The following is a 72,089-nucleotide window of genomic DNA, read 5'->3' as shown; positions in this document are numbered from 1 at the left end:
CCCAAGATTTTAGAGCGTTCGTAGCCATGACCTGCCCCCCTGAGGAGGTTGTGCTCGACTTATCAAGAACTGGATCCCACACTGCATTGAAGTCTGCACCTACAATGAAGGAATAGTCTGTTAATTCTAACATTTTTGTTGTAATTAAATTGTAGAAATTGCTGTCGAAATCATTAGGAGCATATGCTGATATAAGGGCTATTTTTCTTGAGTTAAATTCTATTCTAGCAAACACAATTCTACCCATGTCATCTGCCCAGGATGTTATAATTCTCATTGGAAGACTGCGTCTAGCAACAATGGCCACACCTTTAGTTTTTGTGTCAGCAGAGGAGAATGCAACAGTATGAAAGAATCTATTAGCAAGACGACCAGCGTCAGCTTTCAGCAAATGTGTCTCCTGCAACAATGCTATGTCAATATTTTTTCTCTTCAACAAACCAAGAGTGCTAGCGCGTTTGTGAGGAGCATTCAATCCACCGCAGTTCCACACTAAAATGTTAAGTTTACCCATGATCTAAAGGAAATGTTCTGAATGTGGTCAAAGAGAAAATGTTACCATAGCCCTCTTTCTGGAATAACTCTGGCACAAGTGCACCCAAAGTAAAGTCCCTCATTACACAACATAAACGAGACGTGGACACAACATACAGAACATGTAAAAAAGGAGAAACAGAAAAAAAGAACACAAACGTATAAACAGGTTGTAAACTGTAAAGTAGGTCTGTAATCATATTGGACATGAGGCAGCCAGGGGGAAAAGGCCAGCCCAGCACTATAACAATAACATTGACATTGATTGTAGCTTGGGTAAAATAACTTGGTGAAGCTGAGGTATCATACATAACATACTGTATTAAAGTATTAAAGTCTTGTATTTTAACTTTTCAACCTTCCATATAGCCTACAGAATAACATTAGCTACCAACGTGCCCACAAAATACAAGTTTGACTGAACATAGTGTAAAAAGTGGGTTATTTATGAACTCAGATAGGCCTACTGCCATATTAAAACAAAATAGTAACCCATATTAAACATCGTCATATCAGGCTCATTGGCAGCTTACCAACTGAAGAGCATCAAGTGGTTAGTAAACCGGTGACTCAATGTCAGTCCTCAGTGACCAATGACAACAGGATAAACATCTGTCCTGTGAAGAAGCAGTGTGAGAATAACAAGCAAACAGCCCACACGTACAAAGTCTTCAGTTCGACAGGGAGTCGGTCCGCTAGGCGTAGGCCTGTCACGATAACAAATTTTGCTGGACGATAAATTGTCCTAGAAATTATTGCAATAAACGATAATATTGTCGCTTTGAGACAATTTTTCAACTAATATAATGATAATGGCATAATAATGCAAGTACACCCTTTCAAAGATCAATAAACCTTTATTTCTAAAGAATATTTAACATTGGAATGTGAAAAAGACATTTTAAATATCCAAAATAAATAAAGATGGAGGCTGTGGCCAAAGCAATTGAGCCATGGCCAGCCACGGTTCCTTATCGCAGCAACAATGTTAGCACCATTGTCTGTAGTGATGCGGAGGCGTGACGGTACACGTGATGATGATGACGTATGTGGTTTTTTTTTTGGTGTTCCCCCGGTGTCCTCCTGTTAATCTAAACATGTACCAGCTGTCTGTTTATAATCATATGGATGCTGTTATAATGTGTTGTAATTGAGATCCTGACACACCAAGCATCCTGGAAAGTGACAAAGTTACGTTTTTCTATAATTTACATAATTACATAATCGCCATCAGTAAACTGGACGCTGTCTGACTATTTCACTCTCGGGGTTCACTAAGTTCACTGAGTCTTGTCGGGAGGGCTGACTGTCACCATGACAACAGTAACTGACCGTCACGCGACAAACACTTGGTGAGTTAAAGTTTTTTGCCGGGGACAGATGCTGTTTTTCGGGCAGAAATGTGACGAAGAGTCGGTCAGACCGACAGGCTGACAGACACTTGGTGAGTTAAAGTTTTTTGCCGGGGACAGACGCTGTTTTTCGGGCAGAAATGTGACGAAGAGTCGGTCAGACCAACAGGCTGACAGACACTTCTTCACGAATAACTGCGGTATTTTTTTCCTCACATAAGTTGCCAAAGACACGACCAGTTACTACGTTCCTGTTGTTTGGTCCTGTAACGTTGCTTTGTGGGACATTTATTTTTATTTTGTTGAGTGAAGGATCTGTAGAGTTATCAGACACCAACACCATCAGATCAACACGCCCTCGCTCCGCGCCGCCGGCTCGGTTCGCCTCTGATACTACCTCCGGAGGCGCAGCGAAATTTCACCCCTCACCGCATCTGAAACGTTCACACAAAGGCGGATGCGGAGAATTGGCACAGTATCCCCGCATGCAAACGGCTGCGTGAATGGGGCTAGTGACTGACAAGAGGGTTCTAGTGAGAGACACGAGGAAAACAAACAAGCATGCAAATGGAAATTATCGAGGCCGGCAAAATTATCGAGCTCATTTTAATTTATCGTATGATTAATTGAATTATTGATTATCGTGACAGGCCTAGCTAGGCGTCAAACTAGGACTGAGTTCTGCAGCAGTAATGGCCAAGGTGAAACTGCGGTCAAGGCGAGGAAGCATCTTCATCCCGCGCTGAAGTCTCCGGGCATGGAGCCGGGACTGACGCCAGAAAATCCTCCGCTTCTTTGGGTGAGGTGTAGGCCTTGTATTGAGCACCGTCTTTAATTTTCAACGTGGCCGGATAAAGTAGAAAAAAGTCCAGACCTTTAGCTCGAGCTGTATCCATAGCCTGGTGAAAACCTTGGCGACGTTTGACGGTGAAGTTGCTGTAATCTGGGGAAAAGCGAATCCTCCGACCATTGATGGAGAGAGGGTCTTTCCTGGCAGCACGAAGAATGGCCTGGCGGGTCGAGTAGCGAAACACGTTGAAAATCAGGGTGCGGCTAGCTCCTCGGTTACGGGCGTTGTCGTTGTAGATTCGATGCGCTCTCATAATCTCAATCTGGATGTCACCGAGAATGGGGAACCATTTGGGTAGAGAGTGTGAAAGAAACTGAGTAGCCTTGGAGCCTTCGAGCCCCTCCTCAAGGCCAGTGACGCGGATATTGCACCTTCTGTTCCTGTCCTCCATGTCAGCTAGCTTCAGCTCCATAGCCTGAAGAGCCTGGCCGTGCCTATTCAATGTACCGGAGTTACTTCCGACAGTGGTTTTCAGTGCATCTACGTCGGATCTAATGATGCCGAGGCCAGCCGTCAGCGTGGCTAGCTCAGCCTGGATAGCACTTAGCCTTTCGTCGGTGTCTTTCCCCACCTGTTGAATCTGGGAGAGGTGCGGTTCAAAATAGTCACGCTGCTTCTGCAATATGGACTCGGCAATGGCGTCAATATCTTGACGGTTGCTTTGGGCTCTTGTAGCCATCGTTGTTATCTATCTTTAAACAACACAAAAGGCCAATGTGGAAACCTGTAGCTATGAAAAAATCAACAATTTAGCGACGCTGGGCCGGGAGCTGAGAGCCTAGGCTGCCATCTTGTCCAGCTGATCACGTGACTCTGTCGCAGCAGCAGATACTTCTGTATCTGTTGTCAGATGGCAGCAGGGTGAACAGACTGTGGCTGGATGGGTGTTGTCTTTTAGTATCGTTGGGCTCTGTGCAGACATCTCACTTCACTGATGTCACTAATGCTCTGTAGATGGTACCAGTGATGTTCTGGTGGTTTTAATCACTCGCTGTAGAGCCTTCCTGTCCTGGGCTGTGATGAACCATGCCAGTTTGTAATGTTTCCAGTCAGGATGCTTTCTATTGCTCCTCTGTAAATGCGGAGTTGTGTCTGGTACAGATGAGCTGACATCAATAAATATGCTGAGGAACTCTGTGAAATTAAAATTAATGTAGGTACAAGGGATGCTTTTAATGCCAAGAGCCTATAGGTTTAACACTGTTAGACCACCATGTTTATAATCATTGTAAAGACATTTACATTTACATTTAGGGCATTTAGCAGACGCTTTTGTCCAAAGCGACTTACAATAAGTACATTTGTCACAAGAAAGAAACCACGATATATCACTGTCGATAACGTAGAAAAGAAAAGAGAGACAATTTTCAAGCCCTCATCTGAGCAAAGTAGCTGCTATTTATCAAGGATAACACAAGTACAAAAGTGCTATGATGAAAGTGCTAAGGGTAAAAAACTACAAGCGCATATAAATGCAAGACAAGCTCTTGTCAGGCTCACCATTCCAAAAAAGTATTTTTTATTTATTTTTTTAACTGCTATTTTTGTTCATAAAGGTTAAAAGAGTCATTCTCCAAACTATTAATTTCCTATTAAGTTTGTAGCTTTCTATCAAAGTTTTCCCTTATATTGTGCTCCATGTTTCTGGGGATTTATATACCTAACACATCTATTGGGCCATGGGTTGTTCATGAATCTATTTGTAGGAGGTGGTGCAACAACATCATTTCTATCAGAGTACACATTCACACAAGCTTTTCTATATTTGTAACCTTGTCATCCTTCTTAACTGCAATACAAGCAAAAATATCTATTTACCACCAACTTTCTGCTGAACAGAGTATCAATGACAAAATGAAAGCAATTATATTGTTTGACAGAATGACTGAACTAATGAATGAATTGCTCAGTTAAGGTTATACAAATTGATTAATTACATTTTAAATTGATACAAAATTTATAAAATTAACTCCAAGTAAAAAATATATACAGTCTTCCTCAAAATTATTCATACCCTTGCTAATTTTTGTGATTTTCTATTTTTGTGATGAAATGACTGCATTTTTTCAAGTTTGTTTATGAGGTATACGTGACCAACAAGTGAAAGAATGACAACAATACACAATTCAAGAAATTCTTCATTTCAGGGGTATTTTATTCAAGGTTTCCCAAAAAATGCCATGTTCAAAATTATTCATACCCCTGACAATATCTCAACAAAAATCTTTGTCCTGTGGTCATTTCAAAATGTTACAATGGAATAAATACCATTAACATTGTTGAACAAATGTTAAACACTGATTTAAAAAAATAGCATCTTTCCAGAAGAGTATAAATAGAGGAAAAGTGTTCTGGTCATTCTCAATTTCTGGTCATCATGGTCAAGAAGAAGGAGCTCAGTGAAGACCTACGTCGACGTCTTGTGCGTGCCCACAGTGAAGGAAAGGGTTACAAGGCCATTTCAAAGCAGTATGATGTCCCTGTGGCAACCGTCCAGAGCATAATTAACAAGTACAAGAAATTCAATACTGTTAAAAACCTCAGCGGGCGTGGCAGGAAGCGTAAGGTGTCCCCCAAACTTGCCAGGAAAATATGCCGAGAGGTCAACAACAACCCCCAGACCACAACCAAGGCCCTAATTGAAACGCTTGACCAAGCAGGGACAAAGGTCTCACGGTCCACCATTGAGCGAGTCTTGCACAGAGGAGGTCTCCATGGACATAGGCCTCGGAAGACGCCGCTGCTCAGGAGGAAACATGTGCAGGCTCGCCTGGCCTTTGCTAGAGGTCATTTGAAGCAAGATCCCAGCTTTTGGTCAACCATCCTGTGGTCTGATGAGACCAAGTTGGAGTTATTTGGCCATATGGATTCTCAATATGTCTGGAGGAAGAAAGGCGAAGCATATAAACCAAAGAACACTGTGCCCACAGTCAAGTACGGTGGTGGAAGCATAATGCTATGGGGATGCTTCTCTTCCAGTGGCACAGGGAACCTAGTCAAGGTCCAAGGAATAATGAAAAAGGAAGATTACATCAGGATCCTTGATGAAAACGTGAAGGAATCTGCTGAGAAACTACAGCTTGGCCACAACTGGACGTACCAGCAAGACAATGATCCCAAACACACTGCCAAGGTAGTGAAGAAATGGTTCAAGGACAATGATGTCAACATCCTAGAATGGCCAAGTCAGAGTCCTGACCTGAATCCCATCGAGAACTTGTGGCATCACTTGAAGACCAGAGTGATGGCTAGGAAACCGACCAACCTGACCCAGCTTGAGGCTTTCGCAAAAGAGGAATGGGCAAACATCCCACAGGAGACATGCAGGAAGCTTGTGGACACATACAAGAATCGTCTCAAAGCAGTCATAAAAAACAAAGGCTATGCTTTTGACTATTAAAGAAAGACATTGGACTAGGGTATGAATAATTTTGAACATGGCATTTTTTGGGAATCCTTGAATAAAATACCCCTGAAATGAAGAATTTCTTGTATTGTGTATTGTTGTCATTCTTTCACTTGTTGGTCACGTATAACTCATAAACAAACTTGGAAAAAATGCAGTCATTTCATCACAAAAATAGAAAATCACAAAAATTAGCAAGGGTATGAATAATTTTGAGGACGACTGTATATACAAATAATAAAACAAGCCATGTAAATTGGTCATTATAAAATTGCAATTATGAAATAAATAATAATAATACACATAAAATCGCTAAGGAAATGTTTTACAAATTAAATTTTCTCAAAATATGTTTTAAAAGTTCATTGATTTTCCGAGTGAAATCTGTTTATATAACTTCAAAATATTAATAATTTAATTTTAATTGACCTTTTCAAAGACATACAGGTTTAGGGGCCATTTTCTCAGATTTTGACTGACTACAATATACACACATACATATATATATATATATCTATATATATATAGATATATATACGTAAAGAAGGAAACACACCGGTATGTATTATATTATTCGCCATTAGAATAACAAGGCACTGATTTGGCCACTTCTCACACCAGGGCTCACACCTGATCTGTGGCTACCCAGGATGGGAACTGGCGGGGCGTCTATACTGGAAATATTAAGGTTTGCATAACAGGACTTCAACACTCAAGGTGATTTTTTGATCATTACACAACACAGGATTTTGCTTAATAACATGAAAGTCTGTAAACTACGTTAATTATTAATCAGAGTTCCAAATTGACAATTTAGTATTTGTAATGAGACTGGATCATTGAATCAGCTATCTTTTCTTTTCTTCATGGGTGATGTTTCAGAGGCGATCTTATTTAAATTAGATCCTGTTATCTTACATAATGAATAACTATCTCGGATCATTATTAATTTTTGATAGCCAAATTAAATGTAAAGTTGCATAATGTCCCAACACTGTCATAGGTAATACTTGTTTCAACAATAAAGCAGAAAAAAAATTACAGACACACACACCCAACATACATTTGTGTCCATATTTGTCCTACTGAAAAGAATACAACAAAGTGTGAAGTTCTAATATCCAACGCATTCATTTAACTTCTGTTTTATTTTTTGTTTTTCTGTTTCCCTCAAGCTGTGTGGGATTCCCCCTCCTCTTCTGTCTCCCTTTAGCTTTCACCCCCTTCTCCTCTCTTTTCACTCAGGCTTGTCTCTATTGGGCCATCGGCCACCCGGGAACCTCTCTCTCTCCTGGCCATCAGTGTCTCATGCAGACGGTGGGGCGCTGTTAAGGATCATTGCTGATTTAAGTATTACAATCTACATATGTGTATTTTTATTATCAACATTATTCTGACCAGGGGTGATTCTAGGATCAGACTTTAACGGGTGCTCAGCTCCCACAAATTGAAAATTATATTAAAGAAATGTTTTTTCACAGTTTCTGTTTTTGCCACCATAACAATCTTCACCATCTGTCCACTTTCTCATCTGGTTCTTCCTAACACAAACATACTGCATGCAGCTAAAAGATGACATATAACCTGATGATAAATAAGCCAACAGAGTATTTAAGACATGTAAGGGTAGGTTCCACCTTTGATAACTCCTGGGCAACGTAGTCAGGTAACATCAAAACCACACTCTCACCTGGACCTGGCTGTTTTGCAGGGACAAAATGTGTGACTTATATCCATCTATGGAAAAACAGACATTTCTTTGAAGCCATACATGAAGTTGAAATTGTGCTCAGGCATAGCCAACGTCTTTGCTGCCTCCAAATTCATGTTGCATCTTAAACAGAACAAAACAGAAACAGACATAATGAGACGTTAAGTAGTAAACTGTTATCGATTCTCATTATCTTCACTCTTTACTCAGTCCAGTCTGCTCTGCTCCATGTGAGTGTGTGAGGTGTGTGAGGATCTCCACAGCATGTCAGCTGTACGCATGCAGTAAACAGACAGAGGAGCAAAGAAACCAGCGCAACAGTAAATTACAGCAAAACTCAGTAAAGACTCACACTGAGCTGAAATGACTGCACATTAATGAGGTAGTTTAACATTAATGACATTTTTTCTCTTTTAGGGAAGTGGGAAATGTAATAAAGAAAATTGACAATAATAATTATTGTGTTTTAGGGGTGCTGAGACAAATATATGCGTTTTTGAGCGGCCCTAAAATAAGCCTAAGATTGACTATGATTCTGATTATTTGTGTGACCCTCTTCTTCCACGGCGCCATGCTGGAGACAAGGTTCCATGTTACAGGTGCCACTTTGTGAAACCTCAAGCTCATCAGTCGTCCTCCTGGATCCACAAACTCAAAATCCACACAAATTTGGAAAGTCTAGAGGAACAACGAGATAAAATTATTTTATCCCCATTCAAATTAGCCGGGAGCTAAAGCGGAAGTTAGTAACAACGATTGTAAAAATTGTTATTGTAACAATTGTTGTAATGGTAATACCATTTTTTTCTGAAATTAAGGTGTGCCTAGGAAAACATAAGCATGAACAAATCATGCATCTAATAATACCCTTACTAATATCCAAATGTGAATTCTTTGCAATAAACTCCTGAATTGAATTTTGCATTTCATTAGAACAAGAAATAATGTTGGCTGTGAAGCTTGCACTGAGGAGATGTACACTCTGTGTTATGTTCGTTAAAAATATATTCTCTATTCAAGTTTCCAGCATACAACAGTAATTTATGGGAGTAAGTGTTGGTTTCATGATGTGTTTGCATGATTGCCACTTGCTGGTTTCATCAGCTTTGACCAAATTTTATGGTTGCAGTAATTGGCCTGAACGGGAATTTTAACAGTCTGGTCCTAGATGATGAGCTCAAAACAGCATCACCAGTCATGAGTCTCTGTTGAACATTTTCTATCCCCATGCTCATTTCAATATAGATGCATGTGATCCACACTAATCACTTTCCCATCATACTGCCTGCTACACTACATGTAGGTACCAATACAATAATATCCCCATTTGGTGTTCATCCACAGAATGCATGTTCATTCAAACCACTGCAATATTAACAAACTTCTCTGAGATCCTTCACACACACACACACACACGCATGCACGCACGCACGCACGCACGCACACACACACACACACACACACACATACACAAACAGTGTTATTCCTTGTGTTCACTCTTATGCAACCCCCACTCCCCACCTTATCTCCCCAACACAGATAGCTGTTATCGGTGGTGCAGGTATAACAAAGACAAGGTTTTTAATTAAGAAAAGGCGTTCTGCTAACATCACCACAGCGCCTCACTGTTTGTTCCCAGCACTTATTTGTCAGGAACAATAAAGATTAACCTGCAATGTCAGTCATGAGCTGTTTTGTGTGTGTGTGTGTGTGTGTGTGTGTGTGTGTGTGTGTGTGTGTGTGTGTGTGTTTGTGTTTGTCAATGTGTGGCATGTTTGTCTATATGCTTACTTATGGTAAATTTGAGAACAAAGACTAAACTAAAGCTCTAATTTTAAAGAGGCCATTGAGATGGGTAGGAAGTAAACTCAGTAACAGTAGCATTAGCCTGACTCTGGTTGTTAATAATTTGCAGTGTGGAATCAAACACAGACACAGACTTTGGAGTAAGATTGCAGGTGGAATAAGCAGGGAAGGCTGAGGCACAGGGTGGTGAGGAATGGCAGGACTGGCTGGGCAGGGTGGATGACAGAGGGAGAACGGTGTGGCTGGCTGGAGGTAACAGCTGGTTTAGTGGGTTAAAAAGCAGGCAGTAGGCACACAGGTGAGTACAGCCTTGGACACACTGCCTGCGTGAGCAGTGTGTTGCAGCTGTGTAGCTGAACTGCTGAGGCTCGCACATGTGTGTGCGTGTATGTGTCCACACAGACTGTGTTGCTGCTCCAGCGCTTTTCCTCCCAGACCTATATTTTAATATGAAGTATGCCTTTGATAATGATTCAGGTTAGGCGTGCATCCTAAGTTACCATGACATTGTTCCCCACTAAATATGAGCCACTTTCATAACCCAGGTTTAAACCTGAAGTTACCTTACTAGCACCAAATCCCGTTCCCAACACCCTTCATTCCTCATAGTTCAGATTGCTCTAACATCACACAACCACCATGAATAAATAGCGGACATCACATCACATAATCACCACCAGTAAACAATGGTAGCTGCTGGGGACAAACGTTGTTTTTCCATGTGAGAGTGTGACGAAGAATCAGTAGGACAGACAGGATGACTCCCACTTACCACATTACTGTTGTTTGGTCTTGTAACGTGTGGGACATTTCGCTTTTATTCTGAGTGATATCCAGTGAATGATCTGTTTAGTTGTCAGACTGTGAATGCCATCAGAACGTCATACCCCTGTCACACGCTGCCAACTTACCCTCACACACAGAAGTCGATTCACCTCTGTGTTATGGTTTCATGCAACATTAATAGGGAATTTGGGTTAATTTGACAATCAATAATAATTAATGATTATCAGGGATAATTATTAAGTATGATAACATTTACATTTAGGGCATTTCGCAGACGCTTTTGTCCAAAGGGACTTACAGTAATTCATACATACATTCATACACTGATGACGGTGGCTGCCATGCAAGGTGCCGACCAACACATCAGGAGCAGTTTTGGGGTTCAGTATCTTGCCCAAGGATCCTTCGACATGCAAACCAGGAGAATCGAACCAGCGACCTTCTGCTCTACTCCTGAGCCACAGCCCTGATAAATAATAAGAATCCAATTTATATTAGATCGCCTCGGGAGTACCACCCTTGAAGAAGGGAAAAATAGATAATTTTCAATTATTCAGTCTCATAAAAGGTACTAAACTGTCAATTTGTAACTGATTAATAATTAACTTAATAACTGCAACCAGAATTACCATAACAGCTGTAATGGTCGAAGAATTTCTGAGATTGGCAACATTCAAATACAGTGGCCTTTAACTGTACTATACAAAGTTAAATAAGTAAGATTTAGGGTAAAGGATAAATGAATGTTTCATAAAAACTAAAACTATTGGAAAAATAAATTATTTATAACAATCCATTGTGATTTTGTTGTAAAATCCTGAAACTAGGGCTGTCAGATTTTACTGAATGATTATTTTGGCAAAAACAATTCACAATAATCATATTATTGCAATATCTACAGAAATAGTAATAATAATTATTGTAGTGGGAAAATACTGCATGTGTGATGTTCTTTAAGTGACTTTCTTTACATCACCTGTCAGGCCTTGAATGCTATTGAGGACACATAACCATGGTTCCAATGTGGACATGGGTAAGGAGTTACTTCTGAATGAGTGGGTTGAGGTTGTTTTCGTGTTTCTTATGTTACCAACCGCCTTGTCTTATTCTTGGCTTGAAGCCACAGAAGGTAATTACAGGCGTGTGTAAGTTTAGGTTGTGTGCATGTATAAAAGAAAACCACAAGAAGCATTTTACCCCTTCAGCCAGAGTTGATGGTTGAAGCGTTCACTAGGAAGTGTTTGAATAAAGAAAGACTACTCCCTCTTGTGTTAAGTCCTCTGCTTCTCAGAAATGACCACGACAATTTGGTGTCAGAAGTGGGTTTCCCTAGACATGAGACAAGGACTCAGCACTGAAGCGAAGAGTGCACACTCTTGGTACCTCCCTAGAAACATGGGTTGAGAAGTGGGAAGCTTTAGACATGGTCTGAGCATTATAACTGAATAGGTTGTTATTGGTTAATTCTGGGGAAAGACAGGGTTTGGAATATAAAAAGATTATGTATAACAGACGTGTTACTAGGGCAGGTCTGGGATTGCTAGAGAATCGCTTAGTATGGGTACCGCACATAGTAAAACAAGGAAAAGCGCTTACAGCTGATGCGGTGCCAGGGCCTGACTTTAAGGTGGATAAAGGAGCTCCAAATGTGCAAACGTCCAAATGTGCAGTACATGATAAAAAACTATGGGACATGGAGTTCTGAACAAATGGATGTCTGGGTAGAATGTGGGTTACCCATAGGGGGTAGTTTCAGTATAAGACAATTAAATGAGCTAAAAAAAAAAATTAGAAGGAAAAGAAATGGTAGATCAAGCTAAATATATGGTATGGGTATGGAGGAATTCAGGATGTGTATAGACCATGGACAGTGTCAGACATGAAGGAGGTGGCACAAAGTCTTCCACAAGTTACTGAGGTGGGGGGAGAAGAATATGGAACTCGACTCCAAGTATTAATTGGATAATTCAAGCCAACAACAAACGCAGTCAAACATTTGCTGGGGCTCCAAATGGGCTTGAAATGGAGTCTTGTTGAAGCAGGATGTGTCTACTGGTGACTATAATTATAACTGAGGTCAAGGCAGTCACTACAGAGCTGTGATTGAGGCTCTGTTGGCCAGGATGAAGGCCAAATTTAAGCACAGAATGGATTTGGGGAAGAACACTGCTTGCAAACAATTGTGTGATGAGTCAGTAGTTGATTATCTGACTCAGCTGACTAAAATCCATGAAGATAATAGCAGGATACCACGCCCACAGCCTGATGATAATGGGGACAAGCTGTGATCCATTCGACTCATCAATACGTGAGAACACCAGTACACAAATTCATACACAAACATTTAACATACAACAACAAAAGCAGCTGCTAAATGAGACTGTCACATATATAGAGCAGAAATGTGAGAATAAATCTCAGAGTCTTTATGGACCAGTAGTCCAGAGAACACCAGTAGCAGCAGTCTAAGATGGCCGACTCACCTGGAGAGATGGAACAAATGCTAAATTAGGCATTCAAAAAGATCGCTGACCTTCTCGAGGACATTGAACGGATGTCGAACGAGCTGCAGAGGAAAGATTCCCTGCTGATCACCCTCAGGTCCCGTTTCCCGGCGTTGACCAGCTGGCTGGAGACCTCACGGGCCGGTAAGCCAGAACACCACCTCTGCACTCGGGCACACAGTTCTCTGGGAGCCGTCCTCCTCTGGTCGGCGGCCCGCCTGCTCCACTCCAAATAGGGGGACCCCCTGGATCGAAGTGGTCGTCCACGGGTGGAAGAGGGCTCCGAGCGGGATTCATGGCGGGGCTCCTTCTCCCCCGAGCCTACAGCTCTCCAACAAGTACGCGGCTCTGTCTGTGAGCGAGAAGCCGGCGGCCCGGGACCCGCACCAGGAGACACCACCTGTTCCTGCGGCCACAGACACCATGCCCCCGTTGAAGGACACCACAGCCTTCCTTCCACTCACGGCTAGCTGCCCTCCAGCAGGTGGGTGTCCAACACGGGGCCGTCCGCCTCCGCCATCCTGCTCCTCATCCCAGTGCAAGCGGCTCGTCAGGTGGCTGTTTTTATCTCCGGCCCCACCCCCACCTGCGGCAGAGGGATAGGCAGCTTCAGCAGGCTGCTCAGCCTCAACACCTGGCTCTCCTCTGCCTGCAACTCACACCATATCGGCTTCGTCAATAACTTTGACTTGTTCTGGGAGAGGCGACATCTCTTTGGGCCAGACGGGCTTCACCTGAACAGAGCAGGTGCCCGCATGCTGTCAGCCAACCTGGCACACAGCGTACAACATGCCAATCTCCCCAAACCCGCACCAGCTGCTCTGTCCGCCACCAATTGATGTCCCCCAGGTCCTTGCTCCTATCCATTCAGTTCCACCTCTAACCATCATACACACAACACCGGACTTGGACCTCATATTCACATCAACACTTCACCCATTCCCGTAATCATTACACTCTATCAGCACATCAGACACTGCCATACCCACTCTGTGAACTTTCATAACCTTAGACCGCTCACAGAACAATCCACCTCTCCAGTCAACAAGCCACTTGTCACCATCAACATGGCACTTTTTAATGTTCGCTCTCTTTTAAATAAAACTTTTTTAATGAATGATGTGATTTTAGATAATAAGTTGGACTGTCTTCTTTTAACTGAGACATGGCTTGGCATGACGCACCTGGTGTTCTCACCGAGGCTTCCCCACCAAATTTTAATTTTTTATTTTCTACTAGAGAGGGTAGAAGAGGAGGGGGGACGGCATCCATCATAAATAACTCACTGACCTCAAATGGAGTGTCTTTTAACAGTTACATGTCATTTGAGCACCATGCCTTTACTTTTAGCAGCCCTCCAATTCTCTGCATTACTGTATATAGACCACCCCATCACTCTAGTTCTTTTATCAGGGAATTTTCTGAACTTTTATCAATTATTCACACCTCTTATAGCAGGATTTTTTAACTGGTGATTTTAATCTACATGTTGATGTTACCTCGGATCCGATATCCAGAGAGTTTTTAAATCTTTTAAATTGTCTTGATTTTAAGCAGCACGTCACGCAGCCAACTCACAACAGAGGACACACCCTGGACCTGGTCATAACCCATGGCCTGTCCATCGGTGTGTCCTCTGTTGTCGACCTGGCTGTGTCTGACCACGACTGTGTATTTTTTAACATCACCAGTTTTAACCAAGAGGAGGCCCCGGTGAGAACAGTGAGGAGGCGCTATCTAACTTCTGAAGTGGCTGAAAATTTTATGGAGATTTTAGGGAGCACTCCTGCTGAAATTTTACCTGCACCTTGTGATTTTATCGTTGATCATTTTAACAGTAGACTGAAGTCAACTCTGGACTCAATAAAACAAACAATAAAAACAATAAAAAGAAAACCTACACCCCCGTGGAGAAAAAAACGATGAAATCAATGAACTGAAAAGAAAATGCAGGAGTGCTGAGAGAAGATGGAGAAAAAGTAAATTGACAGTTCATTACGAGATTTTCCGTCAACAACTCAAACATCAGTCTGGTTTTAGGAGAAACCACAGTACCGAGACAGCACTTTTAAAGATTTTAAACGACATCAGGTGGAATTTAGATAACAAAAAGCTCACAGTGTTGGTTCTACTGGATCTAAGCGCCGCTTTTGATACAGTAGACCATCTCATTTTATTAAATAGACTCAGACATCTGGTCGGCCTCTCTGGTACTGTCCTTAACTGGTTTTGTTCTTATATCACAGACCGATGCTTTTATGCAAGTATGGATACATGTTCCTCAGGAACCCATGAAAGTGGATGTGGGGTTCCCCAAGGGTCAATTTTAGGTCCACTTCTTTTTAATCTTTACATGCTTCCTCTTGGGGACATCATCAGGAGACACGGCATCAGCTTCCATAGCTACGCTGAATGATACGCAACTGTACATTGCCGTGTCTCCTGATGACACAGTGCAAATTGATGCCCTTTTTAACTGCATTGTAGACATCAAGTCATGGATGGCAATGAATTTCCTACAGCTCAACCAGGACAAAACTGAGGTTTTAGTTATAGGTCCTGAAGGCCAGAGAGAGAAACTTTTACCAAAACTACAAGATCTTAAACCAACACAATCAGTAAAAAATCTGGGCGTGATTTTTGATTCTGAGCTGAATTTTATTCCACATATCAAAAATATGATGAAAATAGGTTTTTATCATCTTAAGAACATAGCCAGAGTCCACCTGTTTCTCTCCCAGGCCAGTACGGAGGTGCTAATGCATGCTTTTATTTCCTGTCGCTTAGATTACTGTAATGCCCTGCTCTCTGGTCTTCCCAAAAAGAGTACTTTAAATCTCCAATTATTACAAAACTCAGCCGCACGCGTGTTGACGGTTTTAGAGTCGCTGCTTTGGCTCCCCGTCTGCTTCAGGATCGATTTTAAGGTTCTTTTACTGGTCTTAAAATGTCTTAACAGCCTTGCACCCTCCTACTTATCTGACCTGCTTTTACCATATCAACCCTCGCGGACCCTGAGGTCCTCTGGCACCGGCCTTTTATCCATACCAAAACCCAGAACTAAAACCCACGGTGCGGCGGCATTTAGCCACTATGGCCCCCACCTGTGGAACAGCCTCAGGACTGCAGAGACTGTTGATATTTTTAAGGGAAGGTTAAAGACACACCTCTTCAATCAGGCTTTTAACTAATATTTTAAATTCTTCTTACGTTCTTATGTGATTCTACCTTATTTTATGTTGTTGCTTCTATCTTGTTTTTTAAGACGATATTAATCTTAAATAATTTTATTTGTTTTATTTATCATTGGTACTATTTTATTTATTATCTTACGTATTTTTATCCTTTTAACTGTTCACTCTATTTACTTATCTTTTGTCAGGGTTTTTATCCTATCTTATGTTTTTAGTTTTTAGGTTTAACTCCAGTGTTTCCTCAGGGGGGGTCCTCCACACTGGGAGCTGTGTCTGGGCTGCTGCTGGGGTTGCTGTCCTTGGGTCCCTTCGGCCCGGCCGGCTGTTGTCTGTCGGGGTTGGGGGGCCTGGGCGCTGGAGTCTGCGACTCCTCCCAGTCCCTCAATCCCCAGTGCCGTACCATGTCTCCCTATTGCCATGTCTCCCTATTGTCAGTAGCGAGAGTGTGCAGGTGTGTGTGTGTGTGTGTGTGTGTGTGTTTGTGTGTGTGTGTGTGTGCGTGTGTGCAGGTGTGTGTGTGTAGTATGGAGGGTGGGGGGGGGGCTTTCTTTGTAATTGTTTTTTCTTTCATGTGTAAAGCACTTTGTGGTGCATGTCCTTGCATGAAAAGTGCTCTATAAATAAAGTTTTGATTTGATTTGATTTGATTTATGAGGCGTACAAAGTGATGCTCAAGCTAACATTAAAAGTTGCAGGTCAACCTATCACCTTTTTGGTAGATTCAGGGGCAACAGACTAAGTAATAATGGGAAAAAATGAATGGGAGGTTTATGAGAGCAATTGGAGCAACTGGGGATACTGTGAAAGAAAATTATACTGTTCCTTGACAAGTTGAAGATAATATACACCGTACCTTCAAGCATTCTTTTCTCCTCTCATCCTGTTGTCCAATAAATGTATTGGGTCGCAACCTCATGTGTACTTTAGGACTCACTTTGGCTACCAGTGAGTTAGGAATAGAAATTGTTAGACATAAGCAACAGTTACCACAATTAGTGCCTCACAGTTATCAGAGGGGTTGTTGTATGTTTATCAGTGGAGGCTCACTTCCACTGGGCCAAGTTCATTTTATTTATTAACAGATATTTGTTACAACAGGCTCAAACCTATGCACAGCCACAGCAGGTTGACACACAGACACACACCCTAATGACAGAGTCTGCACTTCACTGTACAACATATGTTTCATCAGGGCCAGATGCTGAATATGAGTTATTGTGGTTTAAGGAGGGTCAAGAAAGTGATGTTCTGGGAACAGATTGGATGTTTTGGAATGACGATATGTGTGCGGTAGGAGTAAAAATCCCAGATTAGATGTTGTTTTCAATTGTTGATTGATATGATTGATATGATGATGATGACAAAAGTTATGGTTACACTAATGGAACTTTTTGTTTATGCAAATATATTCCTCTCTTTGTTTTGTGTTAAAATGAGCTGAGAATAAGTGAGTCTGATTCTGATTGGTGTGTTCAGCATTCAGATGGGTGACAAAGAAAAAACCTGAAGAAATCATAAGAGAAAAACAACAAATGCAGATGATTTGCATTTGCATGGCATTGTACATTTAGGCAATTAAAATCCAATCATGCTCCGCAGAATTTATAAAAATGGTGAGCAGGCCCAGTTGATTCTGATATTGTATTAAGATGGCAAGAGGATAATATATATGAGACTTTGAAAGAGGGTTCATCGTTGGGGCACGGATGGCAGGAGCTTTAGTCTGCTTGACTGGCTAGTGTTTCAGTAGGAGAAATTGTGGCCAACAGTGCACTGTTCATAACCACCATGTTGTAGTGCAATATGTAAGAAAGAAAAGGAGAGCAAGTCTTCCTCAAGTTACTTAGAATGTCAGTGTTGGATGTGAGCAGACTGTGTCAGCAAGAACAGTCTGACAATAATTACATAGAGAGGGATATTATTGTAGGGTTCCAAAGATGAATGCACATTTAACAGTTCAGTGGTCAAAAACCAGAGGCAATGCTCTACAGAGACATGGAACAAAGTGACATGGTCAGATAAGTCATCCTTTTTTTTTTTTGTGATCAATTTTTTATTTTATTTTATTTCATTACATTTCCATTCATCCAGACCCATTACATGACCCTTATCCCAGGGGTAACATTGATTATGGACGGTTACATGAAATAATAAATGAACAAAACAAAATAAAACACACAGCAACAGCAGTACATAGACACATTCATGAGGTTTTTTCTTTTTCTTTTTTTTCCCCTTCACACAAAACCTTTTTTAACTTTTGCAATGTTCAAGAGTTGCATTAGGGGATGAGTTAATAGGGTTTGATTCCATGGGACACCATATGTACGCATTGCTGTGCGCAACTGTAGATAAAAAAAGAAAGAGGTGCCAGGCAAATTATAGATTTGTCTAAGTTCATGAAATGATCTAAGACAATCTTCATTATACATATCAGACAAAGTATGAACTCCCTGATTTTGCCAAGAGGAGAAAATGATTGGTTCACCACCTATAAGTAATAAATTATTTCTAAAAGTTGGAGTATCTAAGTGCCACTTTATATCCCATTTAACTGATTTGGCTATGTTATTCCCCACTAGAATTGAGTTTGCAATAATTGATCCAAATTTGTTCTGACAGAATTTTGGGGAGAAGCCCGAGAATAGAACATCTTTAAGCGTATATGGGGATACAGTGTGATTCTCTATGTTCACCCAAGGTGTGTCTGCATTTTTGTCAAACCACCTTGATACAGATCTCAGCACAAAGGATAGAAAATACATTTCAAAGTTAGGTACTGAGAGCCCTCCTGAGGTCCTACTCTTCTGAAGCGTAGACCTACTAATTCTTGGGTGCTGGTTTTGCCATATGAATTTAAATGCCAGCCCCTGTATCTTCTCCCCAAATCCAGCTGGTGGGGGTAAATGTAGCATATTTGCATAGAAATTAACCTTGGGAAGTATATGGGACTTAACCACTGATATACGTGTAGAGAGGGGAATTGATAATGCAGACCATCTATTTAATTCATCAGATATTGATTTCTTTAGACACTTATAATTTTTAGAAACAATTTTTCGACGAGATGGATATATGTCGATTCCAAGATACTTAAAATGTGTAACTACTGGAATCCCCACATCTAACTGCAGATTGCTCGTGGTGGTATTCAAAGGAAGCAAAGAGGACTTGTTCAGATTTATCTTATGTCCAGATATTAAACTAAAATTATGGAAAATCTTCAATGCGGCTGGGAGGGAAAACAGCACGTCATTGAGAAATAATAATAAATCGTCCGCATACAGAGAGGTCTTATGATAAGTTCTACTCACTGCTATTGGCTTTACCTCATCTGAGTTTCTGATTTTTTGTACTAAGGGTTCCAGAGATAATGTGAACAGCAGCGCAGAAACTGGACACCCTTGGCGAGCTCCTCTTTCAATAGTAAAAGGTCTAGAGCATTGTTTAGATGTAATGACCATAGCAGATGGGTTACAGTACAGTGTTTTAAGCATGCCAATGAACTTATCACCAAAACCCATAGTTTCCAGAGTATGCCACAGATATTCCCATTCGAGCCTGTCAAAGGCTTTTTCAGCGTCTACAGACAGCACTGCACAAGGTGAGGATATGTTAGTACCAGCATCAACAATGTGTAAAAAACATCTCATATTATCAGATGCATATCTTTGTTTTACAAAACCTGTTTGGTTGGGATGGACCAGAGTTGGCAGGACTGTCACGAGTCTTCGGGCCAAGACCTTTGCATAAAGCTTGACGTCTGCATTAAGCAGTGATAGAGGGCGAAAACTGGAACATAAGGTGCTATCCTTGCCTCTTTTGTGTAACAGAGTGATGATAGCTGTATTTATGTCTCTATTGAAGCATCCTAATTTGATGGCTTGTTGAAACATTTCTAAGATAAATGGGCCCAAGTCATCCCAGAATTTTAAATACAGCTCAGGGGGGATTCCATCCAGGCCTGGTGATTTGCCATGGTTCATGCATTTAATTGCTTCATATAATTCATTAATAGTAAATGGGGGATCCAGTAGATTTCTTTGCTGCTCTGATAATTTGGGCAAATTTAAGCCATCAAAAAAGGAAACAAGATAATTTTTTGTGAAAGTTGCTTCTGATGAGTACAGCAGTTGATAGAATAACTTAAATTCATGATTAATTTTCAGAGGATCATATACCACTTCACCCTCTCTGTTTTTAATGGAGACAATGTCTGCTTTTTTATCGTTGCAGTGTATTTTCCTTGACAAAACAAAGCTAGGTCTATTTCCATTTAAATATTTGGTTTCTCTCGCTCTATGAACTAGAAACTCTGCTCTTTGCATAAGAAATGCATTTAGTTCAGCCTTAGCCTCCCCTAATTCTTTTTCCCTCTCTTGGTTGTACTTGTTTTGTTGTTGAGAGATTAGGGATGAAAATCTGGTCTCCAGCTTTGCTAATTCTTGGAGATGAGTCCTATTGTGTGCTGATGCATATGAAATTGTATAGTTACGGATACTTCCTTTGATTGCATCCCATAAGTATCTTACATCAAGTACTGAGTTCTTATTTATACTCATAAATGCATTAAGCTCTGATTTTAGATGTTCACAGAACTTAGTATCCTGTAATAAAGTTAAATTAAATTTCCACCTTAAAGCATGCTTGGGGTTATTCTCAAATACTAATTCACACTTGTTGGCGTGTGTTACGACCAGGGCCTCAGGGAAACCCTGGCGCAACATGAAAATGAGACTCCCCTCTTCCCATCCTCCAAGCACCACCAGCAGCAAAGCATTTTTAAATGGTTTTATTAAACAGTTTGTCCACAATCACACATGCTGGTAGTCTGGGACAGGAGAGGAGAGCCTACAGGAACTGGAGAGGAGCCAGCCCTTAAACCCTTGGCTTCCAGGCAGGAACCAATCAGCTCACCGGGGCAACCTACAATCACTCAGACACACCTGCAACCAATCACACTCACTCAGGTAAAAGAGGGTTATTGAAACAGACAAAAAGGAAACATTTATGACCTCTAGGGTCGTAACACCTCCCCCCTTAAAACTGAACATCTCTCTCCCAAAGAAATGTTCAAGTTCAAGAGATGCAATAAGGGTATTTGGCTACCTAAAGTCAATCACCCTCTTTCCTGTTGAACCACACAGTCTACATAAAAACACTTCTGAACAGGATCAAAATCAAGTCAGTGGGTGCCACTCCCACTAACAAAATGGCCACCACCATGAGGAGAGAACACAAAAGGCAAATACACCAACTGTGGTCTCACACGCCACACACACACACACACACACCAAAAACAGCAACAGGTGACCAACACAACCGTGGAGTGCAACAGCCACCACACAAAAAGGCGTCACTGTGTAGTCACTACTACACACAAATGTTGCCAGCTTACACCTAAGCTGCAACCACAAGTGACCCAACAAAGGTGAACTGCCACTACCACACCCAAAATGGACACCTTATGATCTCCAACCACACGTTACTGTAAAGGAGTGTAACAAAAGAGACAAAGTAACCAAACAAACTGGGAAGCCATACCCACCACTCAAGATCCACTTATCTAAGGAGTGACGCCATCCCAAACACTAATTAATACACTAAAGCAGTAACACCTATGTGACCACACCAAAAGTGGACTGCAACAACCACACACAAAAGGCATGACTCTGTAGTCACCACTACACAAATGTTGCCAGCTTACACCTAAGCTGCAACCACAAGTGACCCAACAAAAGTGGAGTCCAGTTATCACAACCAAAAGGTCACAAGAAGTTACTGCACACAAGTATTAATAAGCCACACATCACAACGTGACCAACACAAAAGCAGCCATCTCACACAAAACCACGCTGCTGTGCAAAGTATAAAATGAAGGGAAACAAACTGCAGACACCCAAACTTTACCTGCCTACCAAGATGGCTAACTCACCTAGCTAGTCTTCAGTGGCTTGCCGAGCTCAAGGCATCTTTAAACGCCGAACTCCGTGCATTACCGAAGACCAGGAACCTAGTCAACGGCAAAACACTGAAGCGTACCCCCACTCAGGATTACCACCAAAAATAAGAAAGGCAAAATAATAAAGTGGCAAATTCTTAAGAATGCCCAGCAGCTAACTAGTCAGGGTGCTCAGTCAGAAACAACATGCTGCAACAGCAAATTAACAAAAAAGATGACCACTAAACTTAACTAAAGGCCACTTACACAAACAAACTAAACCACGTCTACCTCACCTCATGGACATTCAGATCCCGGACGAGCCCCCAATTGTTACGACCAGGGCCTCAGGGAAACCCTGGTGCAACATGAAAATGAGACTCCCCTCTTCCCATCCTCCAAGCACCACCAGCAGCAAAGCATTTTTAAATGGTTTTATTAACAAACAGTTTGTCCACAATCACACATGCTGGTAGTCTGGGACGGGAGAGGAGAGCCTACAGGAACTGGAGAGGAGCCAGCCCTTAAACCCTTGGCTTCCAGGCAGGAACCAATCAGCTCACCGGGGCAACCTACAATCACTCAGACACACCTGCAACCAATCACACTCACTCAGGTAAAAGAGGGTTATTGAAACAGACAAAAAGGAAACATTTATGACCATTTATGACCTCTATGGTCAGATAGGGATGTATAGACTATCTCCACTTTTTTGACCCAGCGAGACACATTGGGCATCGCCAAAATATAGTCTATTCTAGAATATGTTCTGTGTCTCGCAGAGAAAAAAGTGTACTGTTTTGTATGAGGGTTGAAAGTTCTCCAGACATCAATCAGGGAAACGGTATCTACCATTTTTCTCAGCATTAGATTAGCTGTACTCTGAACAGCCTGCCCTCCAGACCTATCCATAGAAGGATCAAGCACTGCATTCATATCACAACCTAAAAGGATTAAGCAGTCTGAAAGGTCTTGTAACTTCTTTGTCAATTGTGCATAAAATTAAGGGTCAAAGATGTTGGGAGCATAGGCTGATATAAATGTCATCTTTTTATCTGCAAGAGTACCTTTGATATAGGAAATTCTACCAGCAGAGTCATTTCCTTGCTCAGCTATATTAAAATTAAAAGTCTTGCGCATTAGAATCATCACTCCCTTTGTCCTATTGATAGAATGAGAAGATGAAACAACATCATATTTGCTGTTATCTAATTTACCTATATCTAATGTCATTATGTGAGTTTCTTGAAGCAGAGCAATATCAATTCCTTTCCTATCTAGAAATTCAATGCAGCTTGTATATTTAGTGCTCTTATTAATACCTTGTACATTCCAGGAAAGTATTGAGAATTTCAGCATTTGCAGATTATATTAACTAATTTACAGTGTTTTATTTTACACATTTCATGACCAATAGTCTTAAGGCTAATTCCGGGAACCGGGGATCCAAAATAATAAACATAATGGAAAACAAAAACAAAAAACAAAAAAAACCACAGGGAATAATTACAGAAACCTGTTACCCCAGAGAAACCCATCCCTTTACACTTGGCTTCGTCATCCCTCCCATACCTCCCGCATTCAACCTTCCACCCCCTTCCCCGCATTTCCTAATCTCGACCTAATGTGAGAAATGTGACATGGGGACCGCAATCTGCAGTTCCCTCCAATATTGATGCCCTATTCCATTCATTCACTGTTGCCACTCAATAAGAAAGGAAAGGGGAAAAAAGAGGAAAATTATTATTAAACAATTATGTCCACCCCTAATGTCAAAAAAAAAAAAAAAAAAGGAAGAGAGGGGCAATGAGTGAGTCACCATGAGGGCATTCTAGGATATCAGTCCTCCAATCATCGTACTAAATATGTAGTTATTTACTCCCATATGAGCATGTCAGACAGGCGGTCTGGCGGGATCTGTCCAGCGTGGGCTCGATTTAAGTTCTATAGAAGTCCATCGCCTCCGATTAATTCACAAAGGCGTGCGTCCTGTTGCCAAAAGTTATGAGCAGCTTAGCTGGAAAAGCTACTCTATATCGTATGCCTGTTTTCCGTAGTATAGCCCTGATCTCGTCGAAGACAGCCGGTTGTTTCCGTTGGTCTGCTGTTAAATCCGGGAAGATGCTGATCTTGTGTCCTCTGTACTTTAGACCGTCTGGTTGCTTTCTCCTTTCCGTTGCCAGTCGGATGATACGCTGCATTACTTCAAAGCTATACAGCCGTATAATCATGCAGCGTGAGACCTTGTCCCTGCCGCCGATGCGGTGGGCGATGTTGGCTGGCGGTAGTGGGCCCAAGTCTGCTTGACCAAACAGCTCACGCAGCATGTCGTTCACAAACGAAGTGGGTCTGCCTTGTTCTATTTCCTCCGGTAGTCCGAGTATTCTCAGATTGAACTTTTGGCTTTGGTTTTCAAGTGATTCGGCTTTCTGTTTCAATAAGGAGACTTCCGTAGCCAGCGTTTTATTCTCGTGCTCCAGCTTTGACAGCCTTGTTTCAGCCTCATTTGCTGCAGCTTCTAGTGAATCAACTTTATCGAGGCAAGATGGTACTTTTAGCTGAATCTTGCTCAATTCGTCCTTTATGGGCTTTAAATTAGTTTCCAGCCCTGTCGCTATTTCTTCGCGCACTATTGTTCTCATGAGCGCAGCGAGGTCGGCGTTCTCCATTACAAACTTTGCCGGCATTCAGCAGAGTTCAGACACGGTCAAAAGTGTGCGATTAAGGACTTTCTTGTTGTATCATAATATATTAGCTGGGGTAAATAGCATACTGGAGGTTCAGTTAACAGATATACTTAGAGGTTTACTGCGACGCGGTCTGAAAACGCTCACTCCGTGCCACCAGATAAGTCATCCTTCACAATATTTTAAACGTGTAAGTTCACATGAGGAGCACACCAATACAGGCCTCAATGCTCGGATTTCTCTTTGTATTCTTTTACTTTATAACAAACAGTCTCAACACATCTTAACAACTGAAGTCTTTATTTCCCTTTTATATCCCACACTTTCTATTCTTCACTGACAGCAGTGAGCTTGTCCTGTCCTGATTTTGAATCTGGGCTGGAATGTGTCTGGACCATACTCATACATGTGTAGGTGCTCATTGTGAGCCTGGAATTATATTTTGTTTCATTAATGTTCATAGTGGAGAAGTCTGCCTTTATTTCTGTGTGCCCTCAGTTGGGAATTGAGTATGAGTGTTTAACAAAAAGATTTGCACTTCTTATAGTGGCACTGTCGCTTTTAATAATCTCCATGGTCTCAGAACATAGGAGGCATAGTGCCCATGGGAAGAGGAAATGTGACCATTTTTGATATACAGCTCTGTTTTTGTTTTCTCCTTTTTAAAGCACACAAATGTATGTATGTATAATGTAATGTATGTATTAATTGTCAATAATTTATTGGACTTTATCCAAGGACAATGGCAGTCTATCAAGCTTTGACTGTGCTGCTGACACTGCTGAGTTTATTCATGCTCCGCCAGCAAAGTGTAGATTTTCTGCACCATTACTGTGATCAGCGGAGACACATTAGTTACATGCGCCAAATATGTATTCCACCTATATGTCAACAGAGGGCCCTCCAAGAGAAAAAGCAGGTGATGGGAAAGCTTTGTGAATGCCATTGTTGATGAGCACGAATGAAAGATAAACTTCTGCATGTCCAAAGCATTAGAAAGTTAGTTTCTCGATTTCAACATGATGCTATGCCTCAGTTTTTAGCCTCATCAAAATAAAACAGCGATCTATCAACTCCATGGACTACCTGAACAGGAGGCGCAAATAGTCCCTGAATGTCCAAGTGGTATGCAACTATAAATAAAGATTTATTGATGTTATTATCTATCATTAACTAACTATCTTTAGACTGGAAAGATCCCTGCACAGATAGTGCATGAAAAAGAGACCTTACCTATTTATCTCCCGGGCTGACCCTGTCTCTTCCCTCCTGGTCTCCCACCGGGGAGGCCTTGCCCTCCCAACTCTTCTCCTGGATCATCCTGGGCTCAACAGTTACTGAGAGCTGCCAGCTGCAGTTCCAGCAGGCCCACAGAACTTCTCCCCACAGCAGGGACGCAACGTCCTGCTAGTACCTGAGCACAGAGCAGTACCAGTTAGCACCAGCAGCTGTGACAGAAAGCTTGCCAGCTAACTTCACAAGCAAGAGGAACACTAGCAAGTAAGCACAGAGCTGTTACCTCTGCAAAGGAAAGGAGTGACCAGTTTCCTCCACTTTCTCTCATTGGACACTGCACAGCAGGACGGCAATGTTCAACATTGGAACCACAGCTTTCCCCAACTTGACATCAGCTAAGGAACCAACAGCCCCTTTTTCCTCAACCATCCATCCATGGAACCATCTTTTACTAGAATGTCACCCACACTCTTTTCTCAGTCTAGACCATATCACACCTACAGTACGTGTGATACAGTAAGGCAAAAGACAAAATATGTGCTGCTAATGAGGATGGAGTTCTCCGTCTGCCAATAGTGGGCTGGTACCACTTTTTTTTTTTTCTCTTCATCAGCTGTCCAAAATTTCTGCCACAGAAGACCTTCTGTCCAGGATGGGTCTCCATTGAAAAGGAACTGAATAAAGCATATCACACCAGGTCATAGGGTCAAAGTCTTCATTTACATCATTTTCATTGTTTGCATAACAAACAATTAAATGTGGGCAACAAACCTCTTTGATTTGAACATATGATGGCTAAATGAAAAATCCCTAGAAGAGATTTTTGGAAATATCTTCAATTGATAGGTAATAGAGTTGTAGAATTAGACGATAAGATGGATGCAACAATGAGACGTGGAAAGAAATGACTGGATCCTGGTGTAAGACATCAAGGGAAGTGCAGACTCAGTTAATTATGTATAGGATCAATCATAGGAAGGACTGAACTCAATGTAAGTGGGCAAGACCAAAACTACAGAATTCAGTTCTATGCTGGCGATGTAAAAGGAGCAGAGGCACACTCACACATATGCTGTATGAATGCCAAAGGGCTAGGAACTCATAGAAAAATAAAACAGCATTCCTCAGCAACGTGCTTGGGACAGAGTTAAAGAACCTTGCGCTTTGCATATAAGGCATAAGACAGGAAAGGGTGGGACTGTCGGTACAGCAGACCCAGTGGTGCAGACTGGCCTTTACTACAGGCTTACTGACTTCAAGAGATGGATGCAATTCCACCTATGAAAGATCTGACTAGAATGCGCCTCGGTCTAATTCATATGCATTTTTATGCTACTTGGTTGGATTTAAGTACGGGATTTTTAAATAGCCCACTTTCTGATAAAGCAAAAATGCATGAAGTGGCTTGGTGTACATGGGGTTATTGTGCGTGGGTTTAGTGAAGTAAAAGGACCACTTTGATCATCACTTCATTAAGAGTCCAAGTGATCCTACAGAAATTATTGGGAAACTCAGACTGGACTACTGATCAGAAAGCCAGATGGACACTTCTTCCTCCCTATTTGCTGGTTCCTTCGTGCTGTCTTTCACCACTCCTTCTGAATTTCTCTCCCTCTACCTCTTGTCTGTATGTGATAAAAGTAAATAAAAAAACACATGCCAGGCAGTAGACATAATGTAACAACCTTGGAAGCTTCAATCAGATACTGGAAGAGCACATTTCCTGAAAGTACTGCAACAACAATAACAACAAAATAAAGGCTTGCTCCTTTGGTGAGAGTCTGAAAAATAATCATAAAAAGTGGCTTTGTACCAGAAAGAAGCTATTCTGTCCAAACAACATTCATCATGGGGTCACTGGCTGAAAAGAGTTCCCATTCTGCCAAAGATAGTCAACTATGTTGTGATTAATGCTGATAGCTGTGAACAATCCACCAGTGTTTTTATTTGATCTTCCCGTTGATTGGCCCGTCAATTTGATTGGACAGACTGGAGGATTATGTAGGTCAGCAGAATCTGTTCTGTCCCTTCCTGTACCTCACATACTGCATTCACACTAATATACACTATAACCAACCATATCACTAATAAATGTTAGCAATGCTGATATGTTACAACTTTATATTTCTTTAACAAATAAAAAACACAGTTTTATTGCCACAAACAGCTGGAAATTTTTCTGAGGTCTCCTTAAATGACACTTCTAAAGAAACTTACAAATGTTGAAACATTGTCCTGAACTGCAATCACTGGCTTGGAAGCCTTCTCGTCTACCCTTATTACTCCTCCTGATCATCAAGTCAAGGCTGCTGTAATACCAAAGTGTATGGAATATGTACTTTTGGGGGGAGGCACAGAAAATGCATGGACAGAAAAAAAATAACATGACAATGAGGTAATGAATGAATGAATGACTTTATTTCGAACCAAAAATTAAAACATGGTAAAAAAAAACAAAACAAAAGTAAGTGTCCAGAAAGGAGAAGGTAGAAGTAAAACTTATATGTCTCTACCCCTTTCTTTAATTTAAGTTTTCTTAGCAGAAATTATAGTGAAGGACAGATAATCGAGACTTAAAGGAGATAAAGTTGGGATCTTCTTGAAAGTCCCTGCCTACAGGAGCTCCTCTCTCCTGCAGAAAACACTACTCTTGAAGTGCCTGAAACGCCTCGTAAGTGGTCCCACCTTTAATTCTGTTGCTTCATAACAACAGACTACGTCGCCGTGTCACACATTTGTGCCTAGCGGCCAGATTTAACACAGCTGTTCTGTTGTAGGCTGAACAGAACAGTGCATTTTTAATGAGGGACCAACATCTGTAAGTCTGAAACCACACAATATTTCTACCATTACAGACAGTAACATGGTGACAGCAGCGCATGTAGAGGTGGCGGCCAGTAGCTCCTCAGCTAAATTCTGCTACGTTTTTGTGGGGAACAGCTAGACGTTCCGAAACACCTCCATTCCGAAACACCCCCACTCCGACACACTGCTGTTCCAAATCCGACTTTCAAGTTCCAATTACTTCCAAATAGGGTTAGGGTTAGGGTTAGGGTCAGGGGTTCCCCAATAGCCTTTTCGGAATAGCGGGGTATTTAGAAAAAAATGGGAAACCACGCCATTACGAAGAATGGAAGTCTATTTTCGGAACATCGGGGTTTAGGAAAGGCGGGGTGTAACCGTTTTTGTGATACTTTGCTACTTTATTGCCTTTTTGGCTCTTCTAACAAAGCATGCAATAGAGATACATTCATCAACATCGGAAATGGAAGTGTGGGATTTGGATTAAGTGCAGCAGATATCGAGAGCACCTCCACCGGCGGCATCTCCCGACCGGCCAGCCAGACTAGCAGGACAAAACATAACAGAAAGTGTTGCAACCTCCCCAGGAAGAGAGGAAAGAGAGGCAGCATCAGAGCTAAGCTGACCTGACTTGGACCAAGAGCTGTTCCTCTACCAAGTCTTCTGGCTACTGTCCGGTCGCAGGAAAGTAAAGTGGAGCACTGCTGTGCACACATCTTCACAGGGACGTGGTTAACACCTAACATCCCTGATCAAGCAATTGCACTGGATGGGCAGACCTTGTTCAGAGCCGACAGGACATATTATCTGCCCAGAGAATTCACCAGTGTTATTGTTTCTATTTACATTCCTTTGGATGCAAATTAAAAAATGCATTGCAGGAACTGTATGATGTCATCAGCATGACTAAACACCTGGATGGAATTTTCATAGTAGCTGGTGATTTCAATCAGACAGACCTCAGACCTGTTTTACCAAAATTCCACCAACATGTGTGGATACCCACCAGAGGAAGAAATATTATGGACTATGTGTCTATTCCTGGCAGCTACAAAGCCTTCCCATGTCCTCACTTTGGCCTATCAGCTCATATTTCGCTGCTTCTTCTGCCTACTTACTCTCAGTGGATCAAGATGATATAACCATCAGTAAAAACTGTTAAAGTGTGGACAGATGAAGCTACAGCAGCCCTACAGGACTGTTTCAAGTGTGCAGACTGGAATATGTTCAGAAATGCTGCCACTCAGGATAACGGCATCAGTCTTGAGGAATATACTCTACATATATCAGCTAATGTGTTGATGATGTGGTGATCACAAAGACAGATCATTCTCCAACCAGAAGGCCCCGATAAATGGAGAGGTGAGGGCTCTACCCAGAGCCAAAAAAGCTGCCTTTTAGTCTGGTGACAAGGAAGCATATAACACCACCATCATAAGCACAAGGTACATGCCAATTCCCTTTGTCTTTTCCTTACTGTTCGATCGTCACTTGAATCGGAAGTCGTTCTTGTCCACGATCTTGCAGGCCATCCTAAAGCTCTGATTTGTGCTCTGAGCAGGAGAGCAGCCTTCATTGAAGTCTAAATACCGGCCAACACACCCCCTCAGTGGATATTAGTTATTGATTGGATGCTGCAGTGGATCAGATTGTAGGTGAACAAATGGACCACAAACAACTGTTTTGATTTATTATAAATATTTTTCTGTTTTCCACATGTGAAGCTGATCATTCCTGAGCATTAGGTTTGATATGTTACATCATTTCCCTGACACATTTAGCTTAAAAATAGCTTTGAGTGTTCAAAAGACACCATAATCACATTCTGGGTTATTAAATGATGATTTCACATCAGAATACCACTGAATACAGAGGCAAATAATGAATCAGCAGAAACAGTATTAGTGGGTTTATCAATTGAGAGAACTGTGCACAATAACGCACAAGGCATATCAGTTTAAGTTTATTGATTATTTAAATCTCTCTGCAATTATTAGTTCTGTGTTATTATTAGAAAACAATATATAGACAATGTTTCAAACCCTACAGGGACCTAGTGGGCATCAGCTACTACTCTCTCTCTACTACTACAGCAGAGTGATATCTCAAGCAAATTAAATGCTTATGAGATTTGTGTTAATGTTGCATGTAAATATGGGGAAGTTATTGCTTTAACACTTACAGGTTACAGGTTTTATTTCACTTACAACTAGATTGTATCCTGAATCACTCTCAATACGACACACAACGACAATGTCAACTCAAACAGCCATGTCTCCTAGAAATTCAGTGTTCAAGGTACAAGGTGATTTATGAAGACAGGGTTGCAGAACAAAATGGAAGTTTGTAAAATCCATACATAAACATGGAACATAAACATAGCACAAAAAGTAAGGAAATTTGTGTTCGGTAGATTATTTCTTTGTTGTAACAATGCTTCTTGGCAATAAATCTTACACTGTTGGAAAGTCTGTTTATTTCCCTTTTAAATTGTACCACATTTGTAAGGAACATGCATTTGTGGGATGAGCAGCAGAGCTGAGTATGTGGGTTGCACCCATGAAAAATTTGCCAAATCTTCTCTGCCAAACAGCTTATTCTGCTATTGACTCTTGTTTGGTGTTGTTTGGTGGATTGGATGATTGAAGTCTGAAGAAACAAGACATGTTGGCAATTTAACAATTTATTAATTTAACAAAGAGGAGCCTCAGTAGCGTGTGGAAGAACCAGCAGTTGAATATCAAACTGCACAAATAATGTATAAAGCAAGAAACAAACTACTACCAGGTAATATTCAGAAACTTTTTTTTGATAGAGGGGGGGCTTATAATCTGAGGGAAATGTTGAATTTCAAGATGCGAGCTGTTCGTACGACTACAAGAAGTAAGTGCATTTCAGTCAGCGATGTGAAACTGTGGAATGGTATGACCATGGAGCTAATGCAACGTCCAAGCATGATCCAGTTCAAAAAAAGGTGCAAGGAGATGATTTTCAAAAGGTCCAGGGATGAGGGAGGGCTTTAAAAATCGTTAGGTGTTTTGATAGATGTATGCATGTGTTTGTGTGTATAAAATATTAATATGTAATAAAATATACATTTGCGGTAATAACCTTTATAATAAGTTATAGAAATGTGGTCAATGTATATATATTATGTATATTATATTATAAGCTATGTATGTATATTTGTATGTGTATGAGTGTATGTATGTACGTAGATGTGTGCGCATGTAGGTATGTATCAGAAATACTTTATTGATCCCTGAGGGGAAATTGCTTGCGTTACAGCTGCTCCCATTCAAAAATCGTAGAAAATATGCAGAAAAATAAAAACTATATATAAGCAAGAATAATAAAAATAGAATAAAAATATAAGAAACGTACATTCTACTAGAAATATATCTCTATATACAGTGTAATAAATAATGCTACAGTTGAAATATGAGTTATTGCACATTATTTATTGTATATGTACATGTGTTCAGCACATAAGTATATATGCATATATGGGTGTGTATGTAAATATATTTATATATAATATGTGATTTATTAATTGTACATTTAGTATATTGAACTGTATAAAGTTAGATGGGAGCGTACGAAGGTACACAGGTTCAGGAATTGAAGTAAATTGATTATGATTAATTACTGAGTTGTGGAGAAGAGGTACGATTAAATAAGCTATACTTCTTCCTGCTCCTTTTCGGACATGTCAATGCTTGTTAAAGCTGGAGTGTGTAAGTTATTTTTTGGAGTCATTTGGTCAAAAATCAATAATAACCTTTCAGCATATTGGAATTCATAGTGTTATGACAGAACACTGGACTTCTGTGTCTCCTCTTGGCTCTGTATTCAGACTTTAAAAAATCAGTGCCGTGACGGCAGTGTTCAGCCAATCACAGTTTATTTTGCAGAGCAAGCTGTTTTGGGCGTTCCTATTGGTTGCTCAGCCAAAGTTGATGCGCATTCACGTTCCATGAAGGTGCAATGGCGGACGTCCCAGCAGGAAAAGCCGCTATCCCGGCATTACCAACAAAAGCGTACACGGCTAAGCAAGCCAAAAAAAGGATGACCGATGTAGAGAAACGAGAGTCTAAGAGGGAGAGTGACAATAGACGGAATAAATTGTGTGTAAACATTGGACAAGCATATCCAAGGTGGAGAGAGCTTAGCGATAGCATCGGGCTGAAGTTGGATACTGAGCTTGCTGTTCTTCTCCTGGACAGGTGAGCCTCCAATGTAAGTTTTATGTAGCTAATAATCTAAATGTGTGGTAGTAATTGGCCGTGTAGTTGAAATGACCGTGACTCTTATAAAGCAGGCAGTTTGTGGTCACAATTGATGAGTAATGTTGTGAGTTGATTAGCTTTATGCTAACCGTAACCAAAGGCTCACGACAGCTACAAGCAAGTCAGAGCCAAAGTCAACGTCAAATGTATTGTCAATACCGTTATATATACTCGACATACAGAGGATGTGTGCCGTGTAAATATGGATGTGACAGTTATTATTTATTTTCAGGTTTCGGTGAAAAGAAAGAAGTGTCTGAATAAAGTGGTTGTCTTCGATAGTCCGTGCATGTGGGGGTAATTGTTTACTTTAGCGTTATACGTTGTTTTATTATTCTTAGCATTCACACCTCTTTCCCGTGATATATAAGTGTTGCTGTTGTCATTAGATTATGCTGTATAAGTATCACGTCAGTATGACAAATATCATGGCTTTATTAGTGCCAGACATGTAGGCTATGTCATGCTGAGACGTTAGCTAGCAAGAAATAATTGTTGTCGGTCTCTGTGGCTCTTCTAAACAATGCAAAAGTAATGTTTGTTTGTTCATAAGTTCAATTTGTTCACGAGAGAAAGGTAAAGTACTTTCTTACCTGTAATTCGGCCATGGTTAGTGTATGACAGAAAAGTTCCGACGTGAATATTCCAAGCGCTACAGTCATGCACGTCCACGAGAATGGTGTGGAGCTACGGAGTCGAAACAGGGAGGGGAGGGGGGAGCGCAGCTGTTTCCATCCCAGTCTCATGCGTTTTTCACATATTCTACAAACTCCAGCTTTAATGGAATAAAACTTTTTGTTTTGCTTTGTTTTCACATGTCCGAAATAATTTTGCATTCAAACCATAACAAGATCATCAGGTATGAAAATCATGTTATTACGGCCGGTTGAGGAGGGAAAATTACTAAGTATGAGTACTGAATAAAATGCATAATAATATACACAGAAGGACTTTACAAGGCTCCATAGACTACCTGGATATACACTTGTATACGTAATTACACAACAAGTAGTTCCGACCAAATAATCTGACTCGTCAACTAGACATTTAGAATGTGCTAAAATCAGCATGACAGCACACCTAACTCATCACTAAAAATATTACTGTGCCATTTCCATGGCAACACTGTAACTGCCAGAGCTGTGGCAAAAGCCAATATGTTCAAAAAAGGGTGTGATTTGTGAAAAAATAAGAGAGTGGAATGTTTTCGAAACATTTTTACTTAAAGGTCCCATATTATACTGTTTTTCATCAATTTCACACAGCTGTCAGAGGTCCAACAACACTGTATTCGAAATGTATTGCCCCAAACCCATCAGTGGTCCTGAATTTCAGCTGTCTAAAAGTCGCTCAAGTGAGCTCTACTGAGAGCAGGCTGTTTCTGTGCCTGCACCTTTAATGCTAATGAGCTCCGTCTGTCAACGCCTGCTACACGCCCCTCTCAGGAAGAGGATGCCGCTTACGCTAGTGGTAGCATGCACTAATGTTTACGGTGGATGTATCGCTATGGCTCGCCGAGATGCTGTCGTTCAACTGGTTGTATAAGCTTAATAAGCCAACACTCAGGAACTTGTGTGTTGTTCACCATTACATGAGAGACTCCCCACTCCCCAACACAACCACCCGGCTCCCATCCCCCACTGACCTGCAACAGTTAACATCTAAAAACAGCTAGCGAAAGCTGTGTTTGTCTCCAACACAGTCTCCAAACTCTTGGACACTGTTCGCATAGTCTCTGTCTCCAGTCTGCACATTTCCAGACTTTTTACTGTGACAATCAAGCTCCCTCGTAATATAGTTAACATTAAACTTGCTTCAAATGCCACTGCATAGCGGACCGAAGCGGAGCTAACTAGTTAGCCAATTTCAAGCTGACTTCACCATACTCGTAGGCAACTGTAAATACTATCAAAACGTGGCGTTATGTAATGACAGGAGCTGAATCTGAACAGCTGTAGGAGCCCCATTTTACCAGTGGGTGGGCTGCAGAGACCATGCAGGACTCATTTGGTCCTCCCTGAGCCTACCAACTCCCAGAATGAGGAAAGCAGTTTATATATGTAGAGACCAGAGAAAACATGTTTTTCATAATATGGGACCTTTAACTCACAAACCACAGTGGGCCTATATAGACTATGACCTGCTGTTTGTCTATTTCTATCAGCTGGTAAAGTAACATTTATAGAATAATTATGAACTCTCCAACATACTTATATAAGTGTCACGTACATGACTATTTACACAACACACATCCAGTCCGAATTGGTTTTCACAAAGTTTGCTGCTTCAGTGTTTTTAGATCTTTTTGTCAGATGTTACTATGGTATACTGAAGTATAATTACAAGCATTTCATATACTTTTATTGACAATTACATTAAGTTTATGCAAAGAGTCAATATTTGCAGTGTTGACACTTCTTTTTTGAGACCTCTGCAATTCGCCCTGGCATGCTGTCAATCAACTTCTGGGCCACATCCTGACTAATGGAAGCCCATTCTTGCATAATCAATGCTTGGAGTTCTCAATAGGATTAAGGTCTGAGGAGTTTCCTGGCCATGGGACCAAAATTTTAATGATTTGTTCCCCGAACCACTTAGTTATCACTTTTGCCTTATGGCAAGGTGCTCCATCATGCTGGAAAAGGCATTGTTCATCACCAAACTGTTCTTGGATGGTTGGGAGAAGTTGCTCTCGGAGGATGTTTTGGTACCATTCTTTTATCATGGATGTGTTATTAGGCAAAATTGTGAGTGAGCCCATTCCCTTGGCTGAGAAGCAAGCCCTCACATGAATGGTCTCAGGATTCTTTATTGTTGGCATGACACAGGACTGATGGTAGCGCTCACCTTTTCTTCTCCGGACAAGCTTTTTCCTGGTTGCCCTAAACAATCGGAAAGGGGATTCATCAGAAAAAATGACTTTACCCCAGTCCTCAGCAGTCCAATCCCTGTACCTTTGGAGAATATCAGTCTGTCCCTGATGTTTTTCCTGGAGGGAAGTGGCTTCTTTGCTGCCCTTCTTGACACCAGGCCATCCTCCAAAAGTCTTCACCTCACTGTGCGTGCAGATGCTCTCACACCTGCCTGCTGCCATTCCTGAGCAAGCTCTGCACTGGTGGTGCCCCGATCCCGCAGCTGAATCCTGGCGCTTGCTGGACCTGTCTTGGGCACCCTGAAGCCTTCTTCACAACAATTGAACCTCTCTCCTTGAAGTTCTTGATGATTCGATAAATGGTTGATTTAGGTGCAATCTTACTAGCAGCAATATCCTTGCCTGTGAAGCCTTTTGTGCAAAGCAATGATTGCACGTGTTTCCTCGCAGGTAACCATGGTTGACAGAGGAAGAACAATGATCTAAGCACCACCCTCATTTAAAGCTTCCAGTCTGTTATTCTAACTCAATCAGCATGACAGAGTGATCTCCAGCCTTGTCCTCGTCAACACTCTCACTTGTGTTAACGAGAGAATTACTGACATGATGTCAGCTGGTCCTTTTGTGGCAGGGCTGAAATGCAGTGGCATTTTGGGGGGATTAAGTTCATTTTCATGGCAAAGAGGGGCTTTGCAATTAATTGCAATTCATCTGATCACTCTTCATAACATTCTGGAGTATATGCAAATTGCCATCATAAAAACTGAGGCAGCAGACTTTGTGAAAATTAATATTTGCGTCATTCTCAAAACTTTTGGTGACATTCTGTGTCATCATCTCCTCTCAATTGTACACCTGCTAATTTTGGCCTTTTGAACATCAGATCCCTTAATAACAAACCGTTTTTATGTCATGGTTCTATTTCTTTCAATAAGTTAGATTTTCTTATTATCTCAGAGAGATTTTAGGTCACTTGTTGAAGCCAGATTGTTAAACCATATATTCACAGTATAAACTACAACTGAAATGATGGAGTTTCACCTGAAATACATTCTTTTGTAGAAGTGCACCATTGGAGTATGTCAAAAAATCATGTTAAGATCAAAAATTGCAATAAAGTACTGTTTATTGGTTTGCCTTATTGCCTACAATTGCATAATGCAATCAGATACTGTATTAAAACGATAGATAACACAGTAGGCCTACATGTATTTTATGAGATCTGGAGGGATGCATTGAAAAATTATCATAATGCAGTTAAAGAAGCCAGAGTACCCTTCTATTCTAATTTAATTTTATCAAACCATTCTAACCCTATTTAAAGTTTTAGACTTCATCTCTGCCCCCTCCCCTGGTTGATTGATGCCTCACAAGAGAAATGTGAGATATTTAAAAAAAAATTTACAAATACATTTAATGACATAAGACAACAGATTGCCACCCCGACCGTGTTTTATACACCAGTAGTTCAAATAACTAAGAAGTCCTTAGTCATTTTAGCACTTTGGAACCTGTTTCATTGTCATGTTTATCAGAAATCATTTTACACATGAAATCAACTATGTGCACATTTTTGAAAGAGGTTTTTGACACAGTTGGGCCCAGTATTTTATTGATTATTAACAGCTCACTCTCTAATGGTCATTTTCCATCTTTTTTTAAACATGCTGTGGTCCAACCTCTTTTAAAGAAACCCAACCTTGATCCCACTGTTCTTAATAATTCTAGGCCAAAGAGGACGGAGCGCCTCACTCCCATTTCTGGAAGTGGAAAAAGCCTGCAAAGTTGCTGCCACAAGCTGACACCAGACAACTGTGAATGTTTCATATCACTTGCAAGAACACCATATTTCGGCAAAATACTTGCCAACAGCACGATCTTCCGCGTTTCCGCGTTTGACAGCGTGGAAAAATCGCTGTCAGCTAACATCCACCTAGCTTACCGAATACCCAGTTATCTCACCGGGCCCAACTTTGGGCCCGTGCGGCATGCCTCCACTTACCCCAGCGGAGGCTGAGCTGTCCATCCTGAGATCCGAACTACACTCAATCGAGAGCCTCCTGGATGATGTCCTCCAGCGGCAGGCCCTTCTCCTTTCCCGGGTGGACGCGCTGCAGCAGGGGGCTCCTTGCAGCTCTGAATGTCTACCGGCTGAGGATGTTCCTGGGCCATTTGAACCTCACTCTCCCTCCTGGGCGTCCGTTGTTAGGAAGGGGAAACAGGTCTCTCTCCCTCTGTTTACTCCTGAGGATGATGACCTCAACCCTGTCCCGCTGCACAACTTCTTCACCCCTCTTGAGAGGCTAACTGAGCTTGCGGCCACATGCTCACAGCTCCCCCCGGGGCATCAAGTCCCGGTCCGCTCCCTCAACAGGAAACGTCGCACCCCACCGACGAGTCCGTTGACTTCGCAAAGTAAACGTCCCAGACGCTCTTCTCCTCCTCCTACGATCTCCAGCTCTGAACGTACTCATCTAATTGCGCAGCTGGACCCGCTGCGATCGTCTCTCCAATCAGAGGGACTGGTCACTCCTGAGGCCGGCGATGACGTCATCAGCACAGGTGACTCGAAGGTAGCAAACGATGATACATCTGCCACTATCCTGTCTTCCCTCTCACCCAAAATAACAATCCATAACAAAGGCTGTATTGATAGACCTCCTGAAATTCTCGTAATTGGTGACTCTATCATTAGAAATGTTGAACTCCCAGGCGCCATTACTTACTGTCTTTCCGGTGGTAAAACAGCAGATTTCACAGAGCTGACACCTGTCCTCCTTGAGCTCCACCCTTCCGTTCACTATGTATTTCTGCATACAGGAACTAATGATGTCATGTCTAGACAATCCACAAAACTCTACTATGAACTTGAGTCTTTGGTAAATACAGTTGAGAGCCTCGGAAAATGTTGTATTTTGTCTGGCCCAATTCCTGCTATGACCAAAAGCTCAGAGTGTTTTAGTCGCCTTTTTAGCCTGCGTACATGGATGCAGAACTTCACAACTGCCACTGGACTAGGCTTCATTAGCAACTTTGACTATTTCTGGACTGAACAGGACCTGTTTAAAAGTGATGGGTTACATTTAAATAGGATGGGCACCAGCAGGTTGATTCACAATCTCATCAACTTCACTGCGTTCAGTCTAAATTGACACTTTCCCCAGCTAGACCCTGCCCAGTGTCCTAACCTGGCATCCCATAACCCTGTCCCTGACAGTGCGGGTCAAGCTGGTGCTGGATCTGTCTCCTCCATTGACTCTCTCACCCATGTTAAATCCTCTGTCAGCCCTGGTGCTGGTGCTGGTGGTGATGGTGGTGATTGTTTTATCAAGTCACTTATTCCTGTTAGGATTCCTGTTAGGATCACTGAAAGGCAGTGTGCACTACCAACATCCACTCAAAGTCCACACAGAAACAACTTCATCACAGTTAAAACCACTTCTTTAACCCCTGCTTTTAAATCAGCTAATTTCTGCTTACTCAATGTAAGGTCCCTGGCAAATAAGTCTTTTATCTGCCAGGATTTTGTCATGACAAACAATATTGACTTTTTTTATCATCACAGAGTCCTGGATTAATCCTGATGAATGTGCCCCCTCTCATTGAGTCTTCCCCCCCAGATTATTTATTTTTCCACCAGCCAAGAATGACAGGCCGAGGGGGGGGCCTTGCTGTAATTCACAGAAATGATTTTAACTGTTGTCAAGTCCCGCTTGGCTGCTTCTCTACCTTTGAGAGTCTTAGCTTTATTTTAAAGAATAAATTGCCTATTTTATGTGTTTTAATTTACCGACCCCCTAAGCTCATTTCTGGTTTTATTCAGGAATTTTCAGACCTTTTATCAGTCATCATGTTACAATATGACAGAGTTCTCATTCTTGGTGACTTTAATATCCATGTCTGTTGCCCTTCTTCCTCCTCGTTTACCTCTGATTTTATGAAACTTTTAGATTCTTTTAGTTTGACCCAATATGTGAAGCAGCCCAGCCATGACAAAGGGCACACACTTGACCTTGTGCTCGCCCATGGTTTCTGTGTGGATGAAGTGAACTTGGTTGATTTTGCCGTCTCCGATCACAAGGCAGTGCTTTTCCGGGTTCCGCTCCTCTCTCCTGACCCCAAACCCCCCACACTGATTCACTCCTGCCCCCTAAATTCACTGTCTGTTCCTCGTTTCAGCCAAGCTTTTATGTCCTCAAGCACGGTTCTTATGCTGCATTCCAGTTACATGGGAGACCACTCGCCCGAGTTGCTCTTACGCGAGAACGTGACGTCATTTCCTGGCTTGTAGCACAAATAGCGTTCCCGTTTGTCTCGCTACATGACGAGTCGGAAGAACATGGACGCCATCAGGGTAGTAGCAGGCTAGTCATTGTTATTGTTATTGTTAGCTACATTAGCCTCTTTAGCAAACCAGCTCGAAAACAAAACTTTACATTGTATTGCACGCACAGCAAGACCGTGCAATGCATAAATTGGTGACTGGATTAAAGCAGCAATGTAATCAAATGTGTAAGAGCATTTAAAATTGACATTAAAACGACCAACTTGGTACAAATACAAAGAAAATACATCAGTTACGGGCACAGCCATCTTTGTTTGACAAGTCGTTTGTCTATCCTCGCTCAACTCGGTGTACTCTCAGGAGCACCGAGTCGGACAGTGGATATTCCGACCAAAAGGGGGCGTGCCTCGGTTAAATGTCGCGAGACAGCTGCGAGATTTCCCACTTCGCAACTCGGGCGAGTGGTCTCCCATGTAACTGGAATGCAGCATTAATACAGGTGAACAACATGGCCTCACCGTAGATGAACTTGTCAGTGGTTTTAACAGCTCTTGCACTAACATTTTAGACTCTATAGCTCCAGTCAGACTTAAAAAGCTGAAACCTCATTCTCTGCCATGGCTGAACGAAGAACTAAAGATTTTAAAGAGACGATGCAGGATGGCAGAGAGAAAATGGAAAAAGGATCAACTCAGTGTCTCCCTTGCTTCTCTAAAACAGCTAATGTTCAATTATCAGTGTTCAATCAGAGAAGCAAGAAACAACTATTTTTCTGAATTGATTTCCAAACAGGGTCATAATCCCAGAATTATTTTTAAAACTATTAATTCTGTGGTTGGTCCCCCTCCCAGCCAGCCAGTTGAATCCTCCCCAGACAAAAGTGAAGAATTTCTTAATCACTTTTTTAACAAAATAGTGGAGATCCGGCAGCATTTTAACACTGATTTCAGAGAGTTGGTAGTTGACTCCTGCCCACTCTCAACGTTAACCCACTTCAGTGAAATCTCTCTGTCTACCCTGGAACGTACTATTGCACTTTCAAAATCATCCACCTGCCTTTCAGACTGCATTCCCACTTGGTTTTTAAAAGCTGTATTTCAGACGGTTGGTCCAGACATCTTGGCCATTATTAACAGCTCATTGTCTACTGGTACTTTCCCCTCCTATTTTAAACATGCCACTGTTTACCCTCTTTTAAAGAAACCCTCTCTAGATCCCTCTCTTTTAAATAATTTTAGACCAATCTCAAAGCTGCCTTATTTATCCAAGATTTTAGAAAAAATCGTCTCCACTCAACTGATTTCTTTCATGAACAACAATCATATTTTTGAAAAATTTCAATCTGGTTTCCGCTCCCTTCACAGCACTGAGACTGCACTGGTCAAGGTCGCCAATGACTTACTGCTTGCAGCCGACACAGGCCTGTATTCAATATTAATTCTCCTTGACCTGAGCTCAGCTTTTGACACAGTGGACCATAATGTCTTAATCAGCCGTCTGAAGAATTATGTTGGTATCAGTGATGTGGCTCTGGATTGGTTCATCTCCTATCTGTCCAACAGGTCATTCTCTGTAATGTGTGGAGAAGCCTCCTCTTCTTGTGCTCCTCTCTTCTGTGGGGTGCCTCAGTGGTCTATTTTGGGTCCCCTCCTTTTCACTGTTTACATGTTACCCCTGGGGCAAATCATGCGTAGACATAATATTGATTTTAATTGCTATGCAGATGATACGCAGTTGTATGTCCCACTACAGCCTGGTAAAACTGATGTTTCTTGTATTTTGTCCTGCCTTGCTGAGATAAAAAATTGGATGTCGGCAAATTTTCTGCAGTTGAATGACTCCAAATCAGACATTGTTATAATGAGCCCCTCTGGCCCCAACACTAGTAGCATTACCAATCTCTCCTCTAGTCTGGGCGCCTTATCTAACAATGTTCGAAAAGAGGCCCGCAATCTTGGTGTCATCTTTGACTCAGAGTTATCTTTTGATACTCAGGTGACTAAAGTGGTGCAGTCCTGCTTTGCCCAACTGAGACAGCTAACGAAGATCAGGTCATTCTTGTCCTCTGCAGACTTAGAAAAGGTTATCCATGCTTTTATCTCGTCAAGACTGGACTACTGCAACGCACTTTATTCTGGTATCAGCAGGCGAAACATCCAACGACTGCAGCTGATACAAAATGCTGCTGCTAGGTTTTTAACACGTACTACGAGATGTGACCACATTACACCAATCCTTGCTGCCCTTCACTGGTTACCTGTGAGTTTTAGAGTTGATTTTAAGATTTTACTGCTTGTTTTTAAAGCCTTGAATGGTCAGGGTCCTGCCTATATTTATGATCTGCTGACTCCTTATGAGCCTGATCGCCGCCTGAGATCCTCCAGCAGGGCCCTCCTAATGGTTCCAAAATCTCGACTTGTCACTAAAGGTGACCGGGTCTTTGCTGTTTGGGCCCCTCGGCTATGGAACTCCCTGCCTGGAGATCTCAGGCAGGCAAACTCAGTATCCTCTTTTAAATCTCTTCTTAAAACTCACTTTTATCTTATGGCTTTTTCTTAATTGATGGTAATTGTTGTAACTATTTAAATTGTTTTAAATATTATATCTTTGTTTGGATTTTAACTAATTATTTTATCTGTTTTATTGTAAAGCACTTTGTAACTTGTTTTTGAAAAGTGCTATATAAATAAAGTTATTATTATTATTATTATTATTATTATTATTATTATTATATTATCTGTGGTGTACCGCAAGGTTCCATTTTAGGTCCAATTTTATTTTCCATTTATATGCTCCCTCCTGGCCATATAATCCAACGGCACAATGATTATTTTCATTGCTACGCAGACAACACATAGATATTCCTTCCATTGAGACTTGATGACCCAAAAAGCCTAGCTGCTGTTTTTAACTGTCTCAGTGATATCAAATGTCAGATGGCACTGTTTTTTCCCCACCTGAATAACTCCAAAACAGAAATCATACATTCCAACACCCTACACCCAAATATCAGTGTAATTGAAAGTACCCTTGGGGCCGGATCTACTAAGATCCCAAATTGCTTGTACTAATCTGCGTGCGCAATCTAGAAATTTGCGTGTGGGGTTGAACCGCGGTTTGCGGGCAATTTACTAAGAGTGATTGCGTAAATGACAACAGGTGCAAACGTGTTGGAGACACGCCTATTTAAATGAGGGTTTAGTGTGTTTCATGGTTTTCAGCATGGCGAGTTTGAGAGAGCGAAAGCGCAAGGTGAAATTTGACCCTTTGGAATTAGAAGTGTTGGTAGAGGAAGCGAATAAACATTTCAATGAGCTGCAGCAAAGAAATCTGATGGTCGCGCAAAGGAACGCCGTGTGGGAGAAAATCGGTGAAAAAGTTAATGCTGTTGGAAAAAACAGGTGAACAGTGGATGAAGTGAAAAGGAGATACCAAGACATCAGAAGAAAGACAAAAGAAAAATTGGCGTATAATAAAAGATCTGCAAATAAAACAGGCGGGGGCACCGTGGATGAGATGCCTCTGACCAGCGTTGAGGAGCAGGTGCAATCCGCTCTGAGTTCCTCCAACAGCTTCAAAATGGCAAGGCTGGATAGGCGATATGTTCTAATGATAGTTTCCTCATTCATCCCAAAAATGTTCACACAAGGGTGAAAAATGTGTTCTCGGCATCTCCTTCCGTTGTTTCGGCGTCTCCTTCTTGCAACAATAACCACAGCCATGTGTGCGCAATTACGCATTCAAACCGTTTGCACCTCCCTTTGAGACGTGTTAAATATAGAAGCAGTTTCTTTTAGCAAAATTGCTTTCAGGTTTGATAAATCACTTTGCGTGTGCTAAATTAATATATTTACATTTTCTCCACCCAGAACACGCACAATTGCGTGTAAACGCCCCATATTGCATATTCATTACTGCAAACGTACTAACTGGATGCAGACGCGCTATTTTGCACCTTTGACAGACGCAACCCTTTTTGCGCACTGTTAGTAAATCAGTTTGTACAATTTTTTGCGTGTGCAAGGAGTTTGCACACATTTTAATACACGCAAACCTTTAGTAGATCCGGCCCTTGGTCCCTTATCTGCAAACATAAATCCTAATTTAGGTGTCATAATTGATTCAGATCTTTCATTTGAACCACCCATCGAAAAAGTCATCCAGTCCCGCTTTATGCATTTAGGAACCATCTCCAAAATCAAAGTCACATTCTGACCTGGAGAAACATACTCATGCACTGATCTTTTCTTAACTGGACTACTGCAACTCCCTCCTGTCCAGCATCAACCAAAAGTCGCTCTCCCACCTCCAACTCGTTCAGAATGCAGCAGCTCGGCTTAACGACATCAGTTCACTCCTATCCAAGCTTCTCTTCACTGGCTCAGTGTCTGTTGAAGGATTGATTTTAAGATTTTGCTGAATACTTTTAAAGCTCGTCTGGGTCTTTCCCCAAGTTACACAGTAGAAATGCTCACCCCATATGAGCCTATTCGCAGCCTTAGATCCTTGGGTGGGGTCCTTCTGGTCGTTCCAAAGTCGAGGCTCAAAACTGGCTTTTGCCGCCAGGGCCCCTCGGCTTTGGAACGAGCTACCTGAGGAGATAAAGCTTGCAGAATCAGTAACTTACACTTACAATCACTTACTCAAATAGACTTGCTTTTATGTGAGGTCACCCTTTTTAAACTGAATTTTTATTTTTCATTCCTTTTACTGCTTTAATTTGTTATCTTAATCTATTTATTGTCCTTTATTCTTTTTACTACCCATAATCTTTTATCTGTTCTTAATTCCTCTGATGTGATGTCTTCCTCTTGTCATCCTTTATTGATTCTATTCTTTTATTTATTTCTATTTTTGCATTAACTTTTTTCTTCTCTCTCTCCCTTTTTTGTAATTTTGCCTGTTTTATCACTTATATTCCTTTTACTTTCTTTCACTTTTTTTTACATTTTCTGTTCTGCCTTCTTGTTTTAACTCGCCTCAGACGAGGCTTCCTTGTGTCTGGCTCAACTGTTTAGTGTTTATTCTGTAATATTGTCTTCCTGAGTTTCCTGCTTTTGCTTGGTTGTCAAAGCACTTTGTAAACTCTGTTTTTCAAGGTCCTATATGAATAAAAAATTATTAGTGAATTTTGGACATGATTACATCTATTTGTTTTTCTATAAATTTTAATTTTTTGACTTTTCAACGTTCTGGACTTATTTGACATTTTTTTGATCATACAAGAACTGTTCAGCCTTGATGATATCGATCCTGCATCCATTGTCAGTTGTGCCGGTGAACACTGCAAAAAATATATGTCAAGTTTTTGAATGTATTATCTAAATTTGTCCGTGGAACTCTTTTTTTTTGTTAGCAGACACCTTACTTATAACAACACTGAGGTAGCTAAGCAGTTCTCTAGAATAGAGGAGTTAATGAGTCAGTTCAAGGTTTACTCAACAGGGACTAGACTCGGTTGTTGCTAAGGCTCGGCTTACTTGCTGGAGTAATAAACTAGGCTTCATTACATAGAGGAGTCGCCTGATGTGACTGATTTCTTTCAGCTATTTGCCAGACCCCATGTATTCCCATGGACACAGAGATAACTAATAGTTTTAGAGCTAAGTGTCACAACATGAATACATTTTGATTACTTCGTTTATTTTGACAATAATAGTTGTATAATCTCAATATTACAACTAAGCACCCCGATCCTGAACGCATCACTGTTGTGACTCAAATTCTGTTAAAGCTCACCCTCTTGTGTAATATTGCTTAAATGTATTCTAATCTGCCAAGTCGAAGGCCTTGTATAGTACCTGGGGTTAAACCAGAACAGCTTAAATATGAAATTACTAAAACATCAGGCATAAACCATCATAATGTAATGCACTAACATGAAGAAGGAAATGTAACCTCATTTACTTATTTAAAGGTACATCTGCTACACTGAAAAGGTGTTGATATTAAATGACAATGAAAAAATAGGACAATAGAAAGCAAAAGTGCATAGCCACAAGCTAGAGAATATCAACATTAACAACATAAATCATATATCATATCTTGAGGGTCAGTCAGTTCCAGGGTTGGCCCCTCCACTCCAACTGCTGATCCACCTATTATACTATTATAAGCTCCACTGCCTTCAAATTAACACCACTGCAGCTGTGTCATCATCATCATCAGTTTGCATTTTCCCTAATTTTGAACTACGTTTTAGGCGCATGCAGCAGAATTCTTCTGATTTGAGGTCTTTTCTGTCACAACATGCCGACTAGAATAAAGTGTTCTTGCTGACATCTCCTGTATGCAAATGCATTGTATACCTCTGATGCATGGTATGGCTGTTTTATGTTTAATGTCTGGTTTATGTGTCATGCAGATTAATGTTGATGCTCACTGACATGATGTGTAGGCGTGGGCCTCCAGCCGGAGGCTTTAAGTGAGGTGGAGCGAAGCCCACTGCATCTTCTCACCTGTTTATACAGCACAGTCCTCATTTAGCCATTAGTCATCACAAACACATTTGCACACAAACACACTTACATGTTCAAATGCATTGAAGTATACACCCATGTGAATACTTATTTTTATTCATATACTAGTAATATATGTGTGGGACTGCACACATCAATGCATGTAAGGAGCCACCCACACACAGATATGTCACCAGTGTTAACTATCAAAGCAAAGCTGGACACACCCCAAATAACAACACAAACATTTACTTGTGTAAAAGATGAATTTCCTCTCAGCCTATTTCTTGTATTAAACCAACCTACTCCATGGTCCTCCATAACTGTAGAATAACCCTTTTGATTCTGACAATAAATTAACAAGAGTTTATTGACAGCTAATAAAAGATATAAAATCAGTATGTACACAGATTCTAAACTGGAAAAACAGTTTTAACTTAACTTTTAACAGAGTATAACATGCAACGAACACTTAAGTCATGACTACAGAGCTTTGGGTTTCTTCTTATAAGGTTCTGAACACTGCTTTGTCTCCTTGTATAAACTGTTGAAGCACTTCTGAAAATGTTCATTTCAAAAAGTTCATAATTAATTCAGTGAATAACTAAATTTAGTGGGTGAAAAGCTATGGGCATACAATGTGGTTATGGATATTGTTTATCAAAAAAAAAAAAGGTTGCAGTGAAAGTTTGGTTTATAGCCCAATCAATACTGGATTTTTGAGTTCAATACCCGAATTTCAGAGATTAAAATACTACATAACATAACATAATACTGATATAAAGAATATAAACTGTATTATTTGTATTATTATATAACATGATATAATAAACTGCTGTAGCACCAAAAGTTAAGGTAAGAATGACTTCAATGAATGTGTGGCAATAAATGTTTTTTTAACAACTGAATTTGTTTTACATAATAATAATAATAGTAATAATAATAGAGCTCCAAGCAGCATTAAACATTCCCTCACACACCAAGGCTAACTTGTAAAAGTATAGGGCCTGTACTTTCCTATTGCCAGCAGGTGGCGCCTACTTTGACTCAACTGACTTTAATTAAGTACTAGCATGGAAATATCTTCAGGCTGGGACTCTTATCAAACATGTGAGGTTTGGGGCAGATTGGACAGTGTGTATTTGAGTTGAAACAACTGCTTCTTTCATGGCGAAACATCAACATTTGTCATGCTGCCACAGACGAGCTGTTCAAAGAAAACACACACGTCATTGAGGTTTTCACACTCAGAGGATCAAAGTGTAAAAACAAGTTTTTCCTGTTCCCATTAGGTGGCACTATGACTATAGCATGTAAATGTCTTCAGGCTAGGACTCTTATTAAACATGAAGTTTGGGAACAGACTTGAGAATGTATATTTGACTGACCAAATTTATAATGGATCAAGTTCAATCTGGAGTTTGTTAAAAACAATCATGAATAAGGGCATTAATGCCCTGATGAAGGGCATCAGAGCATTCATTGATTTACCAAATGTTGTTAATAATTACAAAAGGATCAAATGTGGCTGAAAAATAATTATTCGTGTACTTATGATATAGACATAATACTTTATAAGATCTGAATCTATGTAAGCCTAAATATAATAGCATTTCACGGTGTCACACAGTGTTGACAAACACTACGTAATGACAGGAAAAAAGAGTATTTAATCAAAAAAGTACAAACTCAGGAGGTTGCACCGAAAAAAAGGCATGATTGCTGAGACCTTTTTCTATCAACATATAACTTTAGATTTCTACTTTTTCTTTTCAAAATTGAAACCTGTTTTATTCAAATTCTCAAGAATCAGTGACAGCTTTGAAGAGACTTTCCAGCCAGTGCCTGAAACAAGATCATGGAATACAAAGTGATGTGTTTGGTTTATTTTATAACCTACTCCTGGTTATAAAACTGTTACATACTGCATTAAGGCTGCATGCATGCAAACACTTGAGAACATAGCCTGTACTGTACTAAGTGTTTTTATAGCTGCTAAATTACAGCAGGCCTTATTTCGATAGTAAAAACCCAGCCTAAATTCAATTTCATTATTAGGTTCTCACTCTACATGAGAGCCTGTCATCAACCTTAATACACAAGTACTTGAAGGATGATACCATTTCAAATGAGTCCCCCCCTAAGGTATGAATGCCAACATCTGAGATCCAGGAACACACTCAAAAAAGATCATGACTTTAGTTTTCTTAGCATTAAGAATCAATTTCATACAATGAGGCCATTGAAAGGTTGAAAGGCGGACTGGAGCTTATCAGCAGCCTGTATACTAGAGTATACTATTTTATCATCTGCATAGAGATGCACTTAAGTTCTAAGCTCTTCTTTCCAAATGTTATTTATAAAGATAGAAAATAATACAGGGGCTAAAACTGAATATTTGGGGTCTCCCTTAGAGATCTCCATAAAGCTTGACTTACAACCGTCTGTATATACTCACTGGCTTATAATACTTTGTCTCCCTAACAGCAACTCATGGTCACAGTGAAATGGAAGGAATCAAATGCCCTGGTCAGACCAACGAACATGGCAGCACAGAGGTGTTTTCTGTCAAAGGCATTTATAATACCATTTGTCACCAACAAAGCTGCTGTTCCGGTACTATGACCAAATCTAAAGCATGACGGATTTTCACTTAACATATTATTGTCAACCAAGAATTACTCCAATTGAGATTTTACTTGAGATTCTAAAATCTTGGCAAGGGTAGAATGTTTGGATTGTTTGTAATAGGGCGGTAGTTGTTTAAGTCTTGAGGGTCCCCTCCCTTCAGTAAAGGGAGAACAAAGGCTGCTTTCCAGATTTTGGAGAAGGAATGAATATGATTAAAAATATTAGCAATAGGCTCATCATTAAAATCAGCTGCAAGCTTCAAAAGATAAGGATCAAGGTAGTCAGGTTCAGACAGCTTTCTTGGATCAATAGTGTTTAAAACATTACAGCTATCCATGCTGGAAATAGGTCAAAAAACAAAGGGGCTCCTAAGTGAGTTGTTACAGGATAGATGTGTCACAAAGCTGGAGTTAGAACCCTGAGACCCTGCTTTATATATAATGAAAAACAGACCCAACTCAGAATATTCTCATTTAAGTGGCCAATAATATCGTCTTTGTTCGATGCAGTGTTTAATGTAACAGACCTTCCATTCAGTTTAATTCTTGTAATCCAATAAAAAAGGCTTGAATAAAGTCAACCTGATCAAATGAATGATGAATTGTGCTGTAATTTACTTCCCAGTCACAAAATGACATTCATTAGTGTACGTCCTCGCAGGTTCCTGCTCCTTCCTCCTCCCTTCCCTTGCAACTGCTGAATAAGTGCATTGAACAAATCAGTGAGGTGATGTGCCAGAATTTTCTAGAAAGAAAGAAGGTCGAGCACATTACACCAGTCCTTTTATAACTGCAACGGCTTCCTGTGCATCCTGTGTCTTCCATTACTGACTAGTTAGAAATATGTCCCTTTATATATGGGACCGAAAGCCGAACCTGTTATGCGGGAGGTGACGTTAGCAGCTGGATGTAGCCACAGGCTAACGGTTTGTTTGTGTCTGTCTAGTAACATTAGCCGCTCACTATTGAGTCTTATTTCTTGATCCTGCCCCAAGTTCCTTTAAAACTAAACCTGAACTGACATAGGAAAAAATTGCATTGAAACATTTGTATTTGAAAAAATTGTGTTGTTACTGAAAAAAAGTTACATCGAAAAATGAAATACAGAAATCAGAAAATTTTGATGTTGATTCTTCAATGACAGTCTTGAGATGTTTTCCTCATGTCTGTCTTTTTTCAGTGACAGGATTTTTTACGATGTCAGTGATTTTTTCAGTGTCACTGGTTTTCAGTTTCAACTTCCTGTCACCGTTTAAGCATGGGGTGGAGCTAATTGCGCAGCGTCCCACCACCTTGTCTTCCCTGCATTAATCTGGAGGTGGTTACGCTGACGCCAGTCCACGAATCACAGGCTGCATGGTGTTGAAAGCACTGGAGAAATCAAAAAACATGATTCTAACAGTGCTTTTGGCAGGAGAAGGAGTGGGGGCTGGCTGTGAGCTGAATGTTGTGATAAGGGGGGAGGAGGTGGGGATGGGGTAGTATACTGGGGATGTAGACGAGGTGGGTTGCAGCAAGGATGACTGGGTTGGTGGAAGGGCAGGCGATTGAGCAAATCTATCAGAGAGTAAGTTCGGCCACCTCTGGTCCCCCACAGCCTGGGAGTCAGGTTCCTTGTGGCCAGATATGATTTTAAGGCCTCTCCAGACTAGCTGGTTTTCCCCTCTCTGATCTTCTGCCTCAGCTCCCTCTGCACAGCCCTCAGCTCCTCCTTATTTCCTGATTTAAAGGCCTTTTTTCTCTTTGGGGAGAGCCTTTTTAATCAGGATTTTTTCAGGGTTTGTTGTTGGGAGAACACTGTACTGTCCTGGTGGGTACAGTGTTCTCTACACTAAAGTTAATGTTGTCCGTTATACAGTGTATGAGACTGTCAATGTTCTCCTCATAAGGATGACAAAGTACTTCCCACACAATTGAGTCAAAGCAGTCTTTGAGAGCCTCTTCAGTCTCATCAGACCATCTTTTCACTGTGCGGGTTGCCTGTGTGCGAGGGGTTTGTTCATAGGCGATGAACCAGGTTGTGATCAGATATAGATATCCCAACAAACAGGGTAGCCATTTGCTGCAGACACACACCTGACTGTTTACCTCTCGCACACAGGTGGAAAGGCACACAACCCGATCACACCCCTCTTCCTTGACTGCACTAACAGATCTAAACCTTCCACTGAACTTAAAAGGCTTACTCTGAATAATTACAGAAACACTTCGCACCTGTCCCACAACAATTTAATCACAATAACACTGGTGTCCACACCAGGGCAATTTTCATCTGTACCAAATACCTCCACCTCTGCCCTATACCCATTAAACCTCTTTTTTTTTTCCTCATTTTTTTAATCTAGGAAAGGCCTTGGCTTGATACATTTGAATATAAGAAGCTTATTACGGAAAAATAAAATGGATCACATTTGCATTTTGATATCAAACTGAGCCAGATATCCTTGCCCTTACTTGAATCATGGCTAAAGAAAAGTACTAGTGATACAGAGGTTGCTATTACTAATAATAACTTATACAGAATTGATGGCCAATTGTCTGTCTATATTAAATCTAGATTCTCAGTTGCTGTTTTAAAGAGTATTTCAATTCCAAAATTCTTTGATTTTATAGCTCTGAAAGTTGAAATTGGTCAAAATAATACTATAATAGTTGTTGCTGTCTATAGGCAGCCTTCAGCTCCAACTGACACATTAGATAAGTTGTCTGAGCTGCTGTCGACTTTTCTTACATCTGGGATAGTCATCTTCAGTGACGTCAATCTTGACTGGTTATCATCTGCAGCAAATAGATTCAAAGATTTTTCTAATGTATGAATTTGACACTACAATTTCTGAACCCTGATGACCTAACCTTCATGATATCTCAAAATCCAGCCTGATCCTGAACCTCAATGAAAAAGTCTTTCTTCATGACTTGTTCCATTTCTGATGGTATCAAAAACCCTGATGCAGAACTAGCTTTAAATAATTTCACAATTTTTTAAAAATTCTATTGTTGACAAACATGCTCTTTATAAGAAATACAGAGAACAAGTGTCAATATCACCATAACGTGCCTTTGAGACTTCCCCATTTCCAAAGGAAAAAGCTGAGATTTTCCATTGAACTTCATATTCAGTGTATTAAGTAGATGTTATGCTGTTAGAAATGCATGTTGGTCAAGCTCCAACACTTTTTATAAATTAACTGCAAGCAGACAATATCCATGCAATCAGCAAAATATGTCCACCCTGTCATGGACAAATTCAAAGTAGAGTAAATACATTGTAATTACATAGTGATTATAAAAAGGATATTTTCAGAAAGCCATTTAGTCCCTTTCTCAACAATATATTTTAGTTAATGGGAAAAGTATTTGGATAATAATGAAATTATGGCAAACTATAGAATTGCACTTTCTTTTCTAAATAAAATCTAACAACAAAGATATCTGGTCAAACTTTCAAACAATACTATTTGGCCCTCATTTGTTTATAAAGGAATCACACAAAAGGTTGTGTTAACTTGTGAAAATAATTCATAAAACGTGAAAATGACAGGGTGGACAATGACATGGCAGGGTGGACCTTGGGCATGACAGGGTGGACACGTTGTGAGATGTCATTGTGTTAAACTCTGTACATCATTCTCCTTCGAATGCTTTCCCCTTGACGCCGTTGCCTGAAACACAAAATATTTGTAAGGATTTGTAAGGAGTCCAGGTAAACTTGGCTTGCCTTATCAAACTAGGCTTGCTGATACCGATATCGGCAAAAAAGTCCATATTGTCCACTCTTACTACACTGAACAAAAATATAAACGCAACACTTTTGTTTTTGCTCCCATTTTTCATGAGCTGAACTCAAAGATCTAAAACATTTTCTATATACACAAAAGAACCATTTCTGTCAAATATTGTTCACAAATCTGTCTAAATCTGTGGTAGTGAGCACTTCTCCTTTGCCGAGATAATCCATCCCACCTCACAGGTGTGGCATATCAAGATGCTGATTAGACAGCATGAATATTGCACAGGTGTGTCTTAGGCTGGCCACAATAAAAGGCCACTCTGAAATGTGCAGTTTTGCTTTATTGGGGGGGTCTGGGGGGGGGGTCAGAAAACCAGTCAGTATCTGGTGTGACCACCATTTGCCCACCAGAGCTGTTGCCCTTGAATTGAATGTTAATTTCTCCACCATAAGCCGTCTCCAAAGGCGTTTCAGACAATTTGGCAGTACATCCAACCGGTCTCACAACCGCAGACCACGTGTAACCACACCAGCCCAGGACCTCCACATCCAGCATGTTCACCTCCAAGATTGTCTGAGACCAGCCACCCGGACAGCTGCTGCAACAATCGGTTTGCATAACCAAAGAATTTCTGCACAAACTGTCAGAAACCGTCTCAGGGAAGCTCATCTGCATGCTGACCTGACTGCAGTTCGTCATCGTAACCGACTTGAGTGGGCAAATGCTCACATTCGATGGGGTCTGGCACATTGGAGAGGTGTTCTCTTCACAGATGAATCCCGGTTTTCACTGTTCAGGGCAGATGGCAGACAGCGTGTGTGGCGTCGTGTGGGTGAGCAGTTCGCTGATGTCAATGTTGTGGATCGAGTGGCCCATGGTGGCGGTGGGGTTATGGTATGGGCAGGCGTATGTGATGGACAACGAACACAGGTGCATTTTATTGATGGCATTGTGAATGCACAGAGATACCGTGACAAGATCCTGAGGCCCATTGTTGTGCCATTCATCCACGACCATCACCTCATGTTGCAGCATGATAATGCACGGCCCCATGTTGCAAGGATCTGTACACAATTCCTGGAAGCTGAAAACATCCCAGTTCTTGCATGGCCAGCATACTCACCGGACATGTCACCCATTGAGCATGTTTGGGATGCTCTGGATCGGCGTATATGACAGCGTGTTCCAGTTCCTGCCAATATCCAGCAAATTCGCACAGCCATTGAAGAGGAGTGGACCAACATTTCACAGGCCACAATCAACAACCTGATCAACTCTATGCGGCAAATGGTGGTCACACCAGATACTGACTGGTTTTCTGACCCCCCCAATAAAGCAAAACTGCACATTTCAGAGTGGCCTTTTATTGTGGCCAGCCTAAGGCACACCTGTGCAATATTCATGCTGTCGAATCAGCATCTTGATATGCCACACCTGTGAGGTGGGATGGATTATCTCGGCAAAGGAGAAGTGCTCACTAACACAGATTTAGACAGATTTGTGAACAATATTTGACAGAAATGGTTCTTTTGTGTATATAGAAAATGTTTTTCAGCTCATGAAAAATGGGAGCAAAAAAAAAAGTGTTGCGTTTATATTTTTGTTCAGTGTATGTATAGCATGTACTGTTATAAAATGTGTGTAATAGCTGTTGTAATATGTGTAACATTATCAGTATGTGGCATAAACTATGCGCATGTCCTTCCTGTCACTAACCATGTCCACCCTGTCATGGAAGGCTTGCTCAAAGGGTGGACAATGACAGGGTGGACATTGTTGGCTAATGTTAGCATTTAATGGGGGACGGCCTTCCATTCCGAAACACCTCCATGCGAAACCCCTCCACTCCGAAACACCGCTGTTCCAAATCCGACTTTCAAGTTCCAATTACTTTCCAATAGGGTTAGGGTTAGGGTTAGGGTCAGGGGTTCCCCAATAGCCTTTTCGGAATAGTAGGGTCTTTAAAAAAAATGGGAAACCCCGCCATTACGAAGAATGAAAGTCTATTTTCAGAACGGCGGGGTTTCGGAAAAGCGGGGTGTAACCCATTTAATGAGCACATGGTGGACCTTCAGTTAGCAACATGATTCAGTTAGCAAGGTGACTGTGTACTGTTTAACAAATATATTTTGAATTTCTTTATATTAAACATCTAACTACACACATAATATGATGAAAATTATGAAATATAAGTGTAAATATTTACTCTGCAGCTAGCCACTGTTTCAGCCTCCATTGAAGAAAGACAAAGTGGTGGTAGTAATGTCACTGAAAACATCAGAGGGTTTCTTAAAGGGGCAGTTACCCCATAATGACAGGGTGGACAGCAATTTCAGGGACACATGCAAAATGTTCAGTATGATTATGAAAATAGAATATACATGATCAAAATGACTTGTTTTATCAAATAACTTGTTGTGGACAATACAACCATGTAAAACATTTTTTGATTTAGTATCATTTAACCACTTATTCCAGACACTGTAGTTAGCAGAGCAGTGTGTGGGACATGCCAAAATCACGTACATCAATTAAAAAAAACGTATAAAATGAAGGAAACACATTTCAAGAGACTTATCATTGTACTGATATGTGTGTAAATGTTTGGCCATTTATAATAAGACCTCAGAGTTTCATTATTCTGCTTCATTTTCATGATGACTGAGTGATTCTGGTGAGGACACCAAAGGCACTTCATAGTGATATTGACCCAAAAGCTAGATCAAGTCCATTGTTCACAGCTGACTTAGCTGATCTTTTTAATTCTAGAAATAGAGTTTGGGCTCAAGAGAGACAGTCTAAGAGACAGTCCGACTGGCTTGTGTTCAGACAACTTAGGAATGTTTGCACTGCTGCACTGAGAAAAGCCAAGTCTGGCTACTACATACAGTCTTTTAGCAACTCTTCTCAAGATTCCAGTAAATTCTGGAGAGTTATTAAATCGATATAAAAAAAATAATAGCCCCTTTCCTACTCACATTAGCAATGGACATAGTTTATTAACGGCGAGTAAAGTTATTTGCACTGCTTTTAACAGTCATTTTGCTACCTCTGGACATCTTTTTGATAACACCACGAGTGGATCACATCTCAAACCACAGGCTGAACTACAGGGAAATATCTCTGCATCAATGTTCTCTTTGTCTCCATTTAGGCTTAGGGAAGTTAATGATGCTCTCCTTACAATTGATACCAAGAAATCAACTGGTGCTGACAATTTGGATGCTCCAAGTACCACTGATTGTGGAATCCATTTCTTATATTTTGAATCTGACTTGTCTCCACTGGAGTAATTCCCCCAGTTAATTAAAATTTTACAATCCTTAGTAAATAATCAGCTCAGGTCTTCTCTGTCTTTGTGGTCCTTTCTCACCCCCTATCAGTCTGGCTTTAGACCTAAGCACAATACCACTTCTGCTACATCACTGGCTTTAAATTACACTGCATTAGCCCTGGATAGCAAAATGTCTTGCGCTGCACTGTTTTGATCCTGTCAGCTACCAGTGGTTTGAAAATTTCCTCACTAATAGATTACAGTGTGTAAAAATGGGAGGTGTTTACTCTGACATTTTAAATACTAGTAAAGGAGTTCTTCAAGGCTCCGTGTTAGGTCCAATTCTGTTTACTATTTATATAAATTATATTATTATTAAAGAAACCTAATCCTGTAAATTTCATTTTTAAGCGGATGATAGAGTTGTGTATAGTATTGCAACATCCACTCAATCGGCTATTGAATGTCTGCAGTCATCATTTGATTCATTACAACTCCAACTGCACAACCGTAAATTAGTATTAAATTCAGAGAAAACAAAATGGTTGCTTTTCACTTAATGTACCTCTCACAATGAATCTCATTCCATTTTCTCCGTAAATGGTACATACATAGAGAGGGTGTCTCAGTATAACATACCTCGGTATCTGGCTGAATAATAATCTAAATTACAAGCATCACATAAAACCCTGATTGCCAAACTGAGACCAGTACTTGGTTTTCTCTACAGAAACAAACATTGTTTCCCTATTAACCACAGAAAAAGAATTGTTGAGTCAATATTTTTATCTGCTCTGAATTACGGGGATGTTATATACGGTAAAGCTGCTGCCTTTACACTAAAACCACTCAATGTTATCTACTATTCGGCCCTAAGATTCATAACTGGTGATCCTTATAACACCCACCACTGCATCCTCTACCAAAAAGTTGGCTGGCCATCTTTGGCGGTTAGACAGTTTATATTCATCTATAAATCTTTAATACCGTTGCTTCCACCTTATATTACATCCCTTTTAACTTTGAACTTGTATAATCGTGGTACTTGCTCACAGAATAGGTTGTTGTTCCACACTCCATCAGTCATAACAGAATTAGGTAAATTGGGTATCTTTTAATTTGTCCTGTTGTTGAACTCTTTTGTATCTCAACACCATTGTAGATGAGGATACATCCTCAATGGTTAAAGGTTAAATATATCTATATATATATATGTATATATATGTGTGTGTATATATATATATATGTGTGTGTGTGTGTGTGTGTGTGTGTGTGTGTATATATATAGATATATATTTAACCTCGAAAAACCATTGAGGACGTATCCTCATCTACAATGGTGTTGAGATACATATATATCATATATCTTTTTTTTTTTTTCAACAGCTGTTGCTCCACAACTGACCACAAGCGTCAGCACAGTCCAGCCCTCTGGCCCTCTCCCCCTCTCTCTCTCTCTCTCTCTCTATACATATATATATATATATATATATATATATATACATATATATATATATATATATATATATATATATATATATATATATATATATATATGTATATATCATATATCTTTTTTTTTTTTTCTTCCAACAGCTGTTGCTCCACAACTGACCACAAGCGTCAGCACAGTCCAGCCCTCTCCACTGTGCTCCGGGGGGTAATGTGATGGTGTGACAGCGCTGATGAAATATCTAGCAGACTTTGATTTGAAATTTGGCTTTGCTTATATCTTATACAATTGAAAGGTGCTTATGGAGTAAAATGGGTCAGTAAAAAATGAAAATAAATGATTTATTCAAAAGAATTACCAGAGTTGATCATAATTATTTTTAACCTGAAAAAACGTTTTGTACATTTATTTTTATTTTGAATACGTTGATATATTTTTCAAAATTCAAGATCAAAACTTGAAATTTCAGTTTCAAATTTTACTTTTTCAAGTACAAAACATTTGACCCCGATTTAGCTCCATGATGTTTTATTTGTATGTCAGTTAATAAATCCGAGTAAAGCCTACTAATGTAAACTTGTATCTACCACATCCAATTATGGTTCTTAGTTAATGCAACTAGACCTTTGTAGTTTCAGCTTGTGTAAAAACTAAAACGGTTTAAGGCAACAGGTTTCCACACAAGTTTCTAGTAAAGTCTAGTTCAGGTTAAGAGTGATTTAACCCATCTAAACACAAACACACAGCCATAAACTGGAGAGACCTGAGGACACAATGGCATGATCTTATGTCTGTTCTTGACAGGATGGTCAGGGGCTAGCTGGCATGCTAACTTCAGTAGACATGTCTGCAACACAATACATAGATGTCTTTGACATAATGTAAGCTCTGTTATTTCTTCACATTCTTAAAATTCTGGGCATGTCTTTAATGTTTAAGTTAAAGGAATCATTTACAAAGACTTGAAGCTGCACTTGCAGCATGTTTATATTGGATGGAAAGTTTCCAGGGACTAATGAGCAATGAAGAGAGGCTTTGAACGAACTATCCTGAATAGCCAACAGTAAAGAACTGATTGTAAGCTGACTGAGAAGACAGATTGAGCAGTAATCTGGTTCATGGGGAGTAACAAACTGCAAATTACAGGCCAAACACACACACACACACACACACACACACACACACACCACACAAACAAACAAACAAGTGCACACACAGCTCACAGTACCAATTCAGTGTGTTCCCACTCAGGACTTAGTAGGGCCTATTTGTTAGTCACACTCTGTGTCTGTGGATCATCCCTTCTTCAGTCCTCCAGTTAAAGCTGGCTGACGCATTGCAGCTGGGTGAGATTTCAGTGAGATGAAATGGGATAGTAGAGCGTATTGATCACTTTTCAACCATTCATTTGTTTGATGATCCATTTGTTCATTCGTGCATTACTGGACTTCCCATCAGACCTTATAAACCCTTGCCACAATTTTCAGAATTGTATTGACTGGCAGATGTATTAGAATGTTTTATACACACATTCTGAAATCAATGTGTATATAAAACATTCTAATTCTGAAATGTCTGCCCTTTAGCTTCTGGGTCTTATATTGGATCCTTTTAATAAAAAAGATTGGTTAACAGTCAGACCCCTTCCAGATGCATTATCATCCATTAACTTCCTTTATGATGTCTGATTTATTTAGAAGGTTGTTGTGGTTTGGTGCGTTGTTACATGGCTGAGATTCTAGAAATGCACAGTGGAGGAAATGTGTGGATGTTTGAGACAGATGTAAAATGAACTGAGGCTGTGAGCTGGATGACGTCTTTAGTACGTGGGACACACATTTAGCCCGCTGAGCCCTCGCTCTTCTCTCAAGCATTCTTGGATAGAAGGTGAAGTGACAAACAGACAAATCCACTCAAGCAGTCACTATTCATTTAGCTCTCCAGCCAGACACAATAAACCAGCCAGGACAACAACTGGCAGGTACGGGAGCACTGATGGAAAGGGAACATCTGAGGGAAACACTGAATACTGTACAACTGGATGGAAGAGGATTTGAACAAGCTGAGCTGAAAGTGATATAATCTTATCTGAAAATAAGGGACAGAGCACAGTATTTTCAATTTGAAATGGATGGATGGATGGATGGATGGATGGATGATAACTGAAGGGAGAGGTCTCACAGATACACAGAAAATGGGTTTGATGGCATTTTTGTAAACAGACATAAATGGTGTCTCAGTGTCATGGTCAGGAAATGCATTTCAGGGTCCAGGCACACATCAGAGCTGATGGTGCATTCATTATGACTGGTGATGAAAATAATAGGTGTGTCTAAACAGGGCGAGATAAACAAAGAGATGAAAGATAGAAGAGAATAAGGTAAAACATAGCTACAAGTTGCAGGAGAACATCTCTTCTTGATTAATGTTATGCAGTGTGCAGTGGTAGAAATGTTTATTTCTTCATGTATTGTACTGGATAAAATCTTTGGAGTTCCTTGCGTGATGATTGTTTGTGTTTTTTTGTTGTCAGTCAGCAGCCAAGTATGAAGTGGCCCAGTACTGCAGGACAGTGCTTGTAAAACCCCTTTCACTCTGGACAAATAAACTCACTAACATCTGGCCTTTGTCTTTAATGTGAATGTGTACAATTGGCATTCACTCCCACTTTAAATGACTCTGCAGTATTCACACATGTTCATCAGCTCCAACTGATCGACTGTGATGAAAACAAAACACCCAGGTGGACACACTAATTTTCGTCCCTAGTCAGTTGTGATGCTCTGTTCAAGCAGCACTTGAACATTGTTCAGTCAGTGCTGAATTTGAAAAGGAGACTGTGAAAGAGAGACTGTGAAATATTTTAAAAGCCACTGTTACATTGTCACTGGCTTCAATGCCAGTACCAGATCCTTGTTGGCTGTCTGATACAGAACATGTGCAACTCTCAACAGAGATGAGAAAGAGGTGAGATGTGTCACTCCTTAACTTCCATCATCAGCTCTGGAAAAAACAATGCCTAATTCAAAATGTTTTTGATGATTTCTTTTGGATGTAGTCTGATCAACTATCTGACCTGCTGCTTTCTACTGTTCCCTGTTTTTCCGGTGCAATAGAGACATTGAAAGTGAGACACTAGAAAAAAAAAAAAGCTTTTAAAAAACCTGCTTATATGGACTAGTTTTGCCGTTAAAATGGTACATATATATATATACACACACATATATATATTTACAATATAAATACACAGCAATGTCCAAAAGTCTGAGACCAAGTTACTGCTCTTTTGCATTTGTTTTGATTAGCTTACTAATAATAATAATAATAAAAAATGTCCCCAAACACACCTCAAAGCTTTGCAAGAACAACGTGAAGACCAAAGCAGACCAAGAAGTCCTGACTGTCATGGACTTTCCTCAATAGTCACCTGACCTCAAGCCCATTCAACATTTATTGGGGCACTGGAAGAAGATGCTTTGTGGAACACTGTCAAATCATGCTGAGAGAACATGAGTCACAATACTAAGATATTCTGAGATTTATTTTTGGCACATATTTCAAAGATTCAACATTTCACTAAAACTGTTGAAAGCTGATATTATCATCTGTAATGAAAATAGAAAATTTTAACGAGTGGTCTCAGACTTTTGCACCCTACTTATATATACACATACTAAAATGTGATAAAAAATGTTGAATCAACAATCATTAGTTAGGTCCAGGGTCAGGTCTTGACTTGTGTACTTAAGTGTATATAAATAAAGAAAAAAAAGAAAAAAGACAGAAGTTACGTTACACTGTCGTGCTGCTTACATTTAAAGTAAAGGTCGGTAAAGGATCTGAACAGCTCTTCTGACTGCTTTTTCCTGGCCTGCTGCCAGAGTTGAACATGGCAAATCTTATCACCTAACAGCTACAAAACCATTTACTCATTCTGTCCCGGAGTCATGACTAACTAGTTTTTTAGTTTTCTAATATGTTGCAGGCGTCAGTTGACCACACTTTCCTTAGTAACGACTTCAGCAAACTAAAGCTAACTGAACTTTGAAACAATCACAATGACAATGACCTTTTCTAGATGAGAGGGGAGAAGCAGGTTTTTGACCTCACACACACAGTGTTGCCCATACATACACAAACGCACACAGTCATATAAGAACACACACCTGAGATGACATTTCAAAGGTTAACTATCTTTCCGACCTAATTAGGTGATTTGTAAGCTGACTGACCAAGTAATTATCTGTCAGCCTACAAGCTATATAACATCAGTGTAGCAGTAGCAGTAATCATAATGTAAACTTCCAGCTATAGTATTCAGTTTAACGAGTCATAGCATGTAATCAGTGTTTATAAAAATCTGATGTGTTTTTAGAAGCAACTGATTGTGGCAAATTGACCTTTAAGTCAGAAATGTTGCTTTATATTCTGTTTTGTTATGTGTTAAACAATTTTCCCTCGGGGATAATAAAGTATTTCTGATTTCTGATTCTGATTCTGTTTGTGTGACTAAGCCTGCGCCTGCTTGTTGACCTGGTGAAGACTGTACTACATTTCTGCAGCAGTTTGGTTCTACGGTTTCAATTTTCATTGAAACAATTGTACACCAGCTCTTGGAGTATGATATTCACTTCTTATCACACACCAATGGTTCTGCCTCAATCAGTTCAGTTTTGGAGACCGAACTGTTAGCAGTTCTTAAGTTTTAGCTCATTTGATAAACATCCCCCACACTTTCTTGTCAGTCTTTTTCTAACTATAGTGTGCGTTAAGAGGACTTGCAGTTCACAAGAGTTCAGGCAAAGTAGCCCCTCTCAGTACCATTGGACAGCATGTATACGAGTATGTCAGAAATCGTACTTTCCTACAAATAGATGGAATCGTTCTTGGTTTATAGTTGGCTGCCAACTTGGCATCTGTTTGTCTGACGTGGTATTCACACCCTGTAGACAGAATTTGTAGGACTTTCATTGTATCTAAAGCATAGATGTATAATCAGCCCCGGTTTCCACCGGGCCCGTCACGACCACGACACAGTTGACAGAACTGAATGCTGCCGTTCTAGACGATGCTTTGTTTCCACCTGCTGTGCCACGGCATGTTTCAGCAGCATCCCATTAGCAGCTCTCTGCTCTGCTCTACAGAGAATATGTGCCAAGTCTATTTTTGACAGAAGCGGACCACAGCAGAATGGAATAGTGCATCTGGTCCATTTTAAAAGTAAAAGGTGCGGTGCCGACAACAACAAAGTTGGAAATATTAACAATAAACACACTTAAAACAGACAAATAACAAAACGATTTAACTACATAGCCTACTCAACCACAGTAGGCGCTTCTGAAACACTATGGTGGGATATGAAGTCGCGTGGAGGACTGAACAACACATTATTGGACACGCCAGGTAACTGATATTTGCCAAATGGAATCAAGCCGTTAGAACGGGACACAGCACAGTGGCACATGAAGCCAAAACAGCTCAAGTTCCCGCTGATAAAATCACCAGGATGTTCTGCGTTGTGGGGTGCTACCGCCGCCCATGCCAGGTAACTGAGGATAAAATTATTTAGTGGTGCAGCTCTTTCAGACTTTCCAAATGATATTGGACCGAATGGATCAAACAGACAGTGTCATTTGTGGTGGTTGTGATGCTAAGAAAAAAATGATACACTCTTTTTTCACAACGTGAGCTCATGGGCTTGATCTAAAGTAATTTGTATTGTGTGTTTTTTAGAGAGCAGAAACCCAGTCAAACAGCAGGCTAAAATTACTTTGATATTCACCAGCTAGAAATGTTTTACCAGTCTTCACTGAGCGGAAGTTTGTTTAAAGTCACCTGGATTCAGCTAGCTGCTGTGCAGCAGGTCTATTTGCATTGACGACTCTGTTTATTGTTGTTTAAAGCCTCGAGCTATGCCTCTGCTCCACCAGAAACCACATAATTGCAAACTTTTCTTGAAGGAAATGTCAGTTTGTGTATGTCTGTGATTTTCTAGCTGATATTCTACATTTGTCTAATAGAGTGACCCCCAACAGAAAGACCTTTCACCCGATGCCTCAGGCAACATCCAAAGACTTTTAATAGTACCTGCTGGTCATAGGCTTTTGTTCAATAAGCCAATGATGCCAGACAACTAATGCAGCTCATTCCAGTAAGCAGAGGCCTGGTTGATAGAGCGAATTGGATTCCTCTTATCTTCATGCCTCAGTTTAACCCACATGTCTATAAGGAATAAGTCAAATGAATAGTGAAGCATGGCAGCACATTAAGTAAAAGCAAAGGATTGTTTCACAGGCTTAAAGTATTGCAACAAGCTCTGGTGTCACATCATTTAGAGCAGGGGTCTGCAACCTGTGGCTTTGACATTTTACATGGAAATAAATAATTATATATATATTTTTTATCATTATCACATTTTTAGGCCTTACATTCTCCGACAGTAAAAATGCGTAGCCTACACACAGAATTGTATCTGTTCTATCAAGTAGTGATTAATTGAATGATCCTGAGTTAATATGATTGTGTTTTATGCTCAAGCCTGAGGGTTGATTGCTGTATGTGGCTGAGGATAAAAAAAGAAGGATTAACTGAAATGGACTAAAATAAAATTTAAACTGTCCTGTGTTTTCAAATCTAGTCTGCTGCTATGTGTTTTATTTATTATCAAATGAGGCTACCTTTTATTTTGTACATTTTCACAAACACAGGGAGGACTTAAGTAGGTCTGCATATATAGCTCTGTATTGCTACTCTATTTCTATTTATTGTAGGCTAGTTCTTTTATTTCATAAATGCACCAAAACATGGCATCATTGAAATGGAAATGCAAAGTTCAAGTACCTTATACTGTAAGCATAAGTAGCCCACTGCAGAGTTGCCACATGATGTGAAAATATGAATGAATGCTCATTTAGGCCTATTAATAATCTTCTTAGGCTAATTTAGACTTTCTAGGCTGTGTTACCTTCATCATAAGGCACAAATATGTTTTGCGGCTCCAGACAGATTTTTTTGGCGAGGGATGGATAAAATGACTCTTTTGATAGTAAAGGTTGCTGACCCCTGATTTAGAGATACCTGGGGTCTCATACATGTCTCCACAGTGAACTATGCATTAAGTGTTTTTCTAAATGCCTTGCAGAAATCAGCTGTGGATTCATGATTAATGGTGGGTTTTTACCTTATAAAAAAGCACCACCACAGGCCACAAGTCAAATTAGTGCATGTTGTATTACAGCATCCAGCAGTGTTGGAGAGAGCATAACTCTACCATTAGCAGTGACATAACAATAGCTGATCAATAGAACAGACAGTGGACTGTATGGGGTGTGAACCCAAGTGAACCCTATCATATAATATTAACAAGAGCAATTTTTGTGTAACTTTTCAGAAATACAACCCCAATTCAAAATTGTTGATGCTGTGAGAAACACTTTTTTGCAAATCCTTTCAACCTATATTCAATTGAATACAGTTCAATGATAAGAAATTTAATGTTCAAACTAATACATTTGTGTTTTCATGAATATACACTCATTCTGAATTTTAAGCTTGCAACATGTTTCAAAAAAGTGTTTTTTCCCCTTAAATGCATGTTTCGGTATTTAAAAGATCAGGGTTGTACTACTGTTTTTACTTGTGTTAATTATTTAACATGGAACCATAATCAAATGCCCTGTTCTGTACTTTCATACAGTGAACGCTACTAAGAATGACACACTGACTACACAGTAAAACAACCTGAGAAAGGGATGTAATAAAACTCCTAAAATCATCATAGTAAGTTTCCACTACACAATTCAAGCCCTGGTTTCCACTTGCTGGCAGATTTTGGAGATCGCTGTCAAAAGCCCCAAATAAATCAACACTTGTTCCCATGAGTGACAATTGCTACGCGTAAATTTTTAAAGATGTGATTTGAGAGATTTGCCAATGCTTCTCAGACACTAGAGAGATATTTATCTGACCTGTCTGTGAGTACAAATCTTACAGTGTAAATTTCTTTTTGCATGGAGAAACACACTAAAACCCCACATACCTACATTGCATGACTTATGATGAAAAAAATGCCTCCAGAAAATGAAAGAACACACTTCACACAGTAGGTTGACTGATTTGTTGTATTATATTATGCTTCAGTTCGATTATGGGAACATTTTGAGAATAATGAACCTTTAGTGTTTGCCATAGTACTGATGAGACTGAATGGTCTGCTTGATATGAGACATAAGCCGCTGGATCTTAAAGAGGATTTGATGCATCCTTACAAACAGCCAACAAATGAGTCAAGTGCACTTCTCCCATAATTATAAAAGGATATGCACTCTGCGTTTGCCCTACCTGACAATCCTTTTCTTTGTTCTATCTCATTTCTTTGTTTATCCTATTTTCTTTAATTCCTTCAACATTCTCCTGTCTATTTTTTTCTTTTTCTTGCTTTCGTCTAGCGCAAGTGTTTTTCTATTTTCTTTGTCCTTTCTTTTCTTATTTTGTCTCGTATAGTGTGTGTGTGTGTGTGTGTGTGGATGCTCTTGTAACAGGTTGGGTGTCTGTCCCTGAATGTGTATACAGTTTGTGAACAGCAGCACAATCATTCTGCTTATCTACAGGCCTCGACCCAGATTCAGTGAACATCACAGGCAAAGAAGCAGCTGGTGGATGACCCCTGTCTCACAATGGCTTACATTCTCCCCATGCTCTGGCTGCCTCTTTATTTATTTATAATTCCAATTTGGATCTCCTATTTTTTCCTTCACCATGTCATTCATCTGTCTAGGTGCATTACCGCCACCCACAAGACTTAAGCGTAGCAATAGATTGCCAGAAAAAACAAACTAATTTCTCTCTTTTAGTCCTAATACTCAATTAATCAATAATCAATATTCAATTAGAAGATTGTGTACTTTCCATGATGTCTTTCCTAGCAGATTCAGTGCTTGAAATGGAAAAACTATACTAAATACTTCCCTTCACATGTTGGCGAGTGGAGGTGGTCATGACAAATGGACAGATGCTGTTTTTCCGACCAGCTCGACTCAGTTTGATTCGGGGAGGCACTTGTCCAGATCCCCACATTACTACCTAAGAATCACTTCTAACAAAGTGGCTCCACTAATTCAGTTACAAACACGTTTCATTCACTATAACTTCTTATGCTTGTTACAGGTCACAGTCAAGAGAAATCACCACGAACTGAAGAACTTCAAAGATGTAGAGATTGGAGGTACAAGTACTTTGAATGCTAATATCTTTAAATAACAATTATAGACGAAATCCATTTCAAATCATAGTTAAAATGGTTTTTCAGGATGGTTTTGGGACAGTGGTGAATAAAAAGTTAGTATAGAGCCCTGCCAGACACTATACTGTTCCTTCAAGTGAGAAAAAAAAGTGTGAAGCTCAACCCTGAGAAACCCTGTTTCTCTTTCGATGGACAAAGGAAAGTAGAGATGATAAACTTGACTCTTTTATATGACTTGAGTTTTTGCGAGTCACTCACCAAAGAGACTTAGGTTATTAAGTCACTTGAGTCACCAAGTCAGTCACCAAGGGCCTTCCAACCCCAGCTTTCATAGAACAAGTGCACCAGAGAATTCCACTAGCTAAGCTGGCTAACTTTTGGTTTAGCTCTCCACTAACTTTAGAAATAAATAATTTAATAAGGCTCTTCTAGATTTTACAAATGTTAATAAACCGTATGGATCAAATTCTGATGGTGACGGATCTTTTGTCAGGAGTTGTGACTCTCAAAAATATTAATCCACTGACTGTTTTACAGCTGTTCCTTCTTTCATTATTATGTGCTAGAAATGTTTTTGGGTTTCTGTTGGGCTGGGAAGTTGTAAATACAATGTCTGATTACCAGAGGTGTCAAGTAACGAAGTACAAATACTTTGTTACCTTACTTAAGTAGAAATTTTGGGATCTATACTTTACTGGAGTAATTATTTTTCAGCCGACTTTTTACTTCTACTCCTTACATTTTCATGCAATTATCTGTACTTTCTACTCCTTACATTTTAAAAATAGCCTCGTTACTCGTGAAATTTCGCTGCTCCTCTGATGCGCCTCCGGAGAGGCACAGTCGTGTCTTTGGCAATTTATATGAGGAAAAAAATACCACAGTTATTCGTGGAGAAGTGTCTGTCCGACTGACTCTTCGTCACATTTCTGCCCGAAAAACAGCATCTGTCCCCGGCAAAAAACTTTAACTCGCCAACTGTTTGTTGCGGTGAAAAAAATCACAGTGATGGTCAGCCCTCCCGACCGAGACTTCAGTGAACTTTCCCCCATAAACAGTCTCCCTCCCCGCAAGTGATAGAGTCAGACAGCGTCCCGTTTACTGATGGTGTTTATGTAATTAAGAGAAAAACGTAACTTTGTCATTTTCCAGGATGTTTGGTGGGTCAGGATCCCAATCACAACACATTATAACAGCATCCATATGATCATAAACAGTCAGCAGGTACATGTTTAGATTAACAGGAGGACACCGAGGGAAACACTTTGAAAAAAACACACACGTCATCATCATGACATGTACCGTCACGCCTCTTTTGGAGCCGCGGCGCCGGCTTTCTGTGTGAATCACACTCTTTTACACTCTTTTTTGGATGTACTTTAAAAAAACTGTTTTCTAATGTAACATTAACTTGATATTGGTATTAAAAATGTTTTAATACATAATCCATGTCTTATTATAAATTAGGATGTTATGGTATCAATCTGAAAGGTAAAACCATTGAATTTTACTCAGTGGCCTTGGCCAAATGGCCTTGCCCCTAAAATGACGAAATTGCAACCCTGTCCGACACCCTATTGGTTTGTACGCGATCCATCGCCCCTGCACATGACACAAATCACGTCACACTCCAGCAAGGACATAGCAGACTTTATGTATGTAGCCTAGTACGAAGATGTCCGTGGCAGAGACTCAAGAGAACTCGAGCAAAATGTGACAGATGTTAATGCTCAGTAGTACACATATATGGTTCTTTAATGTATTTGCATTGTACTAAAATGCGTTCATTTTCAATGGGCATATATGAGGCTGAAACAGGTAGCCTAGTGCATCCCTAATTTTTCAACATTAACATTTTAATATAACATTATAGTCATTATGGCCTTTAGAAAAATGTTTTTTGGGGAGGTGGGGTAGTGCACTATAGGCCCCTGTGGCGCGGCCTAAACTTTTGTCCTTAATGGCATTTTTTCCCCTTGCATTACTTTTACTTTTATACTTTAAGTAGTTTTGAAACCAGTACTTTTACACTTTTACTTGAGTAAAAAGCTTGAGTTGATACTTCAACTTCTACAGAAGTATTTTTAAACCCTAGTATCTATACTTCTACCTGAGTAATGAATGTGAATACGTTTGACACCTCTGCTGATTACCATGTCAACTTGGCTTCCAAGCGCAGCACTGTTCCTAGAGGCTTGCAAAGAAGAACTACAATAATGAATCACCTTCTGGACAATCCTTCTTGTCTAATTTTTGAATGGAATTCATTAAAACTACCGGTACAATGTCACAAACACCACACACAACAGAAGTGGCTTAGAGTTAGCTTTACAACAGTCCCAAGAAAACAAGATCACAAATAGAGGCATGTATGGCTTGTTCTCAGCAATCTAGTCCAAACACTAGAACCAAGTCTCCATCCAGCATATCAAAAAGTCGAGAGACCAAAAGATAATCTTTCACACAAGACAGCCCATACCTCCCCACATGCAAGAAGGCCAGGGCCAGTTAAACATGATAATGCAGAAACACATACATTTGATGTCTTAAAGTATTTTTTTTGTTCCTTCTATGTAGATATATCACAATGACTCATGCTGATCCAGTTTGGATTTAAGGTTGCAGGAAAATAAATGGGCAAATGGGACTCAGCTAGCCAAGCAACGAAAAGGACAACGGATGAAATTTAGCAACTGTGCTAACTCCGGCATATTTACATTGACGCTTTTCGCTGATATGTTGATTAATGTGCATTGTCCTAATCAATAAATAAATAAATAAATAAATAAATAATAAATAAATAAAATCAGACTGTTGTGCCAACATCTTTACAGAGACCTGTCTGCACCACAACATCTTGGATCAAGCTGTTGCATTTGACAGGCGGACCGTGTTTCTGAGCCGACAGGAGTGCAGGACTACAGCTGGACGAGGAGAGGTGGACTGTGTTTGTAACATCGATGCCTGGTACTCACACAGAGTCAAAGCTGATGGACAGCGTTTCCTAGATGTTGAACTTTTAATATGAAGATGTTGACAATATTATCATCACCATCTTGTTGCTGCATTTTATATACACCCGAGCAAATAAAAAAATTCACTATATGTTTATGTATATATGTATAAACATGTAAATAATTGTATATGTTTACTGTAAATGTTATTTGTGTAGCATGAAGAAGTTTACAAACTTTCATTTTGTAATGCAGCCCTGTGTTGTAGAAGGACAAATCACCTTGAACCTTGATACTAGGAACAGCACAAACATTCTCTTTGTTTGTGTCAATGGATCATCAGATCATCTATTTAATTACATTGGACTGTGTATGTAGACCTACTCCTCATTTATGCCTAACCACAAAGCTCGATAATCACTATTTTCACCAAAAAAATCACAAGTCTTGTGCTGCATTAGTATGGAACTCCCATCTTGTTTGCCCACACTTGTTTCTTTTCGCTAATAAGTGTGACGCATGAATGAAGTGAAAAGATAGTGAAATGATGAAAAGGAGTTCCTTTTCAACAAAAACTGTTAATAGTACAACTCTTTCTCTTTACTTTGTAACATCTGCTCTCTGCCTTTTAATCTAAATGTTGCCTGCTTCCTTTTTGCCTTTCTCTTATTCCTCCAAGATCAGCCCTGTGGTGCTAGTAAAAGTCTTGCAAATCAACAAGCCAACAGCCCTCCAGGTTTGTCTTTCCAGCTGATGCTTAGTTCAATGGCTCCTCATTCTCACAGGATTTCTATCAGAGTGTTGAGCTTGGGTAACTGAATCGAACCAACGACCTTCTGATTAGAGGACGACTGTGCTACCTCCTGAGTCAAGTGACGGACTCACACACACACTTACTGAAATTACTTCAGACAAAACAAGCACTAGTGTTGTCATGATACTGGAATTTCTAACTGTAATGCAATATTTTGAAAAATATTGATACACCGTAAAAAATAAAGGGCTATGAAAACTCAAAAATTCTAGGTAACTGGCTGCAATAGATTTTTGCATTTTGAGTCCAACTAAAACTCTCAAGTTTTGAAGAAAACTACATAAATTTAAGGCAACAAATTATCTTTTGTTGAGATAACTTATAAATAAACTTTGAGATAACTTCAAATTTAGATTTTTTAAACACTTAAAATTCAGCAGTCTCAACTAATTATTTTTGTTTCAGATAAGTTACCTTTCAAATGCATCAAAACTCAACATTTTGAGTTGTACTTATAAATACTCTCAAACATGAGAAGTTATGGCAACTAAAACTTTTCTATTATGCCTATATATGATACAAATACAAATAATACTAGTTCAGTAAAACATGTTTATTTAAACATTAAATACAACATTCCAGCAAATATGCAGGAGTATGAAATCTCTATCTACCAATAGTGCAAGTACTGTAGACTGCACACAAACAAAAAGATGCAGACTGGTGTGGACATGTTAAAAGAGTCCAAACCACAACACAGTTCAAAAGCACTGTAATAACAATCCTGAGCTTAGTAACACCATTGTAAATAGTGCAAATATGCAGGAGAATGAAATCTCTATTTACCAATACAGGTGCAAGTACACTGCACACAAACAAAAAGATGCAGACTGATCCTAAAAACATCCTGGTTTGAAGAAACATGTTTAAACAGTCCAAACTACAACACAGTTCAAAAGCAGTGCAATAACAATCCTGAGCTTAGCAACACTATACGCTAGACATTACTTATACATGGCAGTTTTAGCTTCAGATGATTGCTTTTTTTCCCCTAATGTTAACATTTTTAATCGAGTGAAAAAAAAGTTATTTTCTTAAAAAAATAAAAAAAAAAGCCCATCTTTGTAGAACTGTAGGAAAATAACCCTGACAGGGATGAGTCCTTTGCTTGCAAAACAGGCCCAAAAGCCAGCCAACATAACTAAAAAATAACAAAAAATCGAATGTAATGTAAATAAAAAGATGGGCTTGTGACTAAGAGTGAGGCCTTGTTGTTGTCAGGCTTCTTACAGCAAGAGCTTTGTTTTCAGGCTCTGCACGCGCTGTGAACAAGAGGGTG

Source organism: Pagrus major, chromosome 21 (assembly GCF_040436345.1).
Source record: "Pagrus major chromosome 21, Pma_NU_1.0".
NCBI lineage: Eukaryota > Metazoa > Chordata > Actinopteri > Spariformes > Sparidae > Pagrus > Pagrus major.
The sequence above is the reverse complement of the archived record's forward strand: the minus strand, read 5'-3'. Positions refer to the sequence as shown.